Below are 72,089 nucleotides of genomic sequence, written 5' to 3'. Positions count from 1 at the left end.
AAGTTCTAACCCCGAGGTTGAGGGCTTGAGCGCCTGGTCACCAGTTTGAGCACAGGGTTGCAACAATGAATTGATGTTTCATATCTCTCTCTCTTCCTGCTTGTCTGTCCCTATCTGTTGCTCTCTTGTCTCTCTAACTGAAAAAAGTATATATATTAAAAAAAAATTGTGTCCAGATGGGAACAATCTGATAGTTGACAATTTAAAAATATTTACAAAACATCTAATTTTATGTAATATTATAAGGGAAAAGAAAATTTCTGGTTATTTTACTGAGTTCCAAATTGCATGGGATTTTTTTATTTTGGATTTTAGGGGAAAAACTTAAATGTAATATGAACTATAAAAATGTGCATCCACTATTTGTCAGTTGAATTGGTGTGCTTTATTAAGTTTAAAAATGAAGAATTAAAAAAAACTGTAATAAGTTACTCTAAGTGAATATATCAAGCTAGTGAGATTCACAGAGAAGTAAGTAAAGCTATAACTGATAATGACGTTAAAAAAGAGAAAATAAATTGCATGTCTGAGGCTTATAAAATCTGACAAACCACAAAATATTCTGGCAGCACCAAAAAAAAATCAAACAAGATATGATAAAAATAATGTTTATTTTCTATTTTATTTGATATATTGATAATTTCTCAAGCTTATTAAATATATCAAGTTTAGGATGTAAACTCTAAGCTCTATTTATGTTCTGTATGATACAAAGTTTGGACTGTATTATGTTTAAAATGGAATATAAAATTTAATCATGATTTATTTATGGTGGCAAATCAAATCAAACAAATTAGTTAAAATGAGAGACTCTATTTAAAATATTCTGCATTTTTATATTGATAAATATGCAGCTATTAGAAAACAACTGAATATATTTGAATGATTTGAATTCATTAACATTTCTCTTTGGAAACTATATCTAACATTCTCGCCAAAACAGGTTGTGATTTTATTTTGAATAAACACAAAGCTAAGGCTTTGCCTCTGATATACTTATGCATCATTTTATTTTAAGAGAAGCAATGTAAAGTGTATTACAGTCACTTATAAAACTGCCAATTTGCATCAAAATATAACCTGTAATTTAAAGCAGTATCATTTTCTGCGTACAGAAAAGCATAGGTTATTTTATTTCTAAGTGTCATTGGTTACAAAGAAAACCAAATTACATTTACCTTCACTAAATTTTGAGGTATTTGATGATAGAATATTGAGTTATTAATTTTGTATTCCTGATCATTAGCCAAGAACTTGGGATATTGCAAAATTCAAAATTATTGGAACATTAGATGGCTGAATATAGAGAAATAACTTAGAAAATATTTAGATTTTTTCTGACTTAAAACATTATTGTTAATAGGAAAAGTAGAAGTTTTTGGGTCTAGCTTGATTGGTGAATCTTTGGCTGAGTTCTGCAAGGTAGAACAGAGAATTTCTTTCTCCCCAGGGCATTCTAAGTGTTACTAAGAATCAGAAAATGTATCATGATAACATGAGGGGATAATTTGCAATGAGCAAGAAGAAAAGTCTAGAGAGAATTAATCAGGAGAGAATTATGATTGGGATACAGTCTATCCCTGGCATCACTAAGATCAATTAACCCTCTCTTCTGGATTTTGGCTTTATTCTAATAATATGAGTATAACATTTACACATATATATCATGATAGAATAAGTGAAAACTCAATCTTTCAAGAAGGTCAAAAGCAGTACCTTAAAAAAAAGTGAAATGGCAACTCAAGCTATGGCGAGCTGCTGAAGGTGATTCTAAACTTTTAATGGCTATTTATTATTTCTCTACTCAACCATAAATTTAGATTTTCTTTACACTTAGATAGCATTTCAGATGGTATCATTTGTTTGCCTGTGGGCACTGAGTCTTTGAAGCTATACTATTCTCAGGCAATGGATGCTGTTATCTATTATTCATAATTAGAACATAAAAGCACTGAAAACATACCCCACTGAATCCCTTCAGTTTCATATATAATCTCACTATGTCCATTATTTAGTAGCTATTCTATCTTTTCATGGAAATCAGTCAATTTTTGTGCTAGCATACTGACATTCCCAAAGGCATGAGAAATCCAAAGTTTTGTGTTTATAATCACAGCTTAAGTTCCACATTAGCAAAGCCCTTTTTCCATGAACAGAATGCCCTGTACTACTGAAGGGACTATGAAATATAACTTGCCAACATGTGAGGTTTCTAGGGTGGGGAGAAAATATTTTATAACTAGATTCCTGGGCATAATGGTGAAAGGAACAAAACTTCAATCCTGTGTTTTCTGGACTTCAATATATCGTGGCACTTGAAACAATATTATTCATTGTCTGATAGTTTAGGACAGACATTGTAATATGAAAGACAGCATATGAGTTTTGAAAGTGATTTCTCTTTAATGAGACATTATTCAGGGCTAGGTTTAATAGCCTTGCTGCCCTTCAGTAATGTGATATGTAGTAAGATTAGTGAACTACACAATTTTGATCTCTCTATTATTTATTGTTTATAATAAAATTGGTCTTATGATCTGAATGAGGCATTCTGTGAACTCTCAAAATGTGTTGAATTCAGCAGTCTCCAAACTTTTTACACAGAGGGCCAGTTCACTGTCCCTCAGACCGTTGGAGAGCCACCACATACAGTGCTCCTCTCACTGACCACCAATGAAAGAGATGACCCTTCCAGAAGTGCAGCGGGAGCCAGATAAATGGCCTAAGAGGGCCGCATTGTGGCCCGCAGGCCATAGTTTGGGGACACCTGATAGTAAATTTTCTGAGCTGTACCCTTGTAAATTAGTGTCATGTTTAAGGCTCAGGAGTAGCAGTGCTCATAAATTTAGTATTTAGTAGTGGCACTGTTAAATAAGACAGAGTAAATAGATCATGTTAAGAAAATATAGTGCCATCACTCCTGCTCTTATGGTCAATCTCTCCATTTATTGATTGTGGATATGGAGGAAGGGCTGACTAACTTCATTAGGTCTCTTATATGGGATATGGAGGAAAGGCTGACTAACTTCATTAGGTCTCTTATATTGTACACATGATAGCATTGCCTATGAGATGGATTTTGGTGGACATTAAGTGAAATACAAAGATCATAGGCTTTCTGTCATTCTCACTGGTCTATTCATACCTCTTTACAAGTCCTTTTCCCACCCAGTATTCCAGGGTTATGCTATCCATATTAAATGTTATCCAGGCAAAGACATTATTTTCCCTCTACTGAGATACTAATATTAAAGCATGCATTAGGCCACTTCTCCATCCATTCTATGTGAGGCAAGGAGTGTGTTTCTCAGTCCAACAATTTTTTTAACCATAGTTCTTCAAGGACTTACTTAGCCTGAATGGAATGGAATGTATTTCTGTCCACTTTGGGCCACCATTACTACATTTAATGATATATACGTAGACTAGGCACATGCCTTTTCTTCCCCCTCAGTGTGTCATCAGGTAAAAACAAAGTGAGAATCAAAGAACAGTTCTTTTTTTTAAAAGTTTCCACTTGTTTATTTACTAATATTCTTATTTTTTTATCTCAGGAGAGATATTTTATTTTTTCTTTCTTTTTTTTCTTTTTTTTTTTTTTGTATTTTTCTGAAGCTGGAAATGGGGAGAGACAGTCAGGCAGACTCCCACATGCGCCCGACTGAGATCCACCAGGCACTCCCACCAGGGGGCGACGCTCTGCCCACCAGGGGGTGATGCTCTGCCCCTCTGGGGCGTCGCTCTTTTGCGACCAGAGCCACTCTAGCGCCTGGGGCAGAGGCCAAGGAGCCATCCCCAGCACCCGGGCCATCTTTGCTCCAATGGAGCCTTGCTGCGGGAGGGGAAGAGGGAGACAGAGAGGAAGGAGAGGGGGAGGGATGGAGAAGCAGATGGGCGCTTCTTCTGTGTGCCCTGGCCGGGAATCGAACCCGGGACTTCTGCACGCCAGGCCGACGCTCTACCACTGAGCCAACCGGCCAGGGCTATTTTTTCATTTTTTTATAAATTTTTATTAATTTTAATGGGGTGACATCAATAAATCTTGGTACATAGGTTCAAAGAAAACATGTCCAGGTTATCTTGTCATTCAATTATGTTCCATACCCTTCATCCAAAGTCAGATTGTCCTCCATCACCTTCTATCTAGTTTTCTTTGTGCCCCTCCCCCTCCCCCTTCCTCTCTCTCTCCCTCTCCTCTCCCCCATAACCACCACACTCTTTTCAATGTCTCTTAGTCTCATTTTTATGTCCCACCTATGTATGGAATCATGCAGTTCTTGTTTTTTTCTGATTTACTTATTTCACTCTGTATAATGTTATCAAGATTCCACCATTTTGTTGTAAATGATCTGATGTCATCATTTCTTATGGCTGAGTAGTATTCCATAGTGTATATGTGCCACATCTTCTTTATTTAGTCTCCTATTGAAGGGCCTTTTGGTTGTTTCCATGTCTTGGCCACTGTGAACAATGCTGCAATGAACATGGGGCTGCATATGTCTTTACCTATTAATGTTTCTGAGTTTTGGGGGTATATACTCAGTAGAGGGATTGCTGGGTCATAAGGTAGTTCTATTTTCAGTTCTTTGAGGAACCACCATACTTTCTTCCATAATGGTTATACTATTTTACATTCCCAACAATAGTGAATGAGGGTTCCTTTTTCTCCACAGCCTCTCCAACATTTGCTATCACCTGTCTTGATGACAGTAACTAATCTAACAAGTGTGAGGTGGCATCTCATTGTAGTTTTGATTTGCATTTCTCTAATAACTAATGAAGATGAGCGTCTTTTCATATATCTGTTGGTCATTTGTATTTCTTCCTGGAGGAAGTTCTGTTCATGTCCTCTTCCCATTTTTTATTGGGTTGTTTGTTGTTGAGTTTATGAGTTCTTTGTATATTTTAGATATCAGGCCCTTATCTGAGCTGTTGTTTGAAAATATAATTTCCCATTTAGTTGGCTGTCTGTTGATTTTGTTGTCAGTTTCTCTTGCTGAGCAAAAACTTCTTAGTCTGATGTAGTCCCATTCATTTATCTTTGCCTTCATTTCTCTTGCCTTTGGAGTCAAATTCATAAAACACTCTTTAAAACCAAGGTCCATGACTTTAGTACCTATGTCTTCTTCTATGTACTTTTTTGTTTCAGGTCTTATATTTAGGTCTTTGATCCATTTTCATTTAATTTTAGTACAAGGAGACAAACTGTAGTCGAGTTTCATTCTTTTGCATGTGGCTTTCCAGTTTTCCCAGCACCATTTGTGGAAGAGGCTTTCCTTTCTCCATTGTGTGTAGTTGGCCACTTTATCGAAAATTATTTGACCATATATATGTGGTTTTATTTCTGGATTTTCTTTTCTGTTCCATTGGTGTGAGTGTCTATTTTTCTGCAATACCATGCTCTTTTGATTGTTGTGTCTCTATAATACAGTTTGAAGTCAGGTATTGTAATGCGCCAGCTTCATTCGTTTTCCTTAGGATTGCTTTGGCAATTCAGGGTTTTATATAGTTCCATATAAATCTGATGATTTTTTGTTCCATTTCTTTAAAAAATGTCATTGGAATTTTGATGGAAATTGCATTAAATTTGTATATTGCTTTGGATAATATGGCCATTTTGATTATATTTATTCTTCCTATCCAAGAACAAGGAATATTTCTCCATCTAATTGTATCTTTTTTGATTTCCCTTAACAATGCTTTGTAGTTTTCGTTATATAGGTCCTTTACATTCTTTGTTATGTTTATTCCTAGGTATTTTATTTTTTATTGTTGCAATCGTGAAGGAGATCATTTTTTTTGAGTTCGGTTTTTAATGTTTCATTGTTGGCATATAGAAAGGTATAAACTTTTGTATATTAATATTGTATCCTGCGACCTTACTCTATTGGTGTATTGTTTCTAGTAATCTTTTTGTGGAGTCTTTGGGTTTTTCGATGTATAGAATATCATCTGGAAAAAGTGATACCTTTACTTCTGCTTTTCCAATATGGATGCCTTTTAGTTCTTTATCTTGGTTTGCTCTAGCTAGAACTTCTAGAACCACGTTTAATAAGAGTGGAGAGAGTGGACAACCCTGCCTTGTTACTGAGTTAAGGGGGAAAGTCCTTAGTTTTATGCCATTTAATATGATGTTAGCTGGTGGTTTATCATATATGGCCTTTATCATGTTGAGATATTTTTCTTCTATATCCATTTTGTTGAGTGTCTTAAACATAAAATGGTGTTGTATTTTATCGAATGCCTTTTCTGCATCTATTGATAATCATGTGGTTTTTGTTCTTTGTTTTGTTGATATGATGTAATACGTTAACCGTTTTATGTATGTTGAACCATCCTTGAGATCCTGGGATGAATTCCACTTGATCATGATGTATTATTTTTTTAATATGTTGTTGTATTCGATTTGCTAGTATGTTGTTTAGTATTTTAGCATCTGTATTCATTAGAGATATTGGTCTGTAGTTTTCTTTTTTTGTGCCATCCTTGCCAGGTTTTGGTATGAGGGTTATGTTGGCCTTCTAAAATGTGTTTGGAAGTATTTCTTCTCCTTCAAGTTTTTTTGAAAGACTTTGAGCAGATTAAGACCAAGACTTCTATGAATGTTTGATAGAATTCACTAGTTTAACCGTCTGGGCCTGGACTTTTATTTTTGGTGAGGTTTTCAGTGTTTTCTATTTCTTCCCTGCTAATAGGTCTCTTTAAGCTTTCTGCTTCTTCATGACTCAGTCTAGGAAGGTTGTATTGTTCTAGGAATTTATCCACTTTTTCTAGATGGTTGAATTTGGTGACATATAGTTTTTCATAGTATTCTACAATAATTATTTGTATATCTATGATGTCGGTGGTGATTTCTCCCCTTTCATTATGGATTTTGTTTATATGAGTCCTTTCTCTTTTTTTCTTGGTGAGTTTTTCCAAGGGTTTCTCAATTTTGTTAATCTTTTGAAAGAACCAGCTCTTTGTTTTATTATTTTTTCTATAGTTTTTCTGTTCTCTATTTTATTTATTTCTGCTCTGATTTTTATTATTTCCTTTCTTCAGCTGGTTTTGGGTTGTCTTTGTTCTTCTTTTTCTAGTTCCTTAAGGTGTGAAGTTAAGTGGTTTACTTGGGCTCTCTCTTGTTTGTTCATATAGGCCTGAAGTGATATGGACTTCCCTCTTATTACTGCTTTTACTGCATACCAGAGATTCTGATACGTCATATTGTCATTTTCATTTGTCTGTATATATCTTTTGATCTACACTTATTTTTTCTTTGACCATTCATTTTTTAAAGTATGTTGTTTAGTTTCCACATTTTTTTGGAGTTTTTTCTCTCTTTTTTTGCAGTTGAATACTAGTTTCAAGACTTTATGATCAGAAAATATGCTTGGTACAATTTTGATTTGTCTAAATTTGCTGATGTTATTCTTGTGGCCCAACATATGGCCAATTTTTGAGAATGTTCCATGTACACTAGAGAAAAATATATACTCTGTTGCTTTGGGATAAAATGTCCTGTAGATGTTTATCATATTCAGGTGCTCTAGTGTTTCATTTAAGGCCAATATATCTTTATTGATTTTCTGTTTGGATGAACAATCTAGAAATGTCAGCGGTGTATTGAAGTCTCCAATTATGATTGTATTTTTTGTCAGTTTTTGGTTTTATGTCAAAAAGTAGCTGTCTTATATATTTTGGTGCTCTTTGGTTTGGTGCATATATTTTAAGAATTATTATGTCTCCTTAATTCAGTGTCCCCTTAATCATTATGAAATGACCATTTTTGTCTCTGAGTGCTTTTGCTATCTTGTGGTCAGCATTAATAGATATGAGTATTGCTACACCTGCTTTTTTTTGGATGTTATTTGCTTGGAGTATTGTTTTCAAGTCTTTCACTTTGAATTTTTTATATCTTGTTGCTTAGATGTGTTTCTTTTAGGCAGCATACAGTTGGATTTTATTTTTTAATCCATTCTGCTACTCTGTTTCTTTTTATTGGTTAGTTTAATCCATTTACATTTAGTTTAATTATTGACACTTGTGGGTTCCGTATTGCCATTTTATAAATTGCTTTTTGTTAGTTTTGTATCTTCTTTTATTCTTCTGTTTTTCTGTCATCTGTTTTGTTTGGTTGTATTCCATACTTCTTCCCTCAGTTGCTACCTTTTTTAAGTCATGTGCTTCTGTGGTGGTTTTCTCAAGGGTGGTTACAGTTAAGTAATGAAAAGAGTACCTATCATATTCATTGTAGTACACTATTTTATGAGTGTTTCTGCACTCCATTTTCCTTTGCTACTATTAATCTATATCCTCTCCCCCCTTTTTTTTGTTGTCACAAGTTTAAATTTGGTTTTCTTGTGTTCTTGGTGGAGTTTTCACTTGTGGTTTTGTTTTGTTTTGTTCTTTGTATCTAGTTGGAAATTCTCCTTTAATATTTCCTGGAGTGGGTGTTTTCTGATGATAAATTTTCTCATCTTTTCTGCATCTGTGAATGTTTTTATTTCTCCTTCATATTTGAAGAATAGCTTTGATGGGTATAGTATTCTTGGCTGAAAGTTCCTCTCTTTTAGGACTTTAAATATTAGGGTCCACTCTCTTCTACCTTGTAGAGTTTTTGTTGAGAAATCCAATGATAATCTAATGGGCCTTCCTTTATATTTTGTATTCTTCTTTTCCCTGGTTGCCTTAAAAAATTTTATTTGTTTTTAGTTTGTGCCACTTTCATTATTATGTGCCTTGGAGTAGGTTTGTTGGGGTTAAGAAAACTCAGTGTTCTGTTTGCTTCTTGAATTTGAGGCTTTAGTTCTTTCCATGGGCTTGGGAAGTTCTCATCTATTATTTGTTTGAATATTTTCTCCATTCCATTTTCTCTCTCTTCTCCTTCTGATATAGCTATTATTCTTATGTTAGTCTTTTTGATGAAGACAGACAGTTCCTGTAGGGCTTTCTCATTTTTTTAAGTTTTGAGTTTCTCTCTTCTTCTCTCTGTTGTGCCTCAAGTAGCTTGTCTTCTATGTCAATAATCCTACCTTCTATTAGATCTGTTCTATTAGCTAAGCTTGTTACCTCGTTTTTCAATTCATGAATATTGTTTTTCATCTCTGTTTGATTTGTTTTTATAGTTTCAATTTCTTTGGTAATATTTTCTTTGTTTTCATTGAGTTGTTTTCTGAGCTCCCTAAATTGCCTTTCTGTATTTTCTTGTATATCTCTGAACATTTTTAGGATTTCTATTTTAAATTATCTGTCATTTAGCTACAAGGTTTCCAATATATTCATTTTTTTCTCTATAGTTTTTTTTTTCTCATCGGTCTTAGCTACATCTATGTCTTTTGAATCCATGATATTTAAATTCCTATGTGAAATGGAATCTGAGGGTGGTTTTGTTGATAGCATTAATGAGAATTAATAAAGAATAAAAAGTAAAGAAAAATGGAAAGAAAAAAGAAAGAAAATTTATTATTTCCCTCTTTTTTTCTTCTCCTCTCCCCTCTTCCTTGAGAAAATATTGTGATGAACTGTGAATTATATTGTGCTAAATGGAACAAAAACTACTGTAATGGAGAACCTTAGTTGGAGAGAAGTAATAAGGGGGCAAAAAAAGAGGTAGAGACCCACAAAATGCAAAAAAGGAAAAAATTTGGGTCAAGAATAAAATGATTTGCTTGTAAGTGATGGTCAACTAAGATATAATGAGAGAGATAAGAGGGAAACAGGAAAAAGGAAAAAAACCTTACTATTGTATTAAGTGGAGCAAAAATTTGGTAGAATGGAGAGCCAGGGTTGGGAGGAATGCTAATTAGTTAAAAAGCAAAGTCAAAAGCACCCAAAATGCCACAAAGGAAAAAATTTGATTCCCAAATAAAATACTTTGTTAGTGACTGATGATTGAATGAGAGGAAAAGTAAAGGAGAAAAGAAGAAACTAATAGAAAGGGAGAAAAAAGAAAAAGGAAAAGAATTAAAAAGAACAAAAAAAGAGAGAGAGTTAAGGGTTTTGGAGTATAACCCTCATAGAGAGAAAGGAAGAAGAAAAGAAAGAAAATGGGAGATGTAACACTTATGGGTAGTGTAGTTTAAGAAGGAGAAAGAATAAGATGGGCAGAGAATAAATGGACCAAGGTGGAAGAGAAAAAAATAATAAAAACAAAAAGATGAAAGAAGCACAAAAAAATGGAAAAAAGTTATAAAGTCTGTGGATTTTTCTTGAGTACGAGAGGTTATCTTCTTGCTTTTTTTTTCCTCTCCCTCTTCCTGGTCGATGACTTTGTACCCCAGGCTCTGCCTCTGTGGCATGCTTAAGTAGAGATTTGCAGTTATTAAGTCTCTATGGCAAAGTCATGTATTAGACTTCAGTCTCGTTGGTAGTCGAGGCTTGTTAGCATTTGCAGGCTCTGAAAATGAGAGAGTCTCTTTTCCTGGAGCCTCTCTCCTAATCTGTCCTTCCTGAATTAGCAGCCTGATGAGCCAGCTATGAGCTTACCGCTGCCTCTACCTGGAGAGTAAAAGGCTCAAAGAGCTGGCAAATCTGCACTCTGTCCCCACTCTGTGCAGAGCTCTGGTTAAGGCTCTCTCAGTCACAGCCGCCAGCATAACCAGGTGGGACTGGGAACCAATTGCTCTCAAGGTGCCTTTCTATGAGCCTCCTGGTGTGTCTAGTATGCCTCAGCACTCTATGGAACCACTCTCCCCAGGCTTTTTGCACTTTGTAACCTGTTTTGGCTGGGAAGATGCCCTAGTCGCTGCCTGCAGAACAGGAGGTCTTAAAAGCTGCCAAGTCCCTCTTTTTAACTTATAGCCCTGAGTATGAAAGCTTGGCCAATCAGAAGTTGCCCCCACCCCTATGTGCATAGCAAGAGGCACTAAAACATATCACACCTCTTGTCTTAGATCGCTGAACTGAGAGAGATCTTGTCAGTTAGAGCTGCATAGGTCAGTTGGGAGGTGAGCAGACTGTGGGTTAAGCTAATTTCAGTGACTGAATCTGAAGATCTTCTCCAGAGACAGACTACAAGCTGCTTGCATACTCCACCCCCTAATGCTTTCCCATTTTTTCTTCCCAGGGATATTAGCTTGAATGGCTGGGTGAGGCGCCCCACCTGCCCAGAGAAGTTTGGGCGTAGGGAAGATCACTTTTGTGCACTCGCAATGCACCACTGTTTTGGGCGCAGGGACCACAATGAGACTCTGGTCACAGCCCTTGCAAAGGCCTCTGACACTGCCCCTCTGTCTGGAAACAGGGCACCCCCTTCCGGGCCACTAGGAGGAACCTCTCGCACACTATCTGTGCTCACCAACCAGGATATTGGGGCTAATGGCGGCTTCCGCTCACCCGTCTTTGCCGGGGTTCAGCGTGGGCGTTAGTTTGTGTTGGCTGAGTCACTGCAAACACACTCTTTACTTGGCTTGGACGTCTGTGCCGCAGCCTGACTCCCTCCACACCCTTAGCCCTCTATCTCAGCTCCAGTGAGAGCAGCCCTTGCTCAGGTTAGTGAGGAAGGCAGAGTGTTTCTTTCTCCATCTTATTTCCTACACGGTTGATTATGTATTTAGTCAATTTTTTGCTCGATTATACCTTTGTTTTCAGTGTATGGGACTTACAGACACTCCAGGGATAGATTTTTCTGTCTCTAGTTGAAGAAATTTTGGGGAGATTTATTGGTATCACTCTTCATGACTCCATTTCTCTGACATCACTCTCAGAACAGTTCTTTTTACAAAAGAGTAAGTGACCTGAAATCTAAACCTCATTTTTCACATCTGCATAAGACTAACACTTCCGTGGTGTAGTGGATTTTCACAATGCTTTTCTAAAATTAATAATCAGTGGCTTCAATAATAACAAGTGCCAAAGGTTCACATAGTCAATATGCATCCTATGACCAAATACAGATTCTCTCCCATTGTCATTCTAGCAGCTATTTTTTTTTTGTATTTTTCTGAGGTTGGAAACAGGGAGGCAGTCAGACAGACTCCCACATGCGCCTGACTGGGATCCACTCGGCATGCCCACCAGGGGGTGATGCTCTGTCTATCTGGGGCATTGCTCTGCCGCAACCAGAGCCATTCTAGCACCTGAGGCAGAGGCCATAAAGCCATCCTCAGCACCCAGGCCAACTTTGCTTCAACGGAGCCTTGGCTGCAGGAGAGGAAGAGAGAGACAGAGAGGAAGGAGAGGGGGAAGGGTGGAGAAGCAGATGGGCACTTCTTCTGTGTGCCCTCGCCAGGAATTGAACCCAGGACTCCTGCACACCAGGCCAACGCTCTACCACTGAGCCAACTAGCCAGGGCCTCTAGCAGCTTTTTTTAAAGAGGAAATTTTTTGTGCCACAGAGGCATGGTCTTGTTGCAGCACACTGGAAACTTGAAAATCTCTTCTCCTAATTGGCTGTCACACAACTTGCATATCAACACATAACTGTCTCACTATTGTCCTTCTGGGTTTATGATCTTAGAAAAAAAAACAGCATGTCCTGCAGCCTGTTCTTATTAAAGAGAATTTTCTTGCTTTGGTGGCACATTCTGAACTAGAACAATTTCTAATCTCTTATTAAATAGGTCAGGATAGTAGCCCTGTATACTCTATATACTGCCTCTCAAATCCAAAGAGGTGCACAAATATCTTTTATTCAGCGTTAAAAGTCAATGTTTTAGGGAGTAGAAGAAATTTTATATTATAAAGAATGTTCCAAATTATCCAAAATCTAGTACCCATAAAAATAATCAATTTTTAATCCTTTTAAACATCTAAGAAATCATGTTGACACTCCGGCAAGCATGGTGTTTTACTAAAGAATTTAAGGTTCTTGCCACTTTCTAGTCATCAGTGCAAAAAAAAAAGTATAATATCATTATCACAGAATATCACTATGATTAAGAATCCTACAGAATATATTACTTTCAATAACAGAAAAGCAAAAAGTGTCCTGCAATAGGACAATGAAGATGAACTGCTGAGCTTACATTGTAAAGATTTTTTTAACCCTTGTTAATGGGTATCAAGAAAAAAAAATCACTTAACTGAAACCTGCATATAAAATGTCAGAAACTGTATTGATCTGCTGCGGATAAGATGTACTTGATCCAACAATATTTTTGTCTCTCCAGTGATTCATGTTATTATACTCTTCTGTTATCTGTTAAGGTTTGGATGGTGAATTACAAAGAACATTGATAGATATAAGTCTTTTGTGTATTTACAATCATTGATTTTGATATTATTTATGTAAATCTTTCTAGAGTATGTGATTTTGGGGGTTACATATTATCTTGGCCAGAGAATCCTCATAGAAAGGTGCAATGTGTGAACCAATGTGATGTTTTCTCTATATGCTATGTATATCTATCCTCAGTAGATAATTGAGGATTGAAAAATTAACATACAGTGTCCAAGGACACATTAGATACCTCCTATGTGATAAACTTTGTTTAAAACCATATATTATTTGGTGTTTATATGAAACTCAGTATTTCCATTTAAAAGTATTTTTAAATTTAATCCATGAAAAATTGAACAACTTATGTTTCATGAAAATGACATCATTTTATTTGCCCATTTTAAACTTTTGAAAAATCAATTCTTTCTGTTGTTCTAACAAAAATCTTTCTGTCAAACTTGACTACATTTTGGTAAAAGTAAAGTAAATAAAGGGGAGTCATATAGAAGATAAAGTCACTGCAATAGAAAATAGCATGGAACTAAATTTGTTGTGTAGTTTATAGGTCATTGTAATAAACAACATGAAATGAGATGGAAAGACAGTATATAATTATAAGCACAAGGGAGATAGGATCTGCCTTTAATTTTTTTTTTGTATTCTTCTGAAGTTGAAAATGGGGAGGCAGTCAGACAGACTCCCGCATGTGCCTGACCAGGATCCACCCGGCATGCCCACCAAGGGGCGATGCTCTGCCCATCTGGGGCGTCGCTCTGTTGCAACCAGAGCCATTCTAGTGCTTGAGGCAGAGGCCGTAGAGCCATCCTCAGTGCCTGGGCCAACTTTGCTCCAATGGAGCTTTGGCTGTGGGAGGGGAAGAGAGAGACAGAGAGGAAGGAGAGGGGGAGGGGTGGAGAAGCAGATGGGCACTTCTCCTGTGTGCCCTGGTCGGGAATCAAACCTGGGACTCCTGCACGCCAGGCCGACGCTCTACCACTGAGCCAACCAGCCAGGACTTGCCTTTAATTTTAATAAAATTATAATAGCTCCTGCATTAAGAAGAAATAAAAAAGAAACAACACAGAAGAAGAGTTGTACTAAGAGGATTATGACAAAGTTACAGGATAAAAATGATGGTGTGTTGGTGCAAAGCGTAGTATTGAAGGTGATGGGTATTACTTAGATTTTATTTATCCCTTATTTTTTAATGTTTACATTAATTATTACATATCATCAATTTAAGAAGAAGAATATCTAAATAATTTGGTTATATTTTTATTTTCCTAAATCTTTACAAAATCATTATTAATATAACTATAATTAATACTTGAAGATAAATTACATGTACTTTATATGTTTTCATCCTTGGAATCAAATGCTGGAATAATATAAATAGCACAATTTATTTTCTTTAGTATTTGCTTTTATGTAATGGAGACCTTACAGATGAAATATCCAGATGCATTTATTTTACTGTAGAATTATTAAATATTATTTTAATTGTGTTTTAATGCTTGTGAACTCTAATAATATAAGATTACTGATGCAAAATGGATGTTTATATACACAATTTTAAAGATGACTATATATAAGTTATTTTTCAAATCATTTATAGAAAACTATTTCTACATTTATGAATGCCATTAATACAAAATTTGTTAAAAGTTTCTGGTAATTAAATAGTTAATTGTATCTGTACAGTGAGTTTACTGTATTATAAAGCTGTTTCAGATATTTGAATTTCAGTCAGAGAGCAAAGGAACAAATTTCTAGTTTCTTTGAAACACACTAAAATGTTCAAGTTAATTTACTTATTTTTTCAACATATTTGGAATTTCCATGTTAACTCAATACTTTAAATTATAATTTGTTCTGCCTAAGTATGTAAATATTTTTATGCAAGTAAGCTTTTACAAAATCCTCAATTTGCTATTTATTTCTTCCTACTACAGTGTGTTCGTAAAGTCATGATGCACTTTCGATCAGTCATAGGAAAGCAACAAAAGACTATAGAAATGTGAAATCTGCACCAAATAAAAGGAAATCTCTCCAGGTTTCATACCTATTCAGTGTAGTTCGATGTGGTCTCACACACAGATTTTTTAGGGCTCCTTAGGTAGCTATCCTGTATAGCCTCTACAGACTCATCTCTGACTGATGGCCTACCAGAACAGGGTTTCTCCACCAAACTGCAGGTTTCCTTCAACTGCTTATCCCACTGAATAATGTTATTCCTATGTGGTGGCGCTTTCTTACAAATGCGCTGATATTCATGTTGCACTTTGGTCACATATTTGAAATTAGTGAGCCACAGACACACTGAACTTTCCTCTGTACCATTCATATCTCGACTGGCATGGCCATGGGCTTTTCCACTGTATACATGGCGTTACGTCATCTGCGCAGCGCATCCTACCCTGGGAGGGTTTTCCTTTTATTTGGTGCAGATTTCACATTTCTATCATCTTTTGTTTCTTTCCTATGACCAGTCAAAATGCACCATGACTTTATGGACACACTGTATTTGTATATTACCCCATCCAGATGAGAACTTGTCATTTAATTAGTTCAGTAGAAAAACTTATAAAAAATTTCCAGATATGCTAAAGAAAGCTTTTTATAGTAGAGGTGATTTAAATTAGTAATAATTTAGAACTTTTTTGAGACTATATGGAGCTAATTAGAGCTTTTGCCCACAAATGATTTTTACTCCAAAAACAATACACATTGACTGATTAAAATGCCTGAGAAGCAGAAATAGAGATATAATTTTCATTAGAGGATATTTCTTTTTTACTTTGACCTCAGATTAAATTTCTGAAAGAGTAATACTTCTTATTAAAGATACTGGGTAAGGCTAAATGATAGTACTGGCTTCTAGAACTCAAATAATAATTGTGTATTTTCCTGGTAAAAAAGATATATTTTATAAATGATATTGAATTTCATGAATCCAGACATTCATTTATTTCTGTTAGTTTAGCATTAAAATGAAAAACCTTGGATTGTTTTTTGCTGAGGTGAAGCTCACATAACATACAATGAACCATTTTAATTTAAACAGTTCAGTGGCATGTAGTACATTCATAGTGTTATGCAGTTACCATGCCTCTGTAATTTCAAAACTATTTCTCCAGAAGAGCATTCAGGATCATTAAGTAAACTTCAGTATGACTCTCTACATCATAAACTGAAGCAACTGTTTCTTTCAGTTATTTTAATAAGTGTTGTCATTTGTAAGAAACAGGAAACATCCGTTTGTCGGGATTGACTCCATTTTTTTGGTCCGGAGTTCAGATCAGAGAGATTTCTGAAGCTGAGAAAATGATTTGAGTTTCACCCCAGATAGGTGTATTTGAATTAAGAAGGAATATCAAATTGTTAGTACTGTTTACAAGAACTAAGTTGAAATACAAAAGCATATCTAATAGAAGAGTAATAGACAACTTTGTTTTTGCTACCTTCGTGCCAATGCCCATATATATATTATTTCTCTTTCTAGTCTGATTGCTGTGGCTAGGACGTCTAGAACCATGTTGAATAAGATTGGTGAAAGGGGGCACCCTTGCCTTGTTACTGATCTTAAGGAAATAGTTTTTAAGTTTTGCCCATTGAGTAATATGTTGGCTGTGGGTTTGTCATATATATATTTGACAATCCTGGATTTAGCTGCTATGTATGACTTCACTTAGTGAAATAAGTCAGTCAGAGAGTGGACTAATAGCTATAGAATAGGACTAACAGCTATAGAATAGGATAGAATATAGAATAGGGAAGGGAGGTAGAGTAATAGAACAAAAAAGGACAAAGCAAACAAACTCCTGGACACAAACAACATTGTGGAGATTACTAGGGTGAGGGATGGAGGTGGAAGAAGGATATAGGGGTGATAAATGCTAATGGTTGAGGACTTGACTTGGGGATGAACACATATGATGTACAGAGTTGTGTTGTACAACTAGGCATCTGAAACCTGTATAATTATGTTAACCAGTGGTACCAAAATAAAATAAAAATTTTTTTTTAAAAAAGAGTCCTCTTAGAATACAAAGCAGATTGAAATATTCTGTTTCTTTGTATAGAATAGGATCCCACTCTCAATGCAACTTTCCTTCATCTTTTCTTTTTTGTCTTTAGGCTGCTGCATGTAAGCCTGTTTCTGGAAGGGATGTTCGTAGCTTCAAACTTCTACTTAGAACACAGCTTCTCCATTTTTAAATGCTTTTATTAATGGGAGAAATGATAATTTTTAATAACAGTTTTCAATTTTATTTTAATCAAATCATGAACTATTTTTACACTTAGTGATTTTGTTTTACCAAATAAACCTTTCCTTACATGAAGTCATGAAGATATTTATTTGAGTTCAGGTGTTTAAAAAATTGCTAAATTCTGTATCCTAACTGAGAAGCAACAGACATTAGGTATGGTCATTGAAGTAGTATAATTTATGATATTTCTTTCCTAAGAAAAGCAAACTACATAACTTTTTTTTGGCTCAATTGAATAACCTGCAAAGTCAGTGTAACAAAAATGTCAACATTTATTTTTTATTTTTTATTGATTTTAATTTGTTGTATTTACATAGATTCTAGTGTCGCCCCAAATGCATCCCCTCCTCCCCCGTATTCCTCTCAACATCCCCCTTACCCCCCTCCCCATAGTGCCCTCCCCATTTCCCTTCAGGTTTATCCCATCTTATCATCACCTTTCCCTCTGTCCTCTTTTCCTCTGGTCCCTTTGATCTCTCCTCTGTCTCAATTCCGTTAGTTCACTTAGTTCATTGGATTCCTCAAATTAGTGAGGTCATAAGATATTTTTTTTCTGCCTGGTTTATTTCATTTAACATAATAGTTTCCAGATCCATCTAGGTTGTTGCAAAAGGTAAGATTTTTTTTTCATGGCCCCATAGTATTCCATTGTATATATGTACCAAAGCTTTTTAATCTACTCGTCCACTGACAGACACTTGGACTGTTTCCAGATCTTCGCTATTGTGAACAATGCTGCCATAAACATGGGGGTGCATTTCTTTTCTTGAATCAGTGATATGGTGTTCTTGGGTTATATTCGTAAAAGAAGATGGTTGGGTCAAAAGGCAGTTTTATTTTTAATTTTTTGAGGAATCTCCATAGTGTTCTCCACAATGGCTGCACCAGTCTGTGTTTCCACCAGCAGTGCAAAGGGTTCCCCTTTCTCCACATCCTCACCAGCACTTCTTACATGTTGTTATGTTAATGTGTGCCATTCTGACTGATTTGAGGGGATGTCTCCTTGTGGTTTTAATTTGCATTCCTCTATTGATTAGTGATGTTGAACCTTTTTTCATTTATCTATTGGCCATCTGTATATCCTTTTTGAAGAAGTGTCTATTCATTTCTTTTGCCCAATTTTGATTGGATTGTTTATCTTCCTAGTGTTGGGTTTTACAAGTTTTTTTTAATAAATTTTTGTTATTAACCCCATATCAGATGTATTGTCTAATATGTTCTCCCTTTGTGTAGTTTGTCTTTTTGTTCTGTTCATATTGTCTTTAGCTGTGCAAAAGTTTTTTTTTTTTAGTTTGATATAGTCCCATTTGTTTATTCTGTCTTTTATTTCACTTGCCCATGGAAATAAATCAGCAAACATACTGCAGCAAAAGATATCTGAAAGCTTACTGCCTATGTTTTCTTTTAAGAGGCTTATTGTTTCACCACTTACATTTAACTCTTTTATCCATTTTGAGTTTATTTTTGTGAATGATGTAAGTTGGTGGTCTAGTTTCATTTTTTTTGCAGGTAGCTGTCCAATTTTCGAACACCATTTGTTAAAGAGGCTGTCTTCATTTTATGCTCTTACCTCCTTTGTCAAATATCAATTGTCCATAAAGGTGTGGGTTTATTTCTGGGTTTTCTCTTCTGTTCCACTGATATATATGCCTGCTCTTATGCCAGTACCAAACTGTTTTAAGTACAATAGCCTTGTAGTATAATTTGATATCAGGAAGTGTGATATCTCCCACTTTATTCTTCTTTTTCAAGATTGCTGAGCCCACTCGTTTTTGTTTTTTGGGTTTTTTTTTTTTTGGTTCCACATAAATTTTTGGAATCTGTGTTCTATTTCTTTGAAGTATGTCATCAGTATTTTAATTGATATTGCATTGAATTTAAAAATTTCTTTGGGTAATATAGACATTTTAATGATGTTTATTCTTCCTATTCATGAACATGATATATGTTCCCACTTGTTTATATCTTTCTTGATTTCCTTTATCACTGTTTTATTATTTTCTGAGTACAAGTCTTTTTAATCTCCTTGGTTAAATTTACTCCTAGGTACTTTATTTTTTTGGTTGCAATAGTGAAGGGGATTGTTTCCTTAATTTCTCTATCTGAAAGTACATTGTTGGTGTGTAAAAATGCCTCTGATTTCTGAGTATTAATTTTATATCCTGCCACCTTGCAGAATTCATTTATCAGGTCCAGTAGTTTTTTGAATGAGACTTAAGGGTTTTCTATATACAGTATCATGTCATTTGCAAATAATGATAGTTTTACTTCTTTTCCAGTTTGGATGCCTTTTATTTCTCTTTCTAGTCTGATTGCTGTGCCTAGGACATCTAGAACTATATTGAATAAGAGTGGTGAAAGCGGACACCCTTGCCTTATTACTGATCTTAAGGGGATAGTTTTAACTTTGCTCACTGAGTATGATGTTGGCTGTGGGTTTGTCATAGATGGTCTTTATCATGTTGAGGTATGTTCCCTGTATTCCCATTTTGCTGAGAGTTTTGACATAAATGGGTGCTGGATTTTATCAATTGCTTTTTCTGCATCTAATGAAATTATCATGTGGTATTTTTGTTCTTCCTTTTGTTTATGTGATGGATCACATTGATTGACTTTTGAATATTGTACCAGCCATGCCTCCCCAGAATAAATCCCACTTGATCATGATGTATGAGTTTTTTTTTTATATATATATTGCTGGATTTGCTAATATTTTGTTGAGGATTTTAGCATTTATATTCATCAGGGATATTGGCTTTCTTTCTTTCTGTTGTGTTTGCCTGGTTTTGGAATCAGATTTATCCTTGCTTCATAAAAGGAGTTTGGGCGTCCTCCTCTTGAATTTTTTGAAATAGCTTAAGAAGAATGGGAGTTAGTTCTTTTTTGAATATTTGGTAGAATTCACCTGTGAAGCCATCTGGCCCAGGGCTTTTGTTTGTTGGGAGTTTTTGATAACTGCTTTGATGTCATTTGTTGTAATTGGTCTGTTTAGGTTTTCTGATTCTTCCAGAATGGTTTTTGAAAGATTATATGTTTCAAGGAATTTTTCCATTTCTCCTAGGTTGGCTAATTTTTTCACATACAGATCTTCATAGTATTTTCTTACAATCCTTTGTATTTCTGTTGTGTCAGTTGTTATTTCTCCACCCTCATTTCTAATTTTATTTATTTGGGTCCTCTCTCTCTTTTTCTTGGTGAGCCTGGTTAAATGTTCATTGATCTTGTTTACCTTTTCAAAGAACCAGTTCTTGTTTTCATTGATCATCTCTATTGTTTTCTTAGCCTCTATATCATTTATTTCCACTCAGATTTTTATTATTTACTTCCTTTTACTACCTCTGGGCTTTACTTGCTATTCTTTTTTTAGTTCTTTTAGATGCAGGGTTAAGTTGTTTATTTGAGCTTTTTCAAGCTTCTTAAGGAATGCCTGTAGTGCTATGACCTTCTCTTTTAGTACTGCTTTTCCTGTGTCCCATAAATTTTGAGTTGTTGTATGCCCCTTATCATTAGTTTCTAGGAATTTTTTACTTTCTTCTTTGATCTCATTGTTAATCCATTCGTTATTTAATAACGTGCTATTTAGTTACCAAGTGTTTGAGTATTTTTCAGTTTTTCTGTTGTGGTTGATTTCTAGTTTTATGCCATTGTGATCAGAGAAGATGCTTGATATAATTTCAATTTTCTTAAATTTGTTGAGACCCCTTTTGTGCCCTAACATGTGGTCTATCCTAGAGAATGTACCATGAGTACTTGAAAAGAATGTATATTCTGTTGCTTTTTGGTGAAAAGTTCTGAAGGTATCTATTAAATTCAGTTGCTCTATTGTGTCCTTTAAGTGTGAAGTTTCTTTGTTAATTTTCTATCTTGAGGCTCTATCTAGTGATGTTAGTGGAGTATTGAAATCCACTACTGTTATAGTATTACTGTTGAGCTTGCTCTTTATATCCATCAAAGTCTACCTTTATATATTTAGGTGCTCCTATATTAGGTGTGTAGATATTTATAATGGTTACATCTTCCTGTTGGATTGTTCCCTTTATCATTATGTAGTGACCATCTTTATCTCTTAATATAGCCTTTGTTTTAAAGTCTAATTTGTCAAATATAAGTATTGTTACCCCAGCATTTCTTTCATTTCCATTTGCATGAAATATCTTTTCCAACCTTTTACTTTCAGTCTATGTGTATCTTTTGTTTTGAGGTTAGTCTCTTGTAGACAGTACATGTAGGGGTCTTGTTTTCTTATCCAGGCAGCTACCCTATGTCTTTTGATTGGATCATTTAATGCATTTACATTAAAGTTATTATTGATATATATTTATTTATTGCCATTTTATTCTTTAAAACTACATTCTTCTTTTGCTATATTCTTTTCTCCCTTTGTTCTGTTTACAACAAGCCCCTTAATATTTCTTGCAGCATTGGTTTGGTTGTAAGAAATTTCTTGAATTTTTTTTTTTTTTTTGGTCTGGGAAGCTTTTTATTTCTCTTTCAATTTTAAACGATAGCCTTGCTGGATAAAGAAATCTTGGTTGTAGGCTCTTGTTCTGCATTACTTTGAATATTTATTGCCATTTGCTTCTGGCCTCAAGTGTTTCGGTTGAGAAGTCAGATGTCATCCTTAAGGGGCCTCCTCTGTAGATAATAGACTGCTCTTCTCTTACAGCTTTTAGTATTCTTTCTTTATCTCTTCACTTTAATATTTTAATTATGATGTGTCTTGATGTAGATTTCTTTGGCTTTCTCTTTTATGGATTTCTTTGTGCTTCTTGAGCCTGTGTGACTTTTTTCCTACATCAACTTAGGAAAGCTTCCAGCTATAATTTATTCAAACAAAGTTTCTATCCCTTGTTCTTCCTCTTCTTCTGGAACTCCTGTGATGAGAATGTTATTTTTGTTCATGTTTTCACAGAGCTCTCTTAGAGTTTCCTCTCACTTTTTGAGTCTCTTTTTTTGTTGTTGTTCTGCTTCTGTGCCTTTATCTTGTCCTCTATCTCGCTGATTTGATCCTCAGCTTCATCCACCCTGCTTTTAATTCCTTCCATTGTAGTCTTCATTTCTGATATTATATTTGTCATTTCTGACTGACTCTTTTTTATTATTTCAATGTCCTTTTTTATACTTGCTATCTTTTTATTAGATACTCATTATGTCCATCTATTTTTATTCTAAGATCTTTGAGCATCTTAACAACCATTATGTTAAACTCTGCATGTGGTAATTAGTGTATATCTGATTCATTCAAGTCCCTCTCTGGGGATTTCTCTTGATTCATTTGGGTTGCATTTCTTTAGCTTTCCATTTTGCCTGTGTATAAAAAGAGTGGCCACAGAAGCCCAATGGGTGTGGCCTCTGTGTTCCTTAGGTGTGGTCTGTCTGAAGTCCTGCCACCCCCTCTGCTGCTGCCTCCCATGTTTGGGTAAAGGCACTGCTGGCGCCAGCCTGTTGCAATATGCGGTGTGGTTTCTGCCTCTCCTCTGTGAGCAGGGCTGTGTTCACTGCTTAAACTACAAGCCCTGGTGAGCCTCAGCCTTCACCCTATCCACATGGGTGGGGATGCACCCATGTGCTGGGTGGGGGCTACCAGCTTTGGCACATTGGGAAGGGGCTGCACACCTATGTTCAGCCCTCGCTCTCCACCATTTTCCAAGCTTTGCCCACCCCTGCAGGAAGGGCTGTACTTCCTACAACCACAAGCCCCTGCTCTGCAGGCAGAGCTGCACACCCATGCTCAGCAACTGTATCTTCTGGTCCCTGGCTTTCACCCCGCCTCCAGGGGCAGGACTGCATTCGGATTGCTTTTGTGTGCCCCTTTTGCCCCATGGCTGCTGGGCAGGACTGAGCTCCCACTAGGCCTCAGTCATGGCCAGCTGGTTTCTGCCCCCACCAATGGGACTGTAGTTTCATGCTGCCAACTGCCCTCCAGCTACCATTCAGTAGTGTGGGTGGGGGCAATGCAGCTTAGATCTTAGCACTCAATACTTTATCTCTGATAGCTCCCTCCTTTTAAGCGACTCTGCACTGAATGCGGCAGGAGTGCTTGTTTGGCTGGTGTCCTGCTTCCCTTTGTTGGTATTGGTTGTTCTAGGGGAAATATTCACTTCAGATTTGGGGAGTGACTCAACCCAAGGGTTAGGGTGGCTGTCCCTCAAAGTGTTTCTCCTTGTGCCTCCTAGATTACACTCTCTTCCTGCTACTTCAGTTCTCTGATCTCCCCCTGTCCCCCAGAGTCCCTGGTGAATGGTTGTGAAATAAGTGTTTTGCTCAGTCCCTTTAAGCAGAATCCTGGGTCTTAGAAATCTATCTCTTTCCCACAAACATTATCCTGGATGTTTTCACATCTAAATTCTGTCTGTAAGTCTCTTCTATTCTCTGGGGCTGCAGGCTGGGGCTTTGTTCCTGGGGCCTAGGACCGTCCCCTCTCTGCTAAACTCATTTCCCACCACACTAGTTCCTCCAGGCTGCCATTTGCTCCAGGGAGCTGCCAGCACTCTCCATGTTTCTGCCTTTCCTTCCAGTCTCAGTGTGGCTCTTCAGTGATCCTTGGTTAAAGAGTTCTTTTAATTTAGCCCATAGTTGGTTTTTCTAGGTGATAGTTTTTAAAATTAAGTTGTAATCCACTTTGGTCCTGGGAGGTAGAAGTTGTTATGTCCACCTACTTCATCGCCATCTTGCCTCCCCCAAATGTCAACTTTTAAATTTGTTGTGGATCTTTCATGTTTTAATGTTTCCAAAATTCTTATAACAATGAAAGGCTGACATGCTATTGTTTTTATTAAAATGATTCAATTTATTTGTCTTAATTGCATGATTGATTGATTAATTTTAATGACAATTATTTTCTTTGTGCACCCATTATAAGTACTTAACTAATATCTACCTTTAAATATTTATATATATATTAAATATATTCATATAGCACCCTGCACCTTTCTCTGCTCAAGTGTGATCTTTCAAGTGATTTCATAATACTGATGCTTAATTTGCAAACAAAATTCAATGGTTTTGTTTAATAATTCTGATCTCAGGTTATAGTTTCTTTTCTCTTATCTTTTATTATAAATCCTTTTTTATTTATAAGAAAATAATAATATTCTTATAGATTAAAAATATATTTTATCATAATTTAATTAATAAAAAAATTCCCAGATTGATTGACCATTCCTGTTTCTTCTCAGTGTGTTTTATAATGGCACATAAAATTGAATGTTAACATGTCTTGTTCAGCATTGTAAAAATATGTGTCTGTAAAGGCAATGTCAATGGTTAAATAACTAGAATATTTTTCTTATGAGCTATGTGTCCTATATCATAGAAAAATATTTTATTTCTTAAGCTATTATCCTCATTTGAAAACCAGTAATAAAATTTTTTATATATTACTTTCAATAAGTACTATACATATTACATATTAAAGACATAGAATGGTTCTTAGTAAGATATACAGAATAATTTTTGACTATGTTATTATATGGTTCTGATATGATTTCTATGGCATTTATAAATTATTTAAGTATTTCTCTTAAATATATTTTATATCACTGAAGTTTTTATCATACAGCAATTTTTAGTTTTGCTGATTCAAAAATAGTGCATGTGAATTTTTTCTGCTACAGTTAGCCTGTTAGTAGATAAAAGAGCTTTTGATATAATCTTCTAAAATTATTCTTCTATTTTTTATCTTATACAATAAAAGAAAGACAAATTCTAGCATGATTATGTTTCCACTGGCACTGATCTATTCTTGAAAACTGGAATATTGTCTTTTGTTTGTGTGTGTGTGGAGAGTTATAATTGGTGTTCAGAAAAATAATCAACACAGAGTTGATCCAGATATCTGGATTAACAACATACACAATTCTTTGCATTATTTCTGTGCTGAGTTAAATCTCTCTGCTGATGTTCTGCTATTATTAATTTATTTCTTGATATTTTAATATCTACCTTTAAAAATTTTTATCTGTATCAACTTCTAATCTCGTGTATATTGAACTATAATACAATCAATTATACCAAAGATATTGAAAACACATTGAAAACCTTGATAAAAAAGTTAGCATTCAAAATTCAATAAATTATAAAAATTATTTATATTTGTGGTATAAATCAAACCATGAGTTCACCATGGGCTAAATAATTACTGAATACTTTGCTGACTTTGAAAATCTTCAAATGCATTTTTTTTATTTTATGTGGAATATTATTGCTTCTTACACATTTTATACATGCTTGATCCACTTATATTTTATCAGTATTAGAAATCTAACTTATGTCATTTAAAATAGTTTATATTATGCAGATGTATACATGTGTGTATGTATACATACCATCAATGTACATACATAAATCATACAGCATGCAATATTTTGTTATTTCTTTGATGAACAGTGATCACAGCATAAGATTGTTTTGTAAGATACATTCTACTTACTTGTTTCATAAGGTCTTACAAAATTTCAATAGCTAGCCAAAATAAGAATATGCTATTATATTTTCAAATGGCTTGATTATATTTGAGATAACATGATGCTTCCTAATAATCTAGCAATTAAAACAATCAATAAAAAATAATGTGCTATGAAATTTTTTATACTACAGAACACAGTTCTATATTCTAATACTTTATTTTGGTTATCATTGAGTATATCATTGAACATATGCTCTCAACATAGTTTTGTAAATACTTTTTGAAAAATGAACCTTTTTCAATTAAATAATTATTTAAATTTTAGTTATTTTTAATCCACAGTAGTTTTATTTTAATATTTTATGATTTATTTAAATGATAAACAGGTGAATGACTGACAGGAAAAACACAAATTTTTATAGCTAATAGTGCATGGTAATTTCTTTATTAATATAAAATATTTTTAAATGTTTACATTAAATTTCATATGCACCAATTTATTCATCAAATGCAAGTCATACACTATACTTTCTAATGATTTTAAAAGGCAAGTTAATGGTGTCATTTGTTTATGGAGTTGAACATCTAATCATTTTATAAATACTTATTGACTAATCTCTATGAATGAAAATCTATGCTAAAAAAGTAGTAGAAATAAGCCTTCAATAAATGGAAACATAGCTACCTATTGAAGAATGGTAGTTGGGAGGTAGAGTTAATGAAGTATAAAAAAAAAGACAAATTGATGTAAATATGGCTATAAAGTGTCTTTAAAATACATTTTTTATAAAAACTTATACCATTTATTCTTATTTTTCAAATGAATTTATTGGCATGACACTGGTTATCATAATTATACAGGTTTCAAGTACCCAATTCTACAACACATCTCTGTACACAGTATTTTGTGTTCACCTCCCCTACAACCTTCTCTACCTCCTCCTATCACCACTTGCCTGTGTCCAGGAGTTTATTTTCTTTCTGTTCTTTTCTCTTAATTCCTTCACCTTCCTCCTCGCTACCTTCACCCACTCAACTGCTGTCAGTCTGTTCTCTGTCTATGAGCCTGTCTCTATTTTGCTTATTAGTTCATTTTGTTCATTAGATTTCACATATGTGCAAAATAATATGGTACATTCTTTCCCTGACTTATTATAATGCTTTCTAGGTTCATCCATGTTAATCTAAAGCATAGATCAATCTATAAACCAAATTAAATTACTTATTGGTGTATTATGTGTATGTGTTTGTATAGGTGTTATTAGTTTTGTTCTAAATCATTAAAACAATGTCTTGTCACATTTACAACAATTTTACCTATAAATTGTATGATTTCCAGTGGGTGACTATAATTTAAAAAATGTATTTCCCCATTCTGTGATAGATGTTTAGATACAAAATGTGTTGATATAAAAATTAGCTGACTATGGTTGGAGCAAGAAATTCCATTTTACTGGAGTCATTGGTGCTACTAACTTATGAATTGCAAATGGAAACAAATTTTACTCATTCAGTATTTCTCTTTTGAATACTGTCATACATTTTCATGAGTTATATTTTTATATTGGCTGCATTTTTGTAAATGTTTTCTATTACAAAAGATATTTATGAAAATATATTATTCTTGCTAAGCCAATTCACCAGCAAATTAAGATTAATAACAAAGGAAAGTGATGATAGTGGGTTTTAGTTCAAGAAGTATTTCATTTAACATTGTTTTCTTGGCAGGCATCTACATTTAGTATAACTACAGAGAATATTCTTAGTTTACAACTTATTTTTATTTTGTCAGGAAACTTTCTCAGGCATGAGCAAGAAATTATTTCAGATTCTGTCATTCCTACTCTCCTCACCTAAAATTCAACACTGGGTGTTAACTTGAACCACCTCTTTTGCTTTGATTTTAGTTTGATTTATTAACTGTAGATTTTATATTTTCAGTCATGTTCAGACCTGTTTGAATATTTTAATTTATATATTTTTCATGATATATAATATATGTTGTACTCTAACAGTGGCAATACATATGTTAGTAATAAAAATATAATATTGGTTGTATAAAAATTATTTTTTAAATATAGTTTTTATTTTATGTTTTCTTCTTTGTTTTATTAAATATACAAGGTTGATAAGTGCGATAATATTATGAGTTTTAATTTTTATATCTTTTGAATCTCCATAAAATGTGGCTCCTCATTATAGCATGCATCTTATTAGTTTTCTCTTATTCATCACAATCTATTTCATAGCCTTTTTACATTTAATCAACAATTATGTTAATGACCAATAGTACAAGAATGTGAGATGTCCAGGCAAGTTTTATATTTTCTCTTCTAAAAAAAAGAACATACAACTTGCTTACTTTTCATATTATTATAAAGAAAGAAATAAAAGCATATATAGAATACTTACTGTATTCCAGACTCCTTTGAAAACACTTTTTAAATATTAGTTCATTAAACCATCATAAAATACAATATAATTTACTTCATAACATTTATTTTAAATATTAAAAAGTTGGAATACAAGATTAAATATATTGTCAAAAATGACACATTCAATGGCAGAATTGAAAATTTAAGCTTGAAATTCTGGCAAAAGAATTTGGGCTTGCAATTTTGCAATTTTAAGCTATTGAGATAGCCAGCCTTCAAGATGTTTTAGACAGTGATTGCCTTACCTATTCATTCCATTGTGTAGTCTTCTACATTGCATTGGGGTTGGTTGTCTCCAAATGTGCAATGTAATAGGAGTCTAGGTCATTAAAGAATTTGAACTTGAAGTTTCGTTGCTAGTTTCCATGCTGAAGTGACATGCAGTTTGCCCCATAGAGAAGCCAACAAAAAAGAGGTAATGGCCCTGGCTGGTTGGCTCAGCGGTAGAGCGTCGGCCTGGCGTGCGGGGGACCCGGGTTCGATTCCTGGCCAGGGCACATAGGAGAGGCACCCATTTGCTTCTCCATGCCCCCTCCTTCCTCTCTGTCTCTCTCTTCCCCTCCCGCAACCAAGGCTCCATTGGAGCAAGGATGGTCCGGGCGCTGGGGATGGCTCCTTGGCCTCTGCCCCAGGCGCTAGAGTGGCTCTGGTCGCGGCAGAGCGACGCCCGGAGGGGCAGAGCATCGCCCCCTGGTGCGCAGAGCTTCGCCCCTGGTGGGCGTGCCGGGTGGATCCCGGTGGGGCGCATGCAGGAGTCTGTTTCTCCCCGTTTCCAGCTTCAGAAAAATACAAAAAAAAAGAGGTAATAAGCTTTCAAGCTAACTGCCTAAACCAACTTGCTAAATAGGTCAAATTACTCTTGTGTGACTTCTGTAGAAATTAATACTCTAGATGCATATAAACCTTAAAAAGAATGTAGTACAGCTGATATCTGTTGTAGTGTCATTGAAAATTCTATCTAGAACCTCCCAGTAAACCAACACTAAAATTCCCAAACCACAGAAACTATATAAGATAATAAATACTTATTAGTGTTTTTTCTTTAATTTGTTTTGTTTCTGGTTCCCAAGTTTTATTCAGGTACTTACACCAAATATTTCAAATGAATGAGTTTTAATACTCATTTTTTCTTCTTTATTCTGGTTAATATGGATGAAATAAAATGTGAAACTCTGTTGTTAGCAACTACGTGCAACCAGTCATATAGATTCTTCTTCTTCAAACGTATTTTAAATAACTTTTAGTAAAAAGCTCCTCAGAAGTTACAGTGATCTTGTTCTTCCTCCTTTTAATTGTTACAGCGCTTTCACTGTGATACCCAGCATTCCCATTCACATTGATTCTCTCCTGAAGAATTCTTTCCTAAAGAAACTTCTCCAAATTGGCAACATTCATAATTCCATCTTCTATAGCATAGGTGCAGTCAAGGTTAAATTTCAGAACCTACTTCTTTTTTATCTCCCATTTCCCAAAAGCTTTTTCACAGGCATCATGATGGCAGCCAAGGCAGAAAGGGTAATTCTTGTTGTTTTAAGCCAGCATGTTCTGAAGAGATGTGTTAAACAACAATATATAATATACACTTCTGAACTTTTCTTCAAAAACTCACTAAATTTAAAAATAAGTATAGAATAAGCATGTTTCTATTGCTAAAATAGAGGCTGGGAAACAAGTCTTTATAAAATTTCATTCCTTCTAGTGACACATCTCACTCCAGTTAACAATTTATACACTTTTATCAAATAGTTAGAAATGTATGGGTTACATATGAAAATCTCATTTTTAACTAATTTATCTAATCAGTTTTTAAAATGTTTTATTTACTTTATTGAGGTGACATTGGCTAATAAAAATTTATAGGTTTCAAGTGCACAGTTCAACAATACATCATCTAGGTATTGCATTGTGTTTTCACCACCCCAAAGCAAATCTCCCTTCATCATCACCTACCTCCACTACCCTCCTTCACCTATCCCCACCCCACTTTCTCTCCTGAAATCCTCACACTGTCATCTGTGTCTATAGTTTTCTTTGCTTAATCCTTTTGCCATTTAAGTTGTAAAATATTATAAGAATAAAGCCTGTACTAGGTAAACAATATTGCATTAACATTATAGAAGTTACACAAAATATAATACGTAGCTACCTACAAATTTTAAGAGATTTAAAATATAAATGCAAATTAACATGTTATGGAAAGTCTAGAAAGAAAAAAATAAAAATTATGAGGGTATGTAATCTTATAAATATTGCTTATAACTTAATGGTATAAGAAAATAATTTTACTATACTTGGACCATTTCTGCAAGTGTTATTTTTCTTTAAAAATGTAACTCTTAAAATATTTATTATAAAATTATTAAATAACTACTAGAAAAATATGATAAGTAATTACTAACAATTCTCTTGAAGTAGTACACAAAAGGGATATTTTTAGAATAATCAGACTGTTTTAAATAAAACATGGTTAATTGGGGTGTCATCTTAATTGGGACTTTCCCATCTTATCAAATCGAGCCTAATAACACTCAATTGTAAGGGCAGGTATTTAATTGCAATAGTAACTCTAGATAATTGGGATGCCTGTGAGTGATCAAGGGTTGCTTACAACAATCTGATTTCTAGATATTTTGTCTTTGTAGGTATCTCCTGCTGTGCTCCTTTATTTCCTCTGCAAGAATGACCTCTTCACTGTTAAAATAACTGCTGCAGTTTGGGTTCCTATTTGTTTTTAATGATATGGTAATTCTAAATAATTATTTACTATTACATAACTACATTTTATATAGGGTCACTTTATTATTAATTAATGTTTCCAACTGGATATTAAAGCCAATAATTAGTACATAAAAACCCATGAAATTAATTATCACAAAACAAATATGTTCTAATACATTAAACTACAAGAGATAATTATTACCTCTGGATATCTAAAGTGTAATAATTCATGTTCTAAAAATAAATTGCTTAGTTTGAAGACATTTTCTTTTACTGCTTTCTTAAAGAACCATTTAGAAGTTGTATGAGTTAGAAAATATTCATTTTTATTATATTTAATTTTTTGATTCTAATTAAATTATTACAATGATGCAACAAATAGAATTATATTTCTTTACACTTAGAATAGAAGCTTGCAAGTCTATCAGCTAGATAGCATTTTGTATAATTGAAATTATTCTTAAGGAAAATTTACTTTTTTACATCTTAGATTTTTTGGAATATATTTTTAAGTTTATTTAATGTTGATATTCATGTTTTTCTTTTTAAAACAATATATATTTACAACTAAATTTGAAAATTTTGAAGACTCATGAAAAATACATACTGATTTATGGTAAATAAAATTACTTCACAATTAAACTCCTTGGAATTTTGTACTTAAATTAAGTTGTGTTTAAATAGAAATTTTGAAAAATTAAAAAAGAAAAATTTAGATACCTTATTTTTCTAAATAAGAACCATAATAAAAATTATAATAAAAATTATTTCAATACACAGCCACAAAACCCAGCACAAAACCTTCTTGCTTGCAGACCTCAGCATTAAGTTTCCTGGCAACTGACTCAACAAACAGGCTTGTCCAGAATCTATAGCCAGGCTGGTGAAAAATATACCTGCTGAATGAAGCCAGTGTGTAAAAACTAGAAGAGTTAAATTAACTACCTTTTCAAATGCACAGACACCAATGCAAGACTACAAGGATCATGAAGAGTCAGGGAAACATAGAACTGTAATATTAAGCTCCATTTAATTGATCCTAAAGAAATAGAGATCTATGAACTCCTTTGGAAATAATTTAAAATGATCGTATTAAAATGTGATACAAGATAACACATTTACACATTTAAAAATAATCAAGAAAATAATAAATGGGTGAAATAAGAAATTCAAAACAAAAGAACCACACAAACATGAAGAATTCAGTGACTGAACTAAAATATTTAATGGAAAGCTTAAAAAGCAGACTTGATAAGTAGAAGAATCAGCAGATTCAAGGGCAGGTTATCTGAAATTATCTTTTCAGAGGAAGAAAAATATAAATGAATACATAATACTAAAGTCTATAGAAATTATGAATAACCTAACTGTTCCAATGTATTCATTATGAGGGTCCCAAATAAGAGGAGAAAAAGAAGGCAGAAAAATTGTTTTTTTAAAAATGACCAAGAACTTCACAAATTAGGAGTAGGAAATTGATAACCAGCTTCATGATGCCCTAATAATAAAACCATGATAAGTCAAATAAAGTCCACACCAAGTCAAATTATGAGCAAAATGGTTATTTGAACATATAAATAAAATTGATAAAACTTTAGCTAAATTAAGATTAACAGAGATGAAGACAAAAAATATAAAAGATAGATATTAGAAATAATAGCATGTAAAATTTAAAAATTATGAAGACTTATAAAACTTATATACTAACAAATTGGACAATTTAGAATACATTGATATATTCTTAAAAACATAAACTCTATCAACACAGATTCAAGAAAACAAAGAAGGCCAGACCAGACCAATAATGAGTAAGGATATCGTATTGTAATCATATACCTCCCTCCCACAAAAAGAAAGTCCAGGATCAGATGGGTTCACAAGCCAATTCTAGTAATATTTAAAAAAAAAAGAATTAATAACAATCTTGAACTCTTTTACAAAATAGAAGAGGGGTGTATGGCCAGTAACCACCCTTGTGGCCATGTAGGTTCACATTGGATTTGAGCCGAAGGTGAAGAAACAGTGGAGTCAAAAAATGATTTGCCATTCCTTTATTGTCTGGCACCGGCCCGACGAGCAAACACAAAAGGAAGACTGTTTCCCTCTGACACATTTTCAGGTTCCATAACCAAGAGAATTTTCTCCAATTCCTCCTAGAATCAAAGGTCCACCAGTCTCAGCAGAGTTCACAAAGTCCTGGTTCTCCGTCTGCACACCCTCTCATCCTCTGCAAACATAGCTTAATTCTCAGCACTCTGCAGTCTTTCCTTTCTTCTTGCAAAAACAACCTGGCCCCACAGAGACCCTTCCTCCAGCAAACATTAGCAAAACAATGACCCCTAAACAGGAATGCAATCTGCAATTTGCAATCAACTGCTCTGTTCTAAGGGCAAGCACACACATGGTTCCCAGAGTCATTTTTTAAGATTAAAAGTGAGAAAACTCAAAAAATACAAATTTTACAAACTAATTTGCCCAACAAGGGGAAACTTCTGAACTTATTTTATTAGAGCAGCATTACCCAGATACCAAAGACATCAAAAGAAAATAAAACTACAAACCAATACACCAAATTCACACAGATTAGAATTTATTCACAAAATATTAACAATTAATTTATAACACACTAAAAAGACTAGGTAATATCCCTGGAATACAATAATTGTTTGATATATGCAAATCAAATAATATTGTATACTACATTAATAAAATTAAAAACCTTAATAGATGCAAAAATCATTTGACTAAGTTCAATATTTTTTTATAATCAACAGACATATTGACTAAAAAAATAATATTGAGAACCCTAAAATAAACCCATGCATATCAACCTATCTTCAACAAAGGTGACTCACCTACATGATGGGGAAAAGATAGCCTCTTTAATAAGTGGTATTGGGAAAATGGAATATCCATGGGCACACATATGAAATTAGATTCTTATTACACACCATACACAAACATCAACTCAAAATGGATCAAAAGCTTAAATGTAAATTTTAAAACCCTTAAAATATTAGAAGTTATAGAAATAAAAAAAACAACATTGGCCTATGATTTCTATTTCAAGTTTCTTATCACATGTTTAGTTTTAAATGTAGCATAAAATAACTTACTAGTAAAATTATTGACTTAGATTTTTGAAAAGATCTTTCTTGAATATATAAAAAGATTATTTTAGTAATAACTAAGTCAAATAAAATGCCTTTTGTTCAGTTAACAGTTATACAGGCCCTCGTTGGCTGGCTCAATGGTAGAGCATCAGCCTGGCATATGGAAGTCCTAGGTTTGATTTCCAGCCAGGACACACAGGAGAAGTGCTCATCTGCTTCTCCACCCTTCCCCTTCTCCTTTCTTTCTATCTCTCTCTTCCCCTCCTGCAGCCAACGCTCCATTGGAGCAAAGTTGGCCCGGGCACTGAGGATGGCTCCATGGCCTCCACCTCAGGTGCTAGAATGGCTCCGATTGCAGCAGAACAATGTCCCAGAGGGGCCAAGCATCACCTCCTAGTGGGCATGCCAGGTGGATCCTGATTCGGCACATGTGGGAGTCTGTCTATCTGCCTTCCCACTTCTTACTTCAGAAAAATTAAAAAAAAAAAGTTATACAAAATATCAGTAATGCATGATGAGTAAATAAATACTAGACAAGAATGGCTAAATGGAAGTTGAAATAATTCAAGAAAATAAAAATTTTGAAAGGTGTGATATATAATGTGGTATGAGTAATCGCTATATCAATGTTAAAATCAAATTATAAAAGGAATAAATATTAGACAGAATTTATGAATAAGTATCCCAATTTCAAATTTCAAAAAAATTTTAGATAAAATAATTTTAAAAATCTGTACATAGTTATGTCATAGAGGGACCTCAAACACAAAAAGCAAAGAAAAATAAAACACAAAAATAAATTTTATAAAAGAGAAAAGTTTGAGTGCCTAAAAACAAAATTTAGATTGATAGATGATACATTGGTAATAAGAATAGAAGTCAAATACAATGCAATTATTTCTTTGAAGTAATAAGAATAATAAAATATACTATCAACTTCTAATATTGTATTGAGGTAAATATAGTTCAAATATTAAGAAGTCCTTTATCATATAAGAATTAATAAATTTCTATTTTCAGTATATTGTTAAAAGTATTATATTGGTGATATGCAAATTTAACAAATATAACAGTGCATAGTTACATGAAAATAAATGCCAGAATAATCTGTGAAGGAATGTCTGAGTTTAGAAAACTATAATTAATAGTGAAATCTTTCAGCATATATATTTTTTATTTTCTTTGCTAATATTCAGTAACCAGGGACAAAGAAAGAAGAAATTAAGATATCAGTGACCTCTTTATGCAAAAGGAAAAACACTAAGGAAAGGGGCTTCAAAATAAAATTTAAAGATGGCTAATATACTAAAGTTTTACAGTGAAAGTCATAATTTTGTTACTGAATGTGACAGAAGATTGAAAAGTTGTGAATCATATTTGAAGAATATAAGTCAATTATGAGTTAAAAATAAAGCTAGGTAATTTAAAAATAATGCAATGCATAAATCTGGTAGTTTTGTATTAAATGAATTGCTCAAAATTTTTAAAAATATTCAGGTGATAGACACATTTTATGGCTAATCTCACAAATAATGTGTATTATATATATATATATATATATTTAAATTTTTATTGTATTGATTTTAGAGAGAAAGGGAGAGAAGAAGAGAGAGTGACAGGACCATTGATCTGTTCCTGTATGTGCCCTCACTGGGGATTGAACCTGCAACCTCTGCACTTTGCAATGATGCTCTTACCAACTGAGCTACCCAACCAAGGCTTATATATTTCTAATACTCAGTTTGAAAAGAAAATCAGGAATCACAAAATATTTTACTAATAATTAAAGAATAATAAAACTTTGTATTAATTATATGTACATTAGAATAAAACTCAGGTACATTTTTATGTATTCTTGAGTTTTAAAAATTAGACTTAAAATGCTAAACATTGCCTTAATGCTTATTTAGTTTTCTGTAGAGTTTGAACAATATTGCATTATCATATTTTTAAAATCACAGTAAAAAAGCTTAGAGAAAATAAAATTGTAAACATAAAATATTTTATTAAGTGGACTTTTAATACTGTAATTTTTTTTTATTGACAGCTTTCAGGATATTTTAAGCCTTTAAAATCTTAAAAGTATATTTAGTATTTCAACATACATATTTATATCACTTTTAGTAATCTTGTAATTTGGGTATTAATGACTAATTTTCATGTCTTAATCTTCCTCATTGGATTGGATCATGTGGCTTGCAATATGTCAAATTTATTCTTACAATTTCCTAAAAAAGAAGTAGCGGCTGCTCGAGATATATTAATAATTCCTTCAGTAGGGGTTTAACAGTCATACATACAAAATATGTTTCAATATGTTGGTGCATATTGATTTAAAAAACTACTTGACAGTTAAATTTTTCTATTTACACTAATTGAATTACATGAATATAAAAATGGTTACATACAATATTAGCAATTTTGATTAAAGAAAGTCCATCTTAACCAACAGAATAAGCCTATCTTATTTTATCTTGTAATAAATATCTCATTCTAAAACTTTGCACACCAATTTTATTTAATAAAGTAAAAGTATTACACTGGCTGGGTAGCACTGTTGTTTGGAGCGTCCTCCCGAATTGCCAAGGTTGTAGGTTTGATCCTTGGTTCAGGTACATGCAAGGATAAACTGACAAATGGATAAGTAAGTGAACAACAAGCCTGTCTCTTTCTGGCCCTCGTTTTCTCTCTCTAAAATGTATAAGTTTTTAAAAAGTATTAAAATGTTATAAATCAATGCATCAGTTGCTGAATTAGAAGAAATAGTATTGGTTGTTTTTTTTTCATCAAATTTCTATATTATTATAAGAAAAATGTCTTGATCCACATGACTATTATTAACACAAAACTTTCCTTAATATCTATTTATCATATAATTTACCTTTCTTTAATTCATACAATAAGTTTATTACTTGTTACAGGTACTAGAATCATCTCTTTAGGATCTTCCATCCTTCATTTTTGTTCATATATTCCCAAGATAAAATGTGCAAACATTGAAATTGCCTTTGGTAGATGATAATTCTGATTAACCACACAATTTCACGATGCAATTGGAGTAAAGAAATCTGCTGGTCAAATGAGATAGAAAAACAAAATTTCTACAAAGACACATATGGTATCTTTGTATTATAGCACCTTCTAATTCTACAAAACTATTAACATTAAAATGCACATGAAGAAAGACAAGAAGAGGTAGAGGTAAGTAATTCTTGCAATTTCAAATTCATTCAAATTAAAACATTGAACTTACAATTCAAGTTTGGAATCTGTAGGTTTAGAATTCTGAAACATAAATGTTATTTCACATCAGTTTTAAGAAAATTATACAGATTAAAATCAGTATTCTTTATTTTTATTTTTAAAAATTGCACTGTGTTCTTGGCAGGTTTTAAAAAAACATATCCATGTAGAATGCTGACATATATGTTCACTATATTCTTTGAATACTTCTGAAAAGGCTAAATACGACCCTGGCTGGATGGCTCAGTGGCAGAACATTGGCCTGTTGTGTGGAAGTCCCAGGCTCAATTTCCGGCCAGGGCACACGGGAGAAGTGCCCATCTGCTTCTCCACCCTTCATCTGCTTTCTCTCTACCTCTCTCTTCACCTCTCACAGCCTAGGCTCCATTGGAGCAAAGTTGGCCCAGATGCCGAGGATGGTTCCATGCCTCTGCCTCAGCTGCTAGAATGGCTCCGGTTGCAACAGAGCAAGGCCCCAGATGGACAGAGCATCACCCCCTAGTGGGCTTGCCAGATGGATCCCAGTCAGGTGCGTTTGGGAGTCTGCCTCTCTGCCTCTCTGCTTCTCACAGAAAAATAAATAAATAAATAAATAAATAAATAAATAAATAAATAATAGCTAAAAACATTCTAATTGACCCCCCTTCAAAACAATAAAAATATATGAGACTAGAAAAGCCAGCTAGGTTTGTTTTTTTTTTTTTAATTTTTCTGAAGTTGGAAACGGGGAGGCAGTCAGACAGACTGCCCGACTGGCATCCACCTGGCATGCCCACCAGGGAGTGATGCTCTGCCCATCTGGGGTGTCACTCTGCTGCAACCAGAGCCATTCTAGTGCCTGAGGCAGAGGCCATAGAGCCATCCTCAGCGCCAGGGCCAACTTTGCTCCAATGGAGCCTTGGCTGCGGGAGGGGAAGAGAGAGACAGAGAGGAAGGAGAGGGGGAGGGGTGGAGAAGCAGATGGGCGCTTCTCCTATGTGCCCTGGCCGGGAATAGAATCTGGGACTCCTGCACGCCAGGCCGATGCTCTACCACTGAGCCAACAGGCCAGGGCCAACCAGCTAGTTTTTGAGGTAGCAAATAGCTACCTATTGAAATAGCAAGTAATGTTTATACAAGGAACATTTTATAAATGGCAACATATATTTTATACAAGATTCTGTATGTTATAAACCTCAATAAAAGTAGTGTTCAAAATAATTTGAGAAAGAAAGCACAGATTGAAAAGAAACTGTAAGTTTTTAAACAGGATTCAATTCTTTTTTCTTTTTTATTTTATTTTATTTTTTTATAATTTTATTTTTTTAATGGGGTGACATCAATAAATCAGGATACATATATTCAAAGATAACAAGTCCAGGTTATCTTGTCGTTCAATTGTGTTGCATACCCATCACCCAAAGTCAGATTGTCCTCTGTCACCTTCTATCTTGTTTTCTTTGTGCCCCTCCCCCTCCCCCTTTCCCTCTCCCATTCCCCCCTCCCCCCCTTAACCACCAAACTCTTATCAATGTCTCTTAGTTTCACTTTTATGTCCCACCTACGTATGGAATAATGCAGTTCCTGGTTTTTTCTGATTTACTTATTTCACTTCATATCATGTTATCAAGATCCCACCATTTTGCTGTATTGCGCATAGGATTCAATTCTAATCAGTAACAAAATAAGAAATTCTCCATGAATATTGTGATATACACATTCACACTTTCTTTAACTTACGATGGAAATAATTTATTTTTAAAATAGCCCTGATAATGCCCATTGCACATTATTAATCATATCAATTTTGTTTAGTTATAAAGTGTATCTCACATTGTCCACAAGATATACACGAAATATGTATTGATTCTAGAAGGCAGTAGTAAAAGTTATCTTTTCTTCAATCATCTACAAGCAATAGCAGAGATTATTATCTTATGCTTATGTGAATTTAATGTTGATAAAAATATGAATTATTTTTACAGTATAACATTCCAGCAGCAGATATAATCTAAGTAGTTGAATATGTTATGTGCATATGACAACTAGCAAGAGTAATTCTTATTTGAATAAGTGTAATTGTGTTATTGTAATGTAGAAGAAGAAATTACATTTCTTGATTGGACAAATGAATAGATGACTTAATATACTGGGCTTTATTTGAACTATGGAGAAGTAATTAGTTTTTCCTTTTTCTTTTAATTTATATGAGAGATTTTATACAATTGCCTTTATTATATGTTTGTATTTGAATACTCAAACACAATTTACTTAATTTAATAGCTACTATATGTACACATCCACAGATATTTTTTAGGACCTAACCCTACACCAGGCATAAGTTCTTCACCAGGTATGCACTGAAAAAATAAAGTTCAGTTTTAAGAACTGGTCTGCAAATATCAATATATTGAAATAGCACATTAAAATTAAATTTTTCTATATGTACCCATAAATATTATGTAAGGCAAAGTTATCTCAAAAAACCAAAGTGTATAATTCATTTCACTTATCATGTCTCTTTTGTAATATGCAAACATATATGCACATACACACACAAGCGTATATATACATATACATACATACACACATATTTACTTATAGTAAAAATATTTCACAATACTCTGTATTTTAATTATCAGAGTAAAATTAATCATTGCTTAACATAACATGTTTTTTTCCTCAAAAAGTACTTATTTCTCTATGTTTATTTTAAAGTTTCACAGTGGTGTTTATTCATTTACTGGGACTATCATCATAAATTATAAGAAACATGGTCCCTTAAAATAGCAAACATTTATTGTTGCACATTTCTGAAGGCAAGAATTCAGTAATCAAGTTGTCAGCAGGGTCATGCTTCTTCTGAAGACTCAATGTGTTTGTGTTTCTTTTAGGCTTGATTTATTGTGAGTAATCTTGGATGATCTTTGGTTTGTCAATGCATTGCAGTTCAACCCACTACTGTTGTCAAGAGTGATAAATGCATGTGACAAAAAGTTATAATGTCACCTAACCAGGCAGTGGCACAGTGGATAGAGTGTCAAACTGGGATGCAGAGGACCCAGGTTCAAGGCCCCGTGGTTGCCACTTGAGCACAGGCTCATCTGGTTTGAGCAAGGCTCACTAGCTTGATCCCAGGGTCGCTGGCATGAGGAAGGGGTCACTTGGTCTCCTGAAGCTGCCCCCTTCTGTCAAGGCACATATGAGAAAGTAATCAATAAACAACTTAAGTGCTGCTTCTCATCTCTTTCCTTTCCTGACTGTCCCTTTCTCTGACTCTGTCTGTCTCTGTCACACACACACAAAAAAATGTTATAATGTCATGTAAAAGAGTCTTAAATCTCTCTAAATATTTTACATATTATTGGTCAAATACGTTTGTAAATATGATGTATATGTTTGCTTGCTTATAGTTTGCATTGGGTGTGAGGGACAGGCTGTAAGCAGGCAGGGTCATTATAGCTTAAGGCTTAGTTTTAACACTAAGCTTTTCCCCACACCCTTGACTATTGCATGATGTCCAGTAGTGCACTCTCATGAGGAATCCCATCATGCCTCAGATAAGTGACTTTGTATCAGAGACTTCCTTGTTTGTATATTGGATTAGAGGTTTTTATTTCTACACTATAAAATGGGGCAGAGGAGTCCATGCAGGAGGAGAACAGAGAAAAGCCATGTGAAGGAGAGGAGAAGCAGCCAAGATGGCATAGTGCTGAAGGAGAAACCAGTTTGTGCAGAGTTTGTGCAGAGAAAAGGAAATGGGAAACAGAGGTGAATAAGACTGGTGAGGTAGAAACCTTTGATTCTAGGAAACTTGGGTAAGTCAGTGGCTTTGGGAGCATTGAATGGGAAGGGAAGTGCTTTCCCACTGTGTTTATTTCTTGCCCACCAGGTGTAAGCTAGGATTAAAGCTAATGGTCCACCAGTTCTTGGCTTCGTTGTTTCATTACCGTCTGTCCGTATCAAATGCGAACCTGCATTGGCCAGGCGACTATGATGGTGGCTGCGGCTACAGGCTTTACACATACCTTGGTAATTTCTTACAACATATGTATATTTATATTGACCTAATTATTATTTACTGAAAATTATTTTTCTTAAGTAGAAAATTTCATGGTAAATGCAAAGGTGTAATCTGTTGTATTGCTTCTCTACAGTTTATTTATTTATTTATTTTCTGGACTATCTTGAGTACCTTTATATATGTGTGTGTCTATATGTATACATATAAAACAATTGCAAAAAAGTACTTTCATCTCTTTTTTGTAGTTGCATTGCTCTTAGTATTATCATTATCTGAAAACAATATTTATTTTTCTTATGTTAAAATCTTCTAAAGAAGGAACATTTTAAATAACTTGATAAAAGTAATTAAAGAATAAAAATATATAGAATGATTGGATTTATGTATATATTTTTAAGGAAGAAATAAAATGTTTTCAGTGACATCTAGAGATAAAAATATGTTTAAGGCATGAAAATATATCTTAACAATCCAATGCAAAAGGTAAAATACATAATGAAAAGATGCACTGATATAGGCAGAGATGATGCTGCATATTCAAGAAATTCATCAAGATAGGGTAGCTACATGATCTAACCACATACTTGAAGACCTTTGAAGAAGTTATAAACCTTATACAATTAAGTTAACCCAGGCATGCTTTAAAATTTGTCAAAAATAAAATACAGTATCCCAATATACCCAAATTTGTCATAAAACATAAAAAAATCTATAAGATAATATTTATATGTATCATGTATTCTGAATACAAGTGTGACAACAAAAGATTTCATTTTTGTTTTAAAACTACTGTGAATTCCATATTCTTTATAAGAGAAGAAAATACAAGTGAGGCTACAGTTATGTTACTTTTAAATAAATATTTTAGAATTATGCAAATTAAAATGTTTTGCTATCATAAACTTTAGTATTGAACCTTCTTTTTTTTTAAGCAAATATGCTAAACCCCCTTTCTATGCCTCTATCTTATCTTTTACATTGATATTTCAATTATTGGTAGTGCATATTAAAAGATAGTCTTTTGGACTGTATTTTGGATGCAAATCCAAACTCAAAAATCTTTTATCTTTATGCACTTGGAGAACTTCTTTAGTCTCTCAGTGTCTTGGTTTTCTCAAGGATAGAACTGGACTATCTGAAAATATGCATGATTAGATTATTATATAAATGAAGAATTTATACTCAGTAATAATTTACATCAAAGTCCTACTCAGGGCCCTGGCCGGTTGGCTCAGTGGTAGAGCATTGGCCTGGTGTGCAGGAGTCCTGGGTTCGATTCCCAGCCAGGGCACAAAGGAGAGGCACCCATCTGCTTCTCCACCCCTCCCCCTCTTCTTCCTCTCTGTCTCTCTCTTCCCCTTCGGCAGCCAAGGCTCCATCGGAACAAAGTTGGCCTGGGTGCTGAGGATGGCCCTATGGCCTCTGCCTCAGGCACTAGAATGGCTCTGGTTGCAACAGAGTGGCACCTCAGATGGGTGGAGCATCGCCCCCTGGTGGGCATGCAGGATGGATCCCAGTTGGGTGCATGCAGGAGTCTGTCTGACTGCCTCCCTGTTTCCAGCTTCAGAAAAAAAGAAAAAAGTCCTACTCAGAACATAACCCAAAAATCACATATAGAATTTGGACAGGGGTGTGTGTACCATTCTTGGAAAATGATTGTATATCACGTGGAATTCCTCTTAAACAATAATTGCTATATGACTAACAACATAGCCATTTAATTGATAGTCATTTTGATGAGAGAAAATTCTTTTAAAAATCTGTGATAATCTTTACTTAAATTAAATATGTTATAATACAAATATTGATTTTTGGCATATAAATGTTTAATGATGTCAGCACATTTTAAAAAATTAATTCAAATTTAAATTTAACTTTTAATTTTTAGTTTTATATGAAACTTGAGATCCCAGGGAAACAACCAGATCCAGAAATAATAATATGTTAAATGTTAGCCCTTCTCAATGTTAGTTGAGACACCAGTACAGAAAATAAAATATCAGAGTATCCTACTTTTTTTTATCCTACCATGAAATTATCTGTTTTACTGCATAAAAATAGTTGATGCCTATAAAATTAACATTTTTCACAGTACATTTCAATGATCCCAGTGAAGACAAAATCCTTACATTTTTTGTGAATATTAATTTAATAGTAGAACATCTAAAATAAGTTATTGGAAATATCCATATACTGCTACAATAAAGGCAAGAACTATAATTTTAACATTTGGTACAACATGTTATGTTAGAATATAGAGAGTAGCCCTGGCGGGTTGGCTCAGTGGTAGAGCGTCGGCCTGGCGTGCAGGAGTCCCTGGTTCGATTCCCAGCCAGGGCACACAGGAGAAACACCCTTCTGCTTCTCCACCCCTCCCCCTCTCCTTCCTCTCTGTCTCTCTCTTCTCCTCCCGCAGCCAAGCTCCACTGGAGCAAAGTTTGCCCGGGCGCTGAGGATGGCTCTTTGGCCTCTGCCTCAGGTGCTAGAATGGCTCTGATTGCTGCAGAAGGACGCCCCAAGATGGGCAGAGCATCACCCCCTGGTGGGCGTGCCGGGTGGATCCCGGTGGGGCGCATGCGGGAGTCTGTCTGACTGCCTCCCAGTTTCTGGCTTCGGAAAAATACAAAAAAAAAAAAAAAAAAGAATATAGAGAGTAAAGTTGAACCATTGTTATATTTTCTTTCTAATCTTTCATTTATACCCTCTTATGCCTACCTAAATTAGAATGCAGTCATTGTTAAGGAGAAGATTAAATTAATCAATTAATTAGCTAAAGTGTTTGAAATTTAGTTTTCTCTATTGTTAAAGTAAAACACAAAATGAAGACCAAATTTGAAAATTCCCTATACAGACAAAACCATTTAAAACACATAAGAAAAACTTAAATTATTCACTCTGCAAATAAGGAAAAGTTAACTTAAACTGCTTCTTATAAATGCTTCTGAAAATCATAAAAGAAACATAATATATTCCCTAAATTGTCATAGTTAACCACTTTAACCAATTCCCTATCTCTACAAAAACTCTAATGATATAACCAATTATTGCAAATGATAAACAGCTTCTGTATTTTTACTATGAAAGCTTTCTTCTAACAATATATGCTGAGCTCATTCCAGTGTGGATTTCAGAACTTACAGTTTAAGAACTGTTTTTATATGCACAATAAACTCTGAGTGAATACCATTTCGATGATCTCATTGTGAAAGCCTTTTGAGCCGAACTCTGTGGCACTGAACTAATCTCACATCTATGAAATCAACCCTGTCCACTAACTACATCAAATATACAATTTAAAAGCTCAAAGTTCAAATTATATTTGAACTGTGTTCTGTAATGAAAATCAGCTGGAGCCTATGTATTGATCAATAGAATCAATTCTTTAAAATACGGTTAAGATTCAAGAGTATTTATATCTAGTTGCATTTTTAAAATAACTTAAAATTATATTCTGTCTTACTTATTAAGCTATCATCTCTTTAAAATATTGTGTAGTTCATTTAAGACAGTATAAATTATACTGTCAAGGAAACTGTATTATGATATAATTTTCAGCTTTAAAAGTGTTTCTAATTAAAAGGAATATGTTAATAAACTATTAGAAATGATCTAATAAAATCTGTTACCAAGCTTTCTATTAACTTAAAAGTAAACTTTATGCAATATAAACTCAAATAATTTTTTTAGTAATGTCTGTGGTCTAAGACAGTGTTTTGAATTCTCAAAATATTGTATTGTGTCATAGTATGTTAGCCTGTTAAATTATTTTAAAACAATATACTATTTTATTATTATTCTTTGTATATGTCTTCAAAATTATCGATATATAACATAAATACAAAAACTAGAGTATGTCGGGTATTATACTGTTGATCCTTATCTTTTCAAAACTTTTTTTTCTGAGATATGAAACAATTTGCCTCCTCTCTCTGAGATTTAAATACTTAATCAATCAAAAAGTATTAAGCTATATAACATTCAAGGTTGTTATGAAAATTTAATGATATATATTTTTAGATTTTCTGTACACATCATTGAATTATTGTATAATTTTTCCCTAGTATGAGGGAGTGCTCAATGAAAAAGTTAGTGCTTATAAAAATAAAAATCAGTAGTCACTACCTAGGAGAAAAATAATCTTGAAATTCTTCATTTTTCAACTAATGTTTTCTCTATAAAACTATCATAACACATATTGCAAAGATAAATGTCCTGTTGTAAGTATATATTTTCATGAGACTGGATAAAGGGTAGTCAATGAATGATTTAGTGTATTTTTCTTCATTCAGTATCATGGCCTATCCTACAAGAATAACTTAGAAAAAGTTACTAAATCACTTCTTTACTTTGTCCTTGTACATGTCTCATATGAAAAAGCATTTACTGTTTAGTATTAATTTCTTTTTTCTTTTTTTGCGTGCACGAGAGAGACAGATAGAAAGATGGACAGACAGGAACAGACAAGCAGGAAGGGAGAGAAATGAGAAAAATTAATTCTTCATTGCTGCATTTTAGTTATTCGTTCATTGCTTTCTCAGATGTGCCTTGACTGAGGGGCTCCAGAAGAGCTGGTGTCCCTTGCTCAAGCAAGGGACTTTGTGCTCAAGCCAGTGACCCCTTGCTTAAAGCCGTGACCCTGCACTCAAATAGAATGAGTTCATGCTGAAGTTAGGAACTTCAGGGTTTTGAACCTGTGTCCTCTGTATCCCAGGCCAATGCTCTATCCGCTGAGCCACTGCCTGGTCATTCTGCCACTAATTTTTGTAAAACTCATTGTGAGAGAATTAAATCTAACAGAAATTCAATGACAAGCTTTAGCAAATAAAAAGTTAATAGAATTATCCTTACTTTTTATTTTTAATCCATTGCTATAGCCATGCTCTAAACTCCTGGGGTTTTTGTTGTTGTTTTTGTTTTTAGTCAGTGAGAGGAGGAGAGACAGAGATATAGACTCCCTCATGTGCCCCAACTGGGATCCACCCAGGAAGATCACTAGATGAGATGTTTTGGTCATCTGGGGCATTGCTCCTTTGCTCAGCAACTAAGCTTTTCTTAGTGCCTGAAGTGGAGTTTATGAAGCCATCATTAGCTCCTGGGATCAACTTGCTCCAATCGAGCCATGTTTGCAGGAGGAGGAGGAGAGAGAGAGAAGTGAGAGGGGGAAGGATGGTGAAGCAGATGGACAATTCTTTTGTGTGCCCTCACCAGGAATTAAACCTGGGACATCCACATGCCAGGCCAATGCTCTGCCACTGAGCCAGCTGGCCAGGGCTAAGCTTTTTTAACTCAAAAATGAAAATATTCTAGATAGTTCTCGGTCCTGTCAATTAGGTTGTATCTAAACTATTAATTATTTTATGTATGCTTAAAGTTTTCTTTACAATTCAATATTTACTAAAGAAATGTTTTATCTTATATCCTCTTTTACTTGCCTTTAATTTTTATATCAGTCTCCTAATTTGATCAAAATAATGTATTTGTTTTCCTTCGAAATCTTTTCTTCCATTGTTCCAAAATCAATAAAAATTAAATAAATAAATGAGACAAAAATACTCCATATACTCAGTTGATCATGCCATAATACCAAGTCATGCTTTCTTGTTCTTGACTTTCACACACCAAAAATATTAAGAATATCAATTCTAATTAAAAATATAGCTCTTAATTAAGCTATTCCCTTTCCATTTTTTTGACACCTACTTCATCTATGAAACCAACATGCCTCCTGAAGTACTGTGAAATAAATTTACTTGGCCATTCTGCTCCCAATTTTCTTTGCAGTCACCATAATGCACTTTCCACAAGCAGTAGAAGTAAAATTTTAAATGGCAAACTTAAGTATGCAACCTTTCTGCTTAAAAGCCATTTATAGATTCCCATTGCTCTTAGAATACTTCTAAAACATCTTAATCTTTTAAGTGAACAACACCTGCCCTCTGACTACTGCCATTCGACATTCCTCTTGATTGTTAGAATCCAGTATTAATTGCCTAACCATATTTTATTTTCTTCTTCTTTTTCTTCTTATCTTGTTCATTCTTTTTTTTTAATACCTTCTCCTTCCTATTATTCTGGTTCAGTAATTTAATAGTCTATTTTCTCTTTCTGAAACCCAGTGACCTACCCCAACTCTTCACAATCATTAACCAACAGAATATTTGTCTATCATCTTCAGACTTCAGGAGTCTCGCACCTACTTTAAAAACTGATTTTTCATGTCTGATCACTGACATTACAAAGACTTCACCTGAACGTCCTCTCAGGAAAGCTGCCCTCCCCACACCCAACTTGGAGCACAGCCATTACGTTGTTGCATTCCCTGAAGGGAGATGCAATCAAGCACCCAGGCCTCCGTGGCAAGTCATACTCTAACATACTTTATTTGCCTTTTAAACCCAGATGCCTTTACTGCTAAGTCTTTTAATCTGAAGTCTTTAGGCAGAGGTCTTCCTCTGGCACCTGGGTCCTCCTTAAAAGGGAGGAGGGGAAAACCTTGAAGATGCTTTTCCTGATGCTGATTCAGTACCCAGTACTTTTGAACTCTTAGCCCTCCCCACAACTCTCTACAAACCCATGGTCCATAAGCTGCCTGTGCCTTTGGTTCTGGGCTCCCTCCATTGAGATAAGACTACCATGTCTTCCCTGACCAAATGACCCTCAAACTCCCCCTACACAGGTCCATAAAGGAAAACAGAACAAGAAGAGTAAGTGATTTCTCTAGTTTTAGTCTCCTGCTTTTACCACCAAAGAAAGAGTTTAAAAAATTTTTTTTTGATTTTATATTTGATGTTTTATTCAAGCAATGAGGCACCTGGTAGCTAAGTGTTCTCTTCTTTATGAAATGTATGTTTATTACTTTTATAATTTTTTATTAAATGTTTTGTTTGTTTTTGTAACTAATGAGTATGAAATGTTCTTTATATAATTTAGATTTAAATACTTTTCTTGCTGTTTGGTTTATAAATATTTTCCCATCAATAACTTTCTTTCTCATAATATAATCCTTCACAAAAACATTTAAATAGAGGTAAACATATCAAAATTTCCTTGTATAAAATATATTTTTGATGTCCAGTCTAAGAACTTTTGCCTAGCCTGAGATTCAAATATTTCTCCTGAATTTTAAAATTAGTTATTTTATTTATAAATTATGAAACAGATTGTTTCATTGTTCTTTTCTGTTTATGTCCAGTTGCACCAGAACCACTTATTAGAAAAATTATCTTTCTTTTATTGAATTACCATGAAACAGTAGATCTAAAGTTAAAAAAAAAAGAGTCTAACCAGGGGATGGCGCAGTGGATAGAGCATTGGACTGGCACATGGAGGACCCAGGTTCCAAACCCAAGGACACCAGCTTGAGTGTGGGCTCATCTGGTCTGAGCAAGGCTCACCAGCTTGAGCCCAATGTCGCTGGCTTGAGCAAGAGATCACTCAGTCTGTTGCAGCCCCCTAGTCAAGACACATATGAGAAAGCAATCAACTAACAACTACGGTGCTGCAACGAAAATTAATGTTTCTCATTTCTCTCCCTTCCTGTCTGTCTCTATCTGTCCCTTTCTCTGTCTTTGTCTCTCTCTCTCTGTCACAAAAATATTTAAAAAAATTAAAGGTTAAAAAACGATACATCTTTCTGTCCAAAATTTGAAAGAGACAAAAAGGAAAATGTAGTATCTTACCTACAGATAATCAAATCTTTCTCTGAATTCTAGAAAGTCCATAAATCTATCTTCCACAAGAAGGTGAAGGACATGCCTTCACAGTAATCTGTAGGATATTTTGACTGCTTATTTTTGGAAATTGTACAGCTGTAGTGAACAACTGCTTATAAATGTGGATACAACACAATGAGAAGCTCACTCCTGGTGCTAGCTTAGAAAAATGTGAAGTGAGAAATAACTAACTGCAGTGAAAACTGCACAAAATAATCACCTCACATCTCTCCTTTACCCTAAGTAGTTAAGTATCCTAGCACATATATTATAATTTTAGTGTATTTTTTCAAAGGAAAGTTATAGCAAAAGTGTTTGTGTTATGTGTGTATTTTTGTGTGTATATTTTTAGGACAAATAAATTTATACAATGACCATAGAAGCATAGTTAACTTTCCTTATGTCATAACACTGCATATATTAGGACAATAGAAACGAAGACTGTGTGATTGCTATTGGGTCATTAGTACATATATCAATGACATATATTCAGTGTTTAATGACTATGTATTGTTGAAAGAATTAAAATAAACTTTACGTTTAGAAAGAAACATTTTTTTTTATTTTTCTTATAATATGCTTTATGGCGATGTAAATAAGACTCTTGACTATCACATATACATTAATTTTTTTGAAAACAGTCCATAGTCTTACTTTGAATTGTTCTATTTCAGTTTGTAATGCATAAACTTAAGACTGAATGTATAAACTTTAAATTTTTATCTTAAAGCTCTAAGATAAAGATTAAGATTTTATTAATTCATAATTATAATCAATAGCAAAAATACTGGTTTTTTTAAAAAAAATTTTGCTCCACTCAAGGCTGATTCTTAAAGCTTGACTTTCAGAATAAATACGTCTTCAAAACTTGCAGCTTAAATATGGAAGGAATTTTGTCAGTTAAATTTATCCTTTTTTTTCTTATTTATTTTGCTCTAGAAACAAGTACAATGCAAAACTGAACACCTTGAAATCTATTCTACAGTTTGGAGTCACTAAATATACGCTTCTATTATTTTTTTTTCATGATAGTCTAATAAATGATACTGATCATCTTTTTGCTAAACTTTTTACAGGACAGGATGAAGGTATTGTCTAATAACAATGAGTGCATGTACAAATATTCGTAAACGTATGTATGTATGCCTACATGTGTCTATCTGTATGTGTGTATATACAGAGAGTTAGCAGGTCAGTAGGGGCACAAGTATGAAATGAGAAAATTTGGCCTTTTCAATTTATATTAGAGGGTTATTGAGTGAATCTTCTTGTCTTATATCTTTCATCCAAGACTTCATTAACTTTTAAGATCTCTTTCCAAGATCTTAGAAGAGTATCTGAAGCAATGTTAGATGTGATTTAAGACTGAGTAAACAGAATTTTAAAACTGTCATTCTTTCTAAAATTCCTTTATAGTTGGCTTAAGAATAGAATACACTTTATTTTTAATTATAGTATGTTTCAAAAGAATAATATTTTAATAGTTATTAGGTAAGTCCCAAATGAAAGAATTTTCAACTAGGGTAAAGCAATTGGCAGTGAAATTAAACTAAATGTCATATATAGAGGGTAAGCTTTAATACAGATAAAAACACTGGGTAATTTTGAATGACTTGACTGAGCAAGTGAAGTGGTAAATTAAAGGAATTATCTGGAAAATATAGGCAATCAAATGTTTAATAAAAACTTTCATTTTAAAATATTACAGGGCTGCAATAACTTAAGATAGTCACTGAACTGTACAGCCTTCCTAGCTCCTAGATGTGGACCTCTCCACAACTCCCATGTGAAACATGTGTGTGGTTGGTGATGTGTGGCTAGGGTCCTGAGACTTCAGGAGTACACACAGCAATCTGTTTCTACTCTCTGAGCTCCAGCCACACTTTCTAATCAAAACCCAATGACCAGACTACCTTTGACTAATTTAAAATGTTTGTGATTATATGAAATGTTTTCACATTACATTTTCTATTGTTTATTATTGACATAAAAGGAGACTTGTTGCTTCTGTTGTGCTTATCATTTATCTTGCCAATTTCCCAGGCATTATTACTGTTTTTATTTTTGTTTTAGTTGATCTTTCTAAATATTTTAGATAGGAAATTTATAAACATTATGACTTTGGAATTTTTATATTGGTATATTTAAAAACTTTAATAATTTTATTGCAATGAAATAAGGCTTCCAAAATAAGTTGAATCACATTAACAGTGATTGTAAACATTCTCATCTTTTCTGCCTTCACTGATATTATTAGTATTTAATCTTCATTATATGTTTGCAATAGATATTTAGTATATGAATTTTAGACAAATGTGAAATTTATTGTTATGTAAATTTTTTTTGATGAATGAAGATATTTACTTCTGTTTTGAGGCAAATATTAGGTAACTAAACTTTGTTTTTTGTCTTATCTGCTTAAATTAAAGAAACATTGTGATCATCTATATCACTAATCCATCTTTGCATTTATAGAATATAACTTACTTTTGAAGTTTTAGTCAGAAATCTCATTAAATTAAATTAAATGACAGGAAATTCTGTCATTTATTTGAGTAGTAATGACCCTACTATACTGTAATATGCAGTAATTGTAATTTCTGGAAGGGCAAGAAAACTAAACTGTGCTCTTATTATTTAATAATAATGCAGGGGTGGGGGAATCTTAACCAGTCCACCGTTCTTTGTAGTAGAAAGGTATTCCCACTATTACCTTTGTCTTTCTGATGATACTAAGGACCAGGTACTAATCCTTTTACTGTAAGTGGTCCAAAGTCACCAAATACCACTGCTGAAAGAAAACATCTCCCCACTTGCAACTACCAATTCACTTTACTTACTCCTATCTTTCCTGTCATTCTTTTGAATTTCTGTTTGGCAGTTCTAGGTCAAATGAATTTAAACTGCAATGGATTTATTGAATACAGATAGTTGAAATCAATAACTGAGTCAATCTGCACCAATCAACAATAGGACAAATATTTGCCTCTGAAATCTCCATAAACAGACTTCTTTCTACTTACAATTTCTCACTAGCAACCAACAGCATGCTCCTGTATAGTATAACATTGTCTTCTTTCAAGTAATCATAGCATATTAATCACTTAAGAGTGAAGATTCAAGCATTATCAGTCATCATATCATCTTTAGGCAACATTTATATTACACGTAATCTTTGAACTAATTAAATTTATTGAAGCAAATGTTATAATGCGGGAGAAGAGAAAAATGCATATCTAAATGTTGCAGCCCTATTATCTTTGGAGAAACTAGGTATTTCAATATGGAACAAATATTTAATGCTTTAAAATACCTATTTCATAGTTAAATAAAATGTTGGACTTGAAGAAATGCATCTGAGTTTAATTCATTCTTGTAATATATCTCAAAGTTGCCATTTTTCTTCTCTTCATTTCCACCGAGTGTCATAAATTGTGTAAAAAATACTGATATTTTCTGGGAAAATTATAACTTTTAGTTAGATGCAAGAAAAATATTCCTACATTCTAGGCCCCTACTTATATATTATTGATTCAGATAATACATAATTCCTCCTTCACTAATTTAAACAACTTTCTTGTTGCAGCTATTTGGGGTTTATCTTATTGCTGTTACATGTTTGCATATATGCATGTGTATATATGTGCATAATCTCACCTGGTGTGGCAGGGAGATAAGCAGCTCAACTACATAATAAAAGTGTATAGAAAACAGTAACCGGAGGTTAGTAAACTACACTCTATCTAAAGAAGCAGTATGTCATGATTCTCAACCTTGTTTCTGAAATCAAAATTGCTTGTTTGAAATTCTGGTTTTAAACATTTATTAGCTGCTTAAAATTGAGCAAATTACTTAAAGATTATTATATTAATTCCCTGATCTTTAAAATGAACACAATAACAATGAGCTTATCATTCTGTTACTAGGATTTACAAGATCATCTGAATAAAACATATCTGGCACATAGTAAATTTCAGAGATGGATACACATACATATATGCTCCTTTTATACTATTATAGACATTAGTTACTTTTTAAAAGGTTTTTTTTTTAAACAGTATTTAATAAAGGCCTCACAATATGGAGGGATCTAGTTCATCAGATACTTGAAGGTAACTCTGCAGCTATGTCTGTGGCCAATATCTGGGATGCAGTGACTACAGAAGTTTCCTGCAGGTTACCATCCACTCACTGCCTCTGCACCATGCTGTTACGCTGAGACCTGTTAGCTGCTCCCGACAGCCTGGAGTTCCAAGCTGGACATGAGGAACTTGTTTCATGTTAACGAGTTAAATGTGTCTTCTTTTCAGCCTTGGCCCTTTAGGCCTCTTCAGCGTCTCTCAGAAGCCTGTCTTCAGCTGCTTCCCTTGGCCCATTCACTCTTTTATTTACAATGTTACTTTCCTGACTTTCCAGAGAAATGCATTTTCATAACGTCCTTCATATAAAATTGAACAAAGACAATGTAGTATGTGTAAACATTTGCAAGGAATTTTCCATTACATAACCTCAGTATACAATCGATTCTTGCTCAGCCCCTCATGGATTCATATATGCCTCTAACAGGAGGTTCCATAAATTGTTTTTAATAACTCTGCTAGTACTTTTTTAAAAAATGTTATATCATCTTGCAGTGTATGAAGTACTTTCTCGCAAAACACCTATTTCTTGTGAAATGCATGAGTTTATTAGGACAGGAATTATATATTTACAAATAGTTTCACAAATTAGACACATCAAGACTCAGACACATCTGTGTTCTCAGTACAAATATAAAAAAATATATACAGCTCAAATTAAATTCCTTAATCATGTGTATAGTTCATAGTCAAATTCATGCTAAGTAGTGGCATGTTTCTTAACACATGCAATTATTTTGATAATGATTTATACGTGTGTTCACTATTGTTACTATTACTCTTTTTCCCATTCTTGTAAAATGCAAACATTTTCTTGGATAATGGTTGTACATGACAAAATACTGTGCCACCACCATTTTTTTAACTTATAATATCAACTCCTTATAAATTTGAAACATATCTTGTTCATATGCATATTACTAGTATGTTACATCATAACTTATATTTCTATATACCAAAGTAACAATAAATACTTAACTTAATCAAGCACTTAGTATACGTCAAGGGTTTTAACTGCTCTTCTTTTCTAGCTAAACTTCAAAAAACATGTTAAATTAAAAAACAACAGGAAAACTGTGCAATCAGGAAAAAGTAAAAACTCTAGGCTCTCAGTGCTTTCTTGGGGTACAGTTGGAGATTTGAGAGAAAGTCAAATCTTACTATTTTTCTTGTCTCAGTGCATTAACTTCACGTGTTGAAAGGATAAAATGTCATAGATAAACATCTCAGGCCAAAGAGCGGTTAAAAGTGCCTCCAAGGAAATTTGAAAATTATATTAAAAATATCAATTTAAATAAAAATAATTATAAAAAGACCAACTGTTAGAAATGAAAAATTTTTAAGAAAAGTAAATAAATAATCATAGTCTTTCATTTAACAGTGTGTTTGATTATTGGAGATTTTAGAAATCACATTACAAAGGCAATTTTTAAAAAATTTAGATATGTTCCTAACAAGCTGGAACATTTAAAACTGTTAGATAGTAACAGCTGACCAAAAGAATGCTCTGTTTTTAGGACTACAGGTCAGGAATTTTGTTCCACGGTCAGAGAGCTAAGAAGTTCATTCAGAAAGGGGTGGCAGGTCTCACACAAGTGAGTAGAAATTGGACTGTGAGCCTCTGGCATCGTGAAAAGATGTGAAATGCTCTTAGCTCCTCACATGAAAGACAATATGAAGTAAAGATAGATGTTTTAAAAATGAGTCTTACATTGTATTGCAATTTTGCAGTTTCAAAAATAAAGAAAAAAGTGAAAACTGAAATAAATAGATTTGAACAAGTGAATTTTTACTTATTTATTTTCACTAATTAAAATGAAATAACAACAGATCATTTTTAGAAAACCTTAAATACTAGTTATTTCTTTTATAAAGATTTAAATAAGACATATTAGACGTAATTTTTTTAATCTCAGGGCATGATTTATTTTTATTAAACTAGGTAAATTAAAAAAAATACACAGGTTTAAAGTGTGGTTGAGTTTAAATGCACTTAATGCATGCCACTTACTAATAAGATGTTGAATTACTATTAACCTAAATTATTCAGTTCTTCAGCTATTTTGATTAATGTGCTTGTCTTTTGTTTTTATATTGAATCTCCATCAATGATAACATTCAAGCCAGTTGCACAGAAACCATACTTTATATTTTCTCCCTTAAAACCTTTTCCTTCAACTGTGATTGGATAACAGGACTTGGGAAAACAATCTAAAATTGTTTTAATTATAACAACTCTGTATCTAAATTTATGAACAAAAGATAAATCAACAAATAAATATGTGAACACAAAATACAATGTACAGGTGATGTACTGAAGAATTATATACTTGAAACTTATATAATTTTCTTAACCAATGTAACCCCAAATAAAGTCAATAATAATATAATATAAATAAATAAGCAACAATTATGTATATTTCTCTCCATGTTCAAAGCTAACACCCTAGCAAAAATCACTACTGCAGTACTGAAATCATTTCAAATAAATTACTTTATACATGCAACTCAAATGATCTGTATGATACCTGTACATAAACACACACACACACACACACACACACACACACACACACACACATACTGCAGCTTAATCAAGATGTTTAAATACAGCTTTAATATGACTAACTTTGTTGTGTTGAACTGCACATATTGTATTTGAAGGTTATTACCTTTATGTAGCAATATGTATTGTTTTCCTATTGCTTACACATTAAATTTCTACAAACTTAGTGTCTTAAAACAACATAAATACAGACTCCAGCTGGTTGGCTCAGCAGTGGAGCATCGGCCCGGCATGTGAAAGTTCGGGGTTTGATTCCTGGTCAGGGCACACAGAAGACGCGCCCACTGTTTCACCACCCTTCTTCCTCTCCTTTCTCTCTATCTCTCTCTTCTCCTCCTGCAGCCAAGTTTCCACTGGAGCAAAGTTGGCCTGGGTGGTGCTGAGGCTGGCTCCATGGCCTCTGCCTCAGGTGCTAGAATGGCTCCAATTGCAGTCAAGCGAAGCCCCAGAGGGGCCGAGCATTGCCCCCTGGTGGGCATGCCCCATGGATCCGGGTCAGGGCACATGCGGGAGTCTGTCTGTCTGCCCCCCCCCATGCTTCTCACTTCAGAAAAATACAAAAAAAAAACTCACAAAGAAACAGAATTCTGAAATGTTCATTGGACAATAATCAAAGCATTAGGGGAACTGCACACATTTCCAAAGGCTTTAGGGTTGAATCCATTTTTCTGCCCTTCATCTAATTCCCCATATCTATGTCTGCTTTAATCTTCAAAGTTAGCAACAGTCATCCAATTGAGTATTTTTCTTGAATATTTTTCTGCCACCTTCTTCCACATTTAAGAATTATTTTTTTTATTTCATTAGCTCCACCAGGATAATCCAGAATATTATATTTTTTAAGGTTAGTTAGCAGCAGCATTAATTACAAGTGTTAGTTTAAATATCCTTTGCTATTTAATATAACATATTCACAGGTTTCAACGATTGCACATGGGCATCTTTGGGAGGCTAGTATTTCAACTATCACTCTCTTCCCCTCCCGCACCCAAGGCTCCATTGGAGCAAAGTTGGCCCGGGCGCTGAGGATTGCTTCATGGCTTCTGCCTCAGCACTAGAATGGCCCTGGTTGCAACAGAGCAACACCCCAGATGGGCAGAGCATCGCCCCCTGGTGGGCATGCCAGGTGGATCCCAGTCGGGCACATGCGGGAGTCTGTCTGACTGCCTCCCCGTTTCCAACTTCAGAAAAATACAAAAAAAAAACAAACCCTCAAACCCCCCCCACACACACACAGATCACATTAACCTCCCTCTCCAACTGTAAACCCTGTCAGTTAAATCCTAGTACTTTGGAAATTAGAGTGAACATTCAGTTATCTTAATTCTTGATCCACTCAGTATACTATAATGGAGATCGTACCAAGTAAATGCAAAGTAATCTTCATTCTCTGTTGCCAGTGACATGACAAAGAAGATGTTCACAATATCTGAAACAAGTTCCTTCAATTTTTGTAAAAATTCAGTTATAGTCATAGAAACTGGAACAATCATTTCTAATTGAATTCAGTAGTAGTCAATGTACTGTAAACCCCAGTTTCTATTAATCTTTCTCACTAGCCACAGAAAACTGCTTTGTTAACATATTGCATTTCCTATAACCCCTGCATATTTTAAATCCTAAGTTAAACTTATGATCTGCATTTCTTCTTTTTAAAATCTATTAATTTTGTTCAACCATCTGGGTGAGGACAGGGAGGAAGTTGCTGAGTATGACCCTGAGAAAAAAGATGCCTACTAAAAAAGTCCTTTGGTGTATATCTGAGCTAATATTAAAAAACAAAAACAAAAAACTCAAAAAACAAAAACGGAACCTAGTAGCCATTTCTACACAAGGACCTCTCATGCAAACTGCACTTTTGGGGGATGTCTGCACTGAACTGACTGCCTCTGCCTTGAACTGCCTGCCTGCACTGTTTTTGCCTTCTGAGCCTGCCCTTATAAAGGAGTTTCTGGAAGCCTATTTCAACTGAAGCTTTCCCCATCCAATTAGAACTGTGCTGCTACACCACCATGAACATCTTCACTGACCAATCAGAACAACTCCATTCTGACCAATCAGAAAAGTGCTTTTTGAATCAATTGAACTGTGCAGATTTGGCATCTTCATCTGCATGAGAAAAGATCAATTAAGGACAAAGGACAAAGACTTCTTTCTATATAAACCAGATGCCCTCTGGCTTGGGCAGTGCACTTTCCTTTTCAACAGAAGACTGAAGACTGCATTTTCCTGGCTAAGCTAAAAAACCAAGGATGTCCTGCAAGAGCGAAGTGGAGCAGACCAGAGCAGAATGGCACAGAATGAACTGCACAGTGAAGCCGACCAGCACAGAACAGATCATCAAGGACCAGAGCTGAGTTCTCTAGCCAGAGAGGTGCCTAGGTTCCAGTTTGCTTCACAGTTGTATTGTACTGCAGTTAAGCTGTTTCAAAATAAAGTTTTCTTCTTCACTGTGTCCCAAATTAGGGATTCCTATTGGCATTGAATTGGCTTCAATCAGCATTGGTTTACAGGAGCAAGTCATGTATTTCACCAACATTTGTCAACACAAGTTTATTTCCATTCAGGAGAATTCCCTTTGGCATTTATGGGACTGAGAAGTTTACACATATAACACACGAATTCTAATGATATATTAAGATGTAAAAGAAACAAAAAAGTATATGAAATTTACCCAAAGGGCCTCAGCCTTAAGTTCCCTCTACCACCACCTCCCCACAGTGGAAACCTGCACATACCACATGAGCTTTATTTAGTTACCTTTTCTTTCCACAGTACTAATTTTTGTGCACATGTTTAATGGAGCTGTAAGTTTGATTCTGTCATTCCATGAAATTCTCCAAGAAGATGTGTATATGGTAGTCAGTCTTCCATGAGCACAGAGCACCTTCAGTCACACATCTAATTACCTTTGTCCTTACAGTGGCTGAATCAGGATAGTAGAAAAAGAAGAAATCAGGAGGTTCAAAGGAAGAGAGTAGTTCCATAACCTTAAACAAGGCTTTAGATATAATTTTGTTTGCAAATAGTGTGAAGATTCATAACAATCAAACAAACTTTCAAATGTTTTTGATCTTCCTTTACTCTTAATCAGGTGGTAAGATATTCATGACTGTCACTATCTATTTCTGTTTTGAGAAATTTGTGAAACAGAAGCCATCAGGACGTTGTTCTCTGACTAGAACCAAAAAGTAGTGCATGCCTTGGCTGGTTTGTTCAGTGGTAGAGAATCAGCCCAGTATGTGGATGTTTTGGGTTCAATTAGTGGTTGGGGCACACAGAAGAAGCACTCATCGGCTTCTCCTCTCCGCTCCCTCTCACTTCTCTCTCTCTTTCTCTTTCTCTCTCTCCCACTCTTATAGTCATGGCTCATTGGAGTGAGTTGGCCCTGGACGCTGAAGATGCCAACACAGCCTCTGCCTCAGGTGCTAAGAAAAAACTTGGTTAGAGCAACAGATAAATGGCCCCAGATGGACCTAGCATCACTGCTTAGTAGGCTAAATCAGTGGATCCTGGACAGGGCATATGCAGGAGTCTGTCTCTGCTTCCATTTCTCTCATTGAATTAAAAAAAAAAAAAAAGTAGTGCATTGTATCTTACATGAAAGTGGCTCAAACTAAATTAATTGTCTTTTTTTTTTTGCCTTTTTTTAATGTTGCTTTACCCATTTTTTTTCTTTTTAAATTTTTATTAATTTTAATGGGGTGACATCAATAAATAAGGGTACATATGTTCAAAGAAAACATGTCCAGGTTATCTTGTCATTCAATTATGTTGCATACCCTTCATCCAAAGTCAGATTGTCATTCGTCACCTTCTATCTAGTTTTCTTTGTGCCCCTCCCCCTCTCCCTTCCCCTCTCTGTCCCTCTCCCCTCCCCATAACCACCTCACTCTTGTCCATGTCTCTTAGTATCGTTTTTATGTCCCACCTACATATGGAATCATGTAGTTCTTGTTTTTTTCTGATTTACTTATTTCACTCCATATAATGTTATCAAGTTCCAACCATTTTGTTGTAAATGATCCAATGTCTTTATTTCTAATGGCTGAGTAGTATTCCATAGTGTATATGTGCCACATCTTCTTTATCCAGTCTTCTTTTGAAGGGCTTTTTGGTTGTTTCCACGTCCTGGCCACTGTGAACAATGCTGCAATGAACATGGGGCTGCATGTATCTTTACGTATCAAGGTTTCTGAGTTTTGGAGGTATATACCCAGTAAAGGGATTGCTGGGTCATAAGGTAGCTCTATTTTCAGTTTTTTGAGGCACCACCATACTTTCTTCCACAATGATTGTACTACTTTACAATCCCAACAATAGTGAATGAGGGTTCCTTTTTCTTCACAACCTCTACATTTGCTATTACCTGTCTTATTAATAATAGTTAATCTAAAAGGTGTGAGGTGGTATCTCATTGCAGTTTTGATTTGCATTTCTCTAATAACTAACGAAGATGAGCATCTTTTCATATATCTGTTGGCCATTTGTATTTCTTCCTGGGAGAAGTGTCTGTTCATGTCCTCTTCCCATTTTTTTATTGGATTGTTTGTTTGTTTGTTGTTGAGTTTTATGAGTTCTTTGTATATTTTGGATATTAGGCCCTTATCTGAGCTGTTGTTTGAAAATATCATTCCCCATTTAGTTGGCTGTTTATTTTGTTGTCAGTTTCTCTTGCTGAGCAAAAACTTCTTAGTCTGATGTAGTTCCATTAATTTATTTTTGCCTTCACTTCCCTTGCCTTTGGAGTCAAATTCATAAAATGCTCTTTAAAACTAAGGTCCATTAGTTTAGTACCTATGTCTTCTTCTATGTACTTTATTGATTCAGGTCTTATATTTAGGTCTTTGATCCATTTTGAATTAATTTTAGTATAAGGAGACAAACTGTGGTTGAGTTTCATTCTTCTGCATGTAGCTTTCCAGTTTTCAGAGCACCATTTGTTGAAGAGGCTTTCTTTTCTCCATTGTGTGTTGTTGGCCCCTTTATTGAAAATTATTTGACCATATATATGTGGTTTTATTTCTGGGCTTTCTATTCTGTTCCATTGGTCTGAGTGTCTATTTTTCTGCCAAAGCTGTTTTGATTGTCATGGCTCTACAATATAGTTTGAATTCAGGTATTGTAATGCGCCCAGCTTCATTTTTTTCCCTTAGGATTGCTTTGGGTATTCGAGGTTTTTTTTATAGTTCCATATAAATCTGATGATTTTTTGTTCCATTTCTGTAAAAAAATGTCATTGGAATTTTGATGGAAATTGCATTAAATTTATATATTGCTTTGGGTAATATGGCCATTTTGATTATATTTATTCTTCCTATCCAAGAACAAGGAATATTTTTTCATCTCATTGTATCTTTTTTGATTTCCCTTAACAATGCTTTGTAGTTTTCATTATATAGGTCCTTTACATTTTTTGTTTAGTTTATTTCTAAGTATTTTATTTTTTTTGTTGTTGCAATTGTGAAGGAGATTATTTTTTGAGTTCGTTCTCAAATGTTTCATTGCTGGCATATAGAAAGGCTATGAACTTTTGTATATTAATTTTGTATTCTGTGACCTTACTGTATTGGCTTATTTTTTCTAATAATCTTTTTGTGGAGTCTTTGGGGTTTTCAATGTATAGGATCATATCATCTGCAAAAAGTGATACCTTTACTTCTTTTTTGATATGGATGCCTTTTATTTCTTTATCTTGTCTGATTGCTCTGGCTAGAACCTCTAGCATCATGTTAAATAAGAGTGGAGAGAGTGGACAACCCTGTTTTGTTCCTGATTTAAGGGGAAAGCCTTCAGTTTTATGACATTTAATATGATGTTAGCTGATGGTTTATCATATATGGCCTTTACCATGTTGAGATATTTTTCCTTTATACCCATTTTGTTGAGAGTCTTAAACATAAAGTTGTGTTGTATTTTATCGAATGCGTTTCTGCATCTATTGATAAGATCATGTGGTTTTTGTTCTTTTTTTGGTTGATATGGTGTATTACATTAACCATTTTACGTATGTTGAACCATCCTTGAGATTCTGGGATGAATCCCACTTGATCATGATGTATTATTTTTTAATATGTTGTTGTATTTGATTTGCTAATATTTTGTTTAGTATTTTAGCATCTGTATTCATTAGAGATATTGGTCTGTAGTTTTCTTTCTTTGTGCCATCCTTGCCTGGTTTTGGTATGAGGGTTATGTTGACCTCATAAAATGTGTTTGGAAGTATTGTTTTTTCTTCAATTTTTTGGAAGATTTTGAGTAGAATAGGAATGAAGTCCTCTTTGAATGTTTGATAGAATTCACTAGTATAACTGTCTGGGCCTGGACTTTTATTTTTGGGGAGGTTTTTAATAGTTTTTTTTTTCTATTTCTTCCCTGCTAACTGGTCTGTTTAGGCTTTCTGCTTCTTCTTGACTCAGTCTAGGAAGGTTGTATTGTTCTATGAATTTATCCATTTCTTCTAGATTGTTGAATTTAGCGGCATATAGTTTTTCATAGTATTCTACAATAATTTGTTATATATCTATGATGTCTGTGGTGATTTCTCCTCTTTCATTTTGGATTTTGTTTATATGAGTCTCTTCTCTTTTTTCCTTGGTGAGTCTTGCCAAGGGTTTGTCAATTTTTTTGATCTTTTCAAAGAACCAGCTCCTTGTTCTATTAATTTTTTCTATAGTTTTTCTGTTCTCTATTTAATTTATTTCTGCTCTGAGTTTTATCATCTCCTTTCTTCGGCTGGTTTTGGGTTGTCTTTGTTCTTTTTTTAGTTCCGTAAGGTGTGAAGTTAAGTGGTTCACTTGGGTTGTCTCTTGTTTGTTCATATAGGCCTGAAGTGATATGAACTTCCCTCTTATCACTGTAAAGCAATTGTCTTAATGCCTGCTAAATCAAGGGCATTTGCAGTCCCATTACTAAAATTATATGCTTTAAGTTCTTAAGTGATGACAAAATAAAGGGTATGTGTGTATGGGTGATGTTTCAGGAGAGGGGGGTCTAAGATTTTATCTAGATTTTTATCTAGATATGTTTGTCTCAGTTTCTCAATATTGAATGGGTCAACATAATCAGCAAAATAAATCCAGTCTGGTGCAAGCAAAACACAGTGACTAGTCTGTGCCTCATCTCTATTTCTCTATAAGAGTTTGTCTCGGAGAACTTTCCCAGAGAAGACCAAAGCTCTTCTGTAACAACTTGGTCCCACTGAGAAAAACAAACAAATAAACAAACAATAAAAAAACACACAGAGCCTGACGAGGCGGTGGTGCAGTGGATAGAGCGTCAGACTGGGATGTAGAGGACCAAGGTTCGAGACCCCAAGTTCACCAGCATGATCACAGGCTCATCTGGTTTGAGCAAAGCTCACCAGCTTGGGATCCAAGGTCTCTGACTTGAGCAAGGTGTTAATCAGTCTGCTGAAAGCCCATGGTCAAGGCACATATAAGAAAGCAATGAACAACTAAGGCGCTGCAACGAAAAACTGATGATTGATGCTTCTCATCTCTCTCCGTTCCTGTCTGTCTGTCCCTATCTATCCCTCTCTCTGACTCTTTCTCTCTCTGAAAAACAAAACAAAACAAATCAAAACAAAAAACACAGAAAACGTCTAAGGAAAAAAGAACACAAATCCCTGAAAAATTTTCACTCTTGTCTTTCAGAAAAAAAAAGTAAGCAATAAGACTTCCTAGCTGTTGCATTTTTAAAATACACAATATATACCATTCCTTCATTAAAAAAAATAAAATCCAAATTTCTAATAATGGGCCTAGTTTCTGCCCATAGTACATGTATATCTGTAATTTGATTTGCGTGAATCAGAAACTTCATCTCACTTAGAGTAAATTTTTGTCCTACTGTTAAAATGAGGTAGACCTGAGACTGACCACCAGATTCTCAAGAAAGACCTCCAACCTCAGAGTTAACAGTCATTGTAACATTTTTGAAAGATCTGTGTTGAAAATTTCCTCTATTAATTTGCTATACCCATCTCCCCAATTCTTTCTCATTAGAAGACAATAAATTAAAAAAAATAATTTATCGCCTAGTTAAGCACACAATTTAATCAATTTAGCTACCTTTTTCAATGGACTTTTCTCAAATTCCAGTACTTGGTATGTAAGACCTTAAACTTTTTTTTCCAAAAAGTCATGTCTCTTTCACCAGCCAATCATTGTACCAAAATTAGAAAACTCTGAGAATTTACTTGCAAACTAACAACTGAGCTTGCCACAATTTATGGATATTGGTAGAAGAGAGAAATTTCTAGTGTCAGAGATGAAATTCAGTTTATTGTTCACCAAGCCCAAATAGCAGTAGGCAGTGTATCAGCATTCTACCCAGAGTTTCCATAGCTCAAATTTCTGCATGTCTATGAGAGATGGGTCCGATGATATCTGCAAACATTCAGTTATGTTACAGGAGAGAGTGACTGAGCCTGTAGAATTTAAATGTTATATAATGTGCGGGGCACATGTCAGGCTTTTCCCTTGGTGCTCTAAAAACATCTTTTAAAATTTAATCTAAAGTGAAGAGTAGTCAGTGCCTTCCTTACATGGTATAAAAAAGTGAGAATTCTGTGGAAAATTCTTTCCCATAAATTAACACATAAAAATATTAACAGATGATGAAAATGTGATGAATGTAGAAGTGGTTAGCCGAGTATGTATATTTGTCGAACATTATGAACTAATACTCTAAAAGTGAAAATATTTTATTATATGCATATTATATCATTACAGTTATATTAAACTAGTAGGTAAGCTTCAGAATTTTATGTAACAAAGCTTTTGAATTGAGAATTCAGAACAACAGAATCCAGGTATCACCAAAGCAAATGTGCATGGTTTGGTTTAAGTGATTGTTAATAAAAGTGTACATAGAATATGTACCTAAAAGTAGACAATTCCAATAATTCGTTTACTGATTTTAAATCTAGACAATATGTTACTGGCAATATTACTATTTTTTTAAGGCTCTGCTTCATGACTTTCACAAACAATGGCACCCATTCCATCCCTCATCTCCACTAACATAATTTGTGTTCATCTAGAATGCAGGTTACATAGCACTTTACGGTAGAAAGTCTCTTTTGCAAATTTGTTGCATCTCTCTTGAGGATACTTTGCTAAGTTTTCAAAGGACATTTCACTTCTCCTTGGTATCACTTATTTTGATGACAATTATTTTTTTATTACTGTTTTCTAAAAAAAATCCTATGCACTTAAAATTATGCCTAGATCATACTAAAGACTCAATAAAAATTTCAAAATAATAAATTGATCCTACAACATCTGAACACTCTTGAGTCTTTTCTGATAAACATGTTTGCTCTTATAATTGTTTTTCTCCTAGAAAAGTGTTGGTTTCCTATCACATAGTCTTCATTGCCTTTAGTTTGCAGGACTTCCTTACTTCAAATGACCTACTAAAAGTTTGTGTTTTAGTAAGACGTGCCATTTATATCAGAACATGAAAACTTGGAGACATTTATGAGATCATTTTCTAAAAAGGGAAACAAAAATCCTCTCTCAGTGGTGATTTTATTCATGTAGAATTCTAAATGACACATTTATGATATGACATTTCCTTGTCAAAGAACATTGTAGTCATTATCATTGTCTGCGTAATCTTTCAGATTCTTCAGGGAATATTACCATTACTGAATGTATGAATACCTTACACTTGAAAGTTGAGGTTAATGAAACTTAGAATCCATATAAATAAGATATCCTGGACACCTGATAATATAACTGTATATAGAAATAAACTGCTTTAAGACAACTAATTAAACAAACCTTATAAGCCTAATAAAATATATCAGATAAAAATTCAAGCTGATATTTTTTATCTTCCTAAAAATTTAATAAGCATTTCTAAAAGTTACATTGTTGTGACACTAGCAGTTAACATTCTGCATTTAAGGCATTAAATTGAAACTCATGTTCTTTAAAATAATTAGGTTAATTTTATCACTTTCCAATTTCACCATTTTTGGTGGTAAATCACTTGAGGTTAATAATTAATTTCTACTGTTGGTTCATTGAACAACAAAAATATTTTATGTGAATAGGAACCAAACTATTGATAACTTTTTCATCAAACCAATAATACATAATAATTTGAGTATTACAATATAAAGTGACAAAAACACATATTTTATAGCCATTTTTATTAGCTTATCTCAAAATGTAAGGTACTTATAATTACAATTAGAAACACTTCTGGTTTAGTTGTAATAAAATTAATTCCTTATTGGAGAGAGGGGAATGTGAAAAAAAATAATTACAGAGATCTAAGATTATGGAGTAGGAAGAAGTTACAACACCCTCCTCATTGGAATAAACTGAAATGATAACTAAAATATTGAACAATCAATGTAAATAATCAATTGAAGACAGGCAGAACTTAAGTTTTATAACCAAGGAGACTGGTAGGAAGGGTGAAGATCTAAAAATGTCTAACCTCATACTCGTGTGAGGGGGCTGAGTAACTGGAAGGATATCTCAGCAGCAAAGGTCCCCCATTGAAGACTATGGCATCTACACATCCACACTGAGTTCCCCAGCCAGAAGCACTAGAGTCAGAAAGAGGGGCCTACAAAACATTCGACTGTGAAAGTCAGTGGGTTTCTATCCATCAGGATAGAGAGGATTCTGCTAAAACCCCAAGTGTCCTATTAAAGACACAAAAAATCTAATTGGCATCCTCTCACTCTGGCTTCCTGTGGAAGGAGGGTGACTCAGAGCTTGCTAGACTTGTGTCATGAAAGACTGGGCTGTGTAGCTCTGGGGAGACAGCTGAAGGAGGGACAGCATCCAGAGGCCTTGTGTTGAGTCATTTTCCAACTAACCTATAGTTGCTACCATTTTTCAGTGGACTACTTCCCTTCATGTGGCATCATCCAGGGATTAAAGATGGTCAAGATGATTAATCATCAGAGAAATACAAATTAAAATCACAATAAGATATCACCTCTTAACTCTCAGAATGGATATAATGAATAAATCAACCAACAACAAGTGTTTCAGCGGATGTAGAGAAAAGGGAATCCTTGTACACTCTTGGTGGGAATGAAGATCGTTGCATTCACAATGGAAAACATTATGGCGTTACCTAAAAAAAAATTGTTAATAAAATGAGTTTTTGATCCAGAGATTCCATTATGGTATGTATCCAAAGAAATCCAAAACACTAATTCAAAAGAATATATGCATCCCTATGTTCATTGCAGTATTATTAACAACAGCCAACCTATGAAGCAACCCAAGTGCCTATCAGTAGAAAAGTGCATAAAAAAGAAGTGGTACATTTATAAAATGGAATATTACTTGGCTACAAAAATGAATGAATGCTTACCATTTGTAACAGCTTGAATAAACTTAGAAGATATTATGCTCAATGAAATAATTCAGTCAGAGAAAGATAAATGAGATAAATGCCATATGATTTCACTTACATGTGGAATCTAAAAAAAAAAAAAATAAATGAACCAACAAAACAGAAACAGACTCATAGATTAAGAGAACAGCCTAATGACTGCCAGAAAGAGGAAGAGGTGGAAGTTGAGTAAAAAAGTTGAAGAAGTCTGAGAAGTACAGATTGATAGTTACAAAATAGTCATGGGGCTGTAAAATACAGCATAAGACATATAGTCAACAATATTGTAATAACTATATATGCATGGTGCCAGGTAGGTAGTGGAAATATTGGGGATAATACTTTATAAATTATATGATTGTCTGATCACTTTGCTGTACATCTGAGACTAATACAAAATATCAAGTAAAAAATTTAATTGAAAAAATTTTGAAAATAAAAAAGTAATTAGGCAACAAAAAACAAAGAAAATACAACTTTAAAATTTGCATTTTAGTTCACAGTTCACATTAGTTAAGTGTTTATTCTGATAGTAAAGTTGTACAAACAGGTGATATAACTTTTTTCTAAAGGCACTTATTATTTTGCATAGGTAAATTGTAAATATATAATAGCTAAAAAAAACTAGGTTGAGAATAATTAAAATAGTAGATATATTTTACTTATGTCAATACAATTCTTCTTTCATTGATCATTTCATTGATTAAATCAGTGGTAGTCAACCTGGTCCCTACCACCCACTAGTGGGCATTCCAGCTTTCATGGTGGGTGGTAGCGGAGCAACCAAAGTATAAATAAAAATATAGATTTAACTATAGTAAATTGTTTTATAAAGATTTATTCTGCCAAACTTAGCGAAAATCTGACATAAAGTACTTGGTAATTATTATTATATGCTTTAACTTGCTCTGCTTTATAAATTTTATAAAGTAAAGTTACTTCCCTACTTTATAAAATGCCATTACTGTGGAACCGGTGGGCAGTTAAAAATTTTCACTACTAACAAGATACAAAAGTGGGAGGTAGGTATAAAAAGGTTGACTACCCCTGGATAAATCAACAAATAAGATTTGAAAATGTATATGCCAGGTCATGCATCAGACACTCAATATACAATAAGGACAACATAGAAACAGTGTTTTGACTCAACTTACAATAAAACATACTGGTATGTAAACTTATTCAAAGAAATATGTAAACACAATCTATGACATATCTTATGCTGCATCAGAAAAACAGTAAAAATGATTTTAAAAATCAGCCTTTTTCTTATGTATTTGGTTCTAGAAAGGAGACTTAAATGATAAAGTGACCCCAGCCATTTATATAAGAAAACATATCGGTGACGTCACAGAAATGGCGCCGTGAGCAGCGCGTCTGACAGATCTCCCCAAAATCACAACAAATTTATCAACTAGAAACAGAAAAATTTATCCTCGGAGCATTCCGGAGTTCCACACAAACTGAAAGCGAAAGGACTGTTATCACTTGAATCTGAGAGACGAGGTTGTGGAGGAAGCTAACTACCGCAGGGACATTCATTCAAGCCCTGGAGGGAGTGCGCCTGTGGTGAGTCGGCTCACACTCGGGAGCGGCGAGCAGCCGCTGGCGCGCGCCCGGTCTGGTTGCAGAGCGAGCACCGCTAATGTTCCCAGCGGCCCGCGCACTGCGAGTGAGAGTCCCCAGCCACCGGTGCCCGGAGCACCCCATTCGCGCACATGCCCTGGGCATCCCACGTGCCCAAAGTGCCCTACTGGCCCGCACACCCAGGGTGCCCCATTATCCTGTGCCCGGTGCGCCCCAGCCACCAGCGGCGGGGCGAGCGGGAGAGGCGCCAGGGCGGTCTTCCCTACTTGGGAGATTCTCTCCGTGGGCGGGGCACCTCACCCAGCCATTCAAGCTAACAATCAAGCGTTGGAGGAGGGGCGCACAGGCAGCCTGAAATACCTTCGGGAGCACAGCTGCGACCCAATCACTGAAATTAGCTTAACCCATGAAATCTGCGCACCCACAAGGCTCTAATTGATAAGATCTCTCTCAGTTCAGCGATCCAAGACAAGAGGCGTGATATTTTTTAGTGCCTCTCGCTAAAGGGGCAGGGGTAACTTCTGATTGATAAAGCCTCCATATTCAGGGATAAACGCTAACAAGAGGGACTTGGCAGATAATAAGATCTATACTACACTAGTCGTAAGCAGAGACTAGTGCCTCTTCTTCCCAGCCAAAACAGGCTACAAAGTGTGGAAAACCTGGGTTGAGTGGTCCAACTGAATGCTAGGCGCTGAACAGTCACCTTGACAACAATTGACTCCCACCCCCGCCTGATTACACTGGAGGCTCTGACTGCCAGAGCCTTTCCCAAAGCCTTGCGCTGAGTGGGGATAGAGTGGGGATTTCCTAGCTCTTTGAGCCTCTTACTCCCCAGGCAGAAGCAGTTGCAGCCTTATAGCTGAATCACCAGGCTGCTAATTCAGGAAGGGGGGACTAGGAGAGAGACTCCAGGAAAGCAAACTCTTTCATCGTTGGACCCTGCAAACGCCAACAAGCCTTGACTACCAGCAAGACTAAAGCCAATTATATGACATTGCCATAGAATCCCATCAACTGCAAATTCCTACCTAAGTGTGACACAGGGGCAGAACCTGGGGTACAGAGTCACCGACCAGGAAGAGGGAGAGAAAAGAAAAAGGAAGAAGTTAACCTCTCAAAATCAAGAAAAATCCACAGACTTTACAACTTGTTCCACTAATTTTTTTTTTGTTGTTGTTTGTTTCTTCTATCTTATTGCCTTTATTACTATTATTTCTATTTCCTCCACCTCGGTCCTTTTATTCTCTGCCCATCTTATGCTTCCTTTTTCTTGAACTACACTACCCATGAGTGTTACATTTTATTTCTTTTCTTCATCCTCACCCTCCTTTAAGGTTATACTCCAAAACACTTAACTCTCACTCTCTCCTCTTTTGTTTTTTTTTGTTTTGCTTTATTTTGTTTTTTTCTCTTCCTTTTTTTTTCTTCCTTCGTTTTTCTCTTTTTTTTATTTTTTCCTTTCTATTCGTTTTTTCTTTTCTCATTTTACTTTTCCTCCCATTTAATCCTCAATCACGAACAAATTAGTTAATTTGGGACTCAAGGTTTTTTTTTTGGTTTTATTTTTCTTTTTCGCTTTTGTTTTTGTTTTTGATCCGGAAGCACTTCAGCTCTGTTTTGTGAAAGGTTCAGTCCCTCCCCCAGCTATGGCCACCTCCAGCACGAATGAGTCAGCTTTTTTATTTCATTTCTTGCATACCTTAGCCCCTCACAGTCTGTCCCTCTCCTTGTCCTTTCCACTTGGGAGATAAGCTGGTCTTTTCAACCCACCTTGCTCCCTGGTCGCCAGGTAAGTGGCTGTGAGCAGTAGTTTCTGCTCTTTTTCCTCTGTGAAATCCTCTCTGGGCTCTCAGCCTCACACCCCCCCCCTGCCGTTCCTGTAAGCAGAGGAGATTCAGACACTCCTTACCGGGTTTATTGTGGCTTCCTCTTTGCTCCTTGGTTTTTGAGGGCTGTTCTTGCAGTTCAGTGTTGGTTTTTCATGCTGATTTTTTCTTAAATTGATTTGTATTCCAGTTTGGTGTTGAGAGCTGGGCGTCTGTGTGTCCGCCTACTCCGCTGCCATCTTCAAAAGCCTTGTTTTTCTTTTTTTGTTTGTTTGTTTGTTTATTTTTGTGGCATTTTGGGTACTTTTTACGTTGCTTTTTAACTCACTAGCATTCCTCCCAACCCAAGGTCTCCATTGTATTTAGTCTTCGCTCCACTTAATACAACAGATTTTTACTTATTATTTTTATTTTTTTCTTCTTTATTATTCTTTTTTTTCTCCTTTTTTCTGGTTCCCTCTTATCCCTCTCATTATATCTCTTAGTCGACCATCACTTACAAGCAAATCATCTTATGCTTGTCTAAGATTTTCTTCCTTTTTTTTTCCTTTTTTTTTGCATTTAGTAGGTCCCTACTCCCTTTTTTTGCCCCTTGAACTCTTCACCCCAAATCAGGCCCTCCATTATAGGCAGTTTTTGTTCCATTTAGCATAATATAATTCACAGGTCATCACGATATTTCCCTGAGGAGGGGAGAGGAGGGAAAGAGAAGAAAGAAAAAAGGGGGAAATAATAAATTATTACTGTTTTTTTTTGTGGGGTGTTTTACCTTTTTTTTTACTTTTTACTCTTTATTAATTCTAATTAGTGCTATCAACAAGACCACCCTCAGATGTCAATAAGAAAGAGGAAATCGAATATTATGGATACAAAAGAAAACATATCTACTACTTAATTTTTTCAAGTATGGGGATAGCAGGTTAAAAACAATATCATTGCTTTTGAAGGGATTAAAACAAGGCATTGCACATTTTTAGAATGATTTAAAAAAAAGTCCCAGCTGCTTTTGATGCTGATACGAAAGTAACATCTCTGACTCTTGGAACAGACAGCACATATCTCACAGCTGCAGCAATCAAAGGAGGTCCTGGTGTAGCACATACAAGCCCTCAAGCACTTGCAGCAGTCAGAGGAGGCCTTGAAGAGGAGACTGCAAGCCATGGAGGTGATCCTTCATGGCTCAGGTTGGGAATCGCAGGTGAAGGATTCCACCCTCATATTTGAAATCCCCCCTCTTGGTCCCCAAGTTTCCCTCTATCAGAGTTATAGATTCATCACTGATCAAGAGGCAGATAGAGCATGATCAGCCCCTGGCACCGGGAGGAGGTGCTGTCGGAGAAGCAGATGTCACTCAGCACGCAGTATATAAGCAATACCCCTGCAGAGCTCCCAGATCCGTGCAAGCAATATTGTCAGCAGGTTGGAGATACTGTGCCTGCCTGGTTGTTGCATTTTGGGATGATGGCACAGACAGTGTAGAGTTGGCACCCTAAGAAATGGCCCAATTAATGACAATAACAGTGATACAGTCTTTGCAACAGCACGTACAGAA

The sequence above is a fragment of the Saccopteryx bilineata genome, chromosome 6, assembly GCF_036850765.1.
Source record: "Saccopteryx bilineata isolate mSacBil1 chromosome 6, mSacBil1_pri_phased_curated, whole genome shotgun sequence".
Taxonomy (NCBI): Eukaryota; Metazoa; Chordata; class Mammalia; order Chiroptera; family Emballonuridae; genus Saccopteryx; species Saccopteryx bilineata.
Note: the sequence above shows the minus strand (reverse complement) of the source record.